The 60,948-nt window shown below is 38.8% G+C and overlaps 1 protein-coding gene and 1 pseudogene across 2 annotated transcripts; one reads left to right on the top strand and one right to left on the bottom strand.

Annotated features, from left to right (window-relative positions):
* Positions 1-579: 579 nt before the first annotated feature.
* Positions 580-46,012, bottom strand: LOC143668300 (placenta-specific gene 8 protein-like). Of its 2 annotated transcripts, none has more exons than XM_077142975.1 (5): positions 45,874-46,008; positions 16,835-16,963; positions 15,103-15,227; positions 8,582-8,696; positions 580-4,962 (listed from the first exon to the last, which is right to left on the bottom strand). In XM_077142975.1, the coding sequence occupies exons 2-4, from the start codon at positions 16,932-16,934 to the stop codon at positions 8,592-8,594; spliced, it is 330 nt and encodes a 109-aa protein (XP_076999090.1). In that variant the 5' UTR covers positions 16,935-16,963; positions 45,874-46,008; the 3' UTR covers positions 580-4,962; positions 8,582-8,591. The 2 variants fall into 2 exon arrangements, with proteins under 2 accessions (XP_076999090.1, XP_076999091.1); XM_077142976.1 differs by lacking the exon at positions 580-4,962 and adding an exon at positions 7,512-7,648 and having other exon boundaries at positions 45,874-46,012.
* Positions 9,608-13,759, top strand: LOC143668531 (E3 SUMO-protein ligase PIAS2 pseudogene; annotated as a pseudogene).
* Positions 46,013-60,948: the final 14,936 nt, after the last annotated feature.

Raw genomic sequence — 60,948 nt, 5'->3', positions numbered from 1 at the left:
TTGTTGGGGTCTGGATTACTTTGTGGACTGCTCTTCCTTTGCCAGCCCCTAAATATTGATGGTATATTGGGCTCTCCCCTTGCCCCTTACTTAGCACACTCTCCACTCTCCCTGGCAATCGCATCTTCTCAGATGTATGCTGATGGTTTCTAAATCTAGATCTCCATCCTGGACCACTTTTTTGAGCTCATGTGCTCCAATGCCAAACAAACATCTCTGAGTGTCTTATAGGTACGTCAAACTACATATATCCCCAACCAAACTTGGTATCATCTGTCCTTCTCAAACCTTCTCCTATTCCTCTATTTACTTTCTTTTTCTTTCTCCCCTTCCTTCCTTCCTTCCTTCCTTCCTTCCTTCCTTCCCTCCCTCCCTCCCTCCTTCATTCTTTCTTTCCTTCCTTCCTTCCTTCCTTCCCTCCCTCCCTCCCTCCCTCCTTCATTCTTTCCTTCCTTCCTTCCTTCCCTCCTTCTTTCCTTCCCTCTTTCCTTCCTTTGTTCCTTCCCTCCTTCCTTCCTTTGTTCCTTCCCTCCTTCCTTCCTTTGTTCCTTCCCTCCTTCCTTCCTTTGTTCCTTCCCTCCTTCTTTCCTTCCTTCCTCCCTTTTTTATTGAGAATCCAGGTTTTTTCAGCCTGATTAGTCTTCTTAGTTTCACTTTTTGGACTTTAATACATGAGACAATATGTAATTTGCATTTAAGAATGTTAGTAAGTAGAAACAGCCAGTTGAGGAGAAAATAAAGCAATTTAAATGAGAAAGACCATAACAGTTTGCAACTCTGAAAAACTTAACAAAAAAAATTAACCATGAAATTACTAACTTTGGCATTCAAATACAAAATATTTATCTACATAAACCATAGAGAAATGACAAAATTTATATGCAGCATTTCAAAATGTCCTTTGTAGACATGTCCTATACTCTGAACTCTGTGGAAAGGAACCGTCCTTTTTATTCAGAAGGATTTTTGTTCTCTCTGGTTTTTCATTTCTGTGTTACTCAGCTCCATAGAATATTTTTGGTTGGTGTTCTTTTCTTTTTTTTTGCATGGGCAGACACCAGGAATCAACCCCAGGTCTCCAGCATAGCAGGTAAGAACTCTGCCTGCTGAGCTATGTGGCCCACCCTGTTACTTTCTTTTGACATTTACTCTTTAGGTAATGAACTCCATCTTGACCTGAAAATGCAAATGGTCCAACTACTGCTGCCTGCAGTTGGAAACAAAGACCTGGGTCTGGAAACTAGGGTTCAGGGAAAAGACTCCAAGTCCTGGGATGACTGGTGGAACTAGGGCAGGGCCACAGCCGCAGAAGCTGGGAGTATTGTGCAGGGTTCCAATCAAGGAATACAGGCCTAGAGAAAGAAGACAAGGATCCTGTCTGTAAGATTGGGTATGAGAGTTGTGTTGGGCATTTGTTGGTTGCTTTGTGTTACTGAACTTGTCTTCTTACAAATATTCGCTGATATTTGTAGATTCTGGAAACCTAAAGTATGGAGTTTCTCAGAGACGAGTGTAGTGTTCCATTATAAACAGAGACAGAGAGGGGATGTGAGCCCTCCACTGTGTAGGAAATGTGTCATCTTCTGAGTTGTGGTGAAGGTAATTTTAGTGGAGTCATCACAGACTCAAGGACTAAGAAAGAAATAAAAAAAGATCTGTGATGAGAATCTTCTAATTCTAAGTAAAAGGGTAAGAAAAGATAGGAAAACTCTCAAAATTAAGCCCTATAAAACATTCAGGAGTGAGGGGGATGATACAAGACCTGTTTTCTAAGAGTTGAAGCTAACCAACCAACAACAACAAAAGGCTCTGGCTATGATACATTAAAAAAACCTCTTTACTTATTGAATATTTAGGGAACAATATACAACAAAGAATTTTATGTCTCTTATTGACACTTGGAAGTTTTCCTTACAGTTGTATAAGGAATTGTTCCCTTTCCTTTGCCCACGTTAGCCTTATTAGGTTTCTTACGGCAACTATATCATAAAGTACTTAATTAAAATGCCGTTTATCCCTTCAAAATACAAAATGATTGCTTAGGCTTTAATAAGAAAATCACAGAAAGTAATGGAGAAAAGGGTTTGGTTTTCAGTTTTGTGATGACAGGTTTTGATCTTGCAGTCAATATCTGAATTCAGCCAGGGGCTTAACTCTGCATATGATAGAGGAGGAACTGAACTAGTCTATGGAGTGTATTGGATTTAAGAACAAAACTAAAAAATAAAAAACAACTTTGTCTTGCATGGAGCATCAAAGAGAAGTGAAGATAAAGTGCTAGAAGTGGAGTAAGGATCTGCTGCTGCATAGGAATTTGTATCAGAATGGGATATTTTTGCCACCACTGGATCAGATGATATGTAAGCCAGAGAAGTCAGAGATGGAGAAAAGATAAGATTTGGCAGATAATTGTATCAGGCATTAAGATTATGCTGACAGTTATTTCGGTTCAGAAGTCATTTGAGGGACAGTCTCCATCCAATGGATATAGCCATGGTAACTTCCTTAGGAGAAGACCTAAGAATTCCAGAGCAGAAAGCAGCCAGTGTAAGCAGAAATGGTCTATGAAAACCTTGACATTCTATAGGAGATGGAGAAAATTACAGAGATTAACAGGAGACTGGAATTGTTGGAAATGAAAAGAATTACTAGTTATAATTTGGTATGCTCTGCTCCTACAATAAAATGGAGGCTGTGTTCCTACAGGGAGCACCAGGTTACCTGAATGCAGATATCCATAGCAGAAAAGAAAAAGAAAAAATAAAGTGGAGAGGAAGGGAAATATGGAAGGAAACAGGGTACCACAGCTCAGAACTTCAACCCCTTTCCTTATGGTTCAGGAGGTCTACCTTGAGCCTGGTCCCAGCTGAGGTACTAGACTAGAGCTCCCTCATTACCGTCTACAGAGAATAGTATTGATTTCAGAGCAGGGGGAGCATCTGCATCAGAGATTCCTGGAGCCCTTATTAAAATTCAGACTCCTGAATCCCACTCAGACTCCTGAATCAAAATCTCTGAAGTTCAACTATTGTTACAAATTTCAACAAAACTTATATCCTAAAAACCTTTTCAAAGTCACCAGAAATGCTCTGCTGCAACCCTCCAGGTGGCATTCTGTTGGAAACAGATGGGCTACAATTCTAATCCCAGAAGACACAGAAAGTCTCAAGGTATCTATGGTAGATTGTATTTTCCAAAGATCTTGCTATACCCTGTCAAGAGTTAGAATTCATGTCCCCTCCCTGTTGAACCTGGGTGGACCTTTGCAGCTGCCTCAACCGCCAGAAGTGATGATGGACTTCTGAAGCCAGATCTTGAAACTGTCATGCACTTCCACTGGTTCTCTTGAGATGTTTGCTCTTGGAACACAGCAACTATACTGTGAGGAAGTTGAAGCCATCTGTGGGGAGGTTCATGTGAGAGCAGCTGAGGCCCCTGGTCCACAGAACTGGCTGAACCCCCAACCAATTGCCAGTAACAACTTACTAGCCATGTGCATGACCCATCTTGAAAGTGGATTCTCCAGACTCTGGTCAGTCTGCCCCAATCACATTGCATAAGCAACAACAAGAAGTCCCCACTGAGTTCTGCCCAAATCATAGATTCTTGAGCAGAAGAAATGATCATTGTTTAAACCACTAAGTGGCACTGGTAACTCTCACACACCATCCATGGGATGCTGTGGATAATACTTCCATGCCCTGGAAAAGTGAGGCAAATTCTCTTCTGCAGCTTTTTTGCTTTATAAGTTTGTAGATCTTCTTCACCTTCTTTTCCCACACTCCCAACTTCCTCATACTTGCTGCTGATTCTTGGCTCTAGCAACTGATTTCCAGCATGCGGGAGCATATGAGGAGGATTCTTACTTAATTGAGGGAAGTGGCCTTGTGTGTGGGAGACTTCAGGCATTTCAGAATACAGCATGAAAGCAAGCTTAGGAGGGTGAGACTAAAATAATAACTATTTGCAGCTAGATTTAAGATTTATTTTAAAAACTCCTTTTTATGATAGTTTCTTATGTACAACCATATAAAAGGAAAATATATTGTAACTTTCCAACAAGCTCTAGGGAGACATCTTATTTTGCTTAATGGCAGAATTCCACTCTTATTCCTCACCCTGCTCCCACATGAAATCTACATTAGAGTCTGGGTATCCAAGGCTTTTGAGGCTGCAGTTCCTAAGACTAGAGAGTTGAGGGAGATAAATTGCTCTGTATATGAAAGAGAAGTGGAGTCCCTTTAGCTAATTTGCTATAGGAGATGGATTTTGAGAAGGACAGAAATGTGTAATTGGAATTTTAATTTAGGTGATTTGTTGTGTGCCTTATTAACTCCTCTCATTTGTCTCTCTGTGTAATCTACAGTAAAATCTGCCTTATTTAGTAAATGCTTCTTGGTTGGATTTACTTTATATAGGTATAAAGGAAGTGCCAAACCCCACTTCCAACCCCCAAGGGAGGAAGTCACACTCTCCTGGTGTGACAAGGCTCTGGGACAGCACAGGATAGCACCTAGAAAGGAAAGAAAATCCAAAATAATAAAAGCTCCTCATATATTGTAGCCTTTTACTTGACAATTTTAAACTTTTTGTTATGGACATTTTCAAACATATGTAAGGGTAGAAAAACAGAGCAGTATAAAAAGCCCACAAGTACCCATCACACAACTTTAACAACATTTTGCCAATCTTGGGTTCATTTTTTAAAGAAGCATATTGTAATTTTTCATGAAGCAGTATCCAAAGATACAAGAATTCTCAAGGAATTTAGTTTTTTTAATGTCTGTCATCTTGGAGAAGGGCATTGGAAATGTATTTCATTCAGAAGAAACTGGAAAAATGTTTTGAGGACATTTAAATTCATTTGGTTAGTTTTGGATTAGTTTGAGGAAAATTAGGTGAATTAGCATTCAATAACTGCTGTATTTCTTTCCAGACTTTTCACCGAAATGTGACTTTGACCTGTAGGGATTAAAAAAAAGTGAATGAATTAGGATTTATGAGTTCCATATTTTGTTTTACATTACCTTGTTCCAAATATCAAAACTTCCATTCCATCACTGCACTACACCAAATGCTACATATTAAAAAATCTAGGTCAAATATGGCCCATGGTTCGGTATAATCTATTAGGAAGAATCACAACCATCAGTTAAGATTCAGACGAATCTTGTTAAGTTAGGGTTTCTTATGTGTCCTTCCTTGAAATTTGCATTCATTTGTTCATTCACCAATACTTTAACAGTGTATATTATCTGTCAGGTACTATTTCTACACGTAGGGTGGTCCAATAGAGTGCTCTGTAGGTTCCCAGAGTTAACTTGTTTCCAAATATCAATGCATCATAAAAAAATACTAAAGTAAGATTCTCTAAAAGGCAAACAAACAAACAAACAATTGAAACAAACTCTCATTGATGGGATGTCTAGACTGGTGGGAACTGTCTCATTTGAATTTCCTCAGTGCTATTTTGGTGTCAAATTCTGAGTCAAGATGGTAATATAAGCCTTCAGAGAAACACCTGCTTGGAAAGAGAGACAACAGTCAAGTCTCATGAAACAAGGAAGAAAAAGACTGATATGAAAATATACTATCTTGACTCTCCTGAAAGTGAGTAAAGCACCTCAGTCATTGGCAGGAAGCCATTTGAGGCAATCAGAAGACAAAACTGGGACACCATACCTGGTAACAAAATGTAACATACTGAAGCAATGGTTCAGGAAGATGACATTATTTTGTGTTACAGGTGGCAAATAGCTTAGAGAAGGAGAGAGAGAGAGAGATTGAACCCAGGTTAACCAATCGTGCAGATGGCTGCACTATTCTAATCAAACACTCCGAAAGACTTAGAAGATAGTACTTTAACAGAGAACAATCATTTCCAGGCAGAAACTAAACTTTAGTTACAAATTCCTTGGGAATTGACAGTAAGACACTGAAAGCAAGGACTGAGTAAGCCATTGCCCTCTTACCAGAGAGAAACAGGAAGAAATGACTGAGAAGATTAAAAACACGACCAGGTAAAGGATGATATCATCCATATTTTAAAACTTCAACTTCTGTGTGAGACTAAAGGAAGACATGTTTACTTGGGGCAAAATTTATATGATGGGTAGTATATTTCCTAATTTAATTTGTATGGTCAATTTAGTTGAACACATAGAAACTTAGATAAGGAATGAAATTTTGTTGGCTTTTTCTAGGTTAGTGTGATACCCCTCTAAATCCCAGAGTGATTTGGACAATGAATAAAGAAATTTTGCAAAGCCCCCTTGGGGGGATGGGGAATGTGCTCATTTGAAAGAATTTATGTGCCTTAGAAAAGCCATGTGTTAATCCTAATCCAGTCTCTGTGGAGGCAGCTATTTCTTTTTATTCCTGTTCAGTTCTATAGGTTGGAAACTTGGTTAGGTTATTTCCATGGAGATGTGACTCACCCAATTGTGGGTATTAACTTTTGAATAGATGTGACTCCACCTATTCCATGTGGGTCTTGATTAGTTTACTGGAATCCTTTAAAAAAGGAAGCATTTTGGAGAGGGTCCTTTTTTTTTAGAGCCATGGCAGAGCCTCAAGAATCATAGAGCCCACAAAGCCAGAGACCTTTGGAGGTGAAGAAGGAAAATGCACTCGGAAGAGCTTCATGAAACAAGAAGTTGGAAAGAAAGCTAGCAGATGCCACCATGTTTGCCATGTATCTCTCCCATTGAGAGAAAAACCCTGAACTTCGTTGGCCTTTCTTGGATAAAGGTAACCTCTTGCTGATGCCTTAATTTGGACATTTTTATAGACTTGTTTTAATTAGGACATTTCCACAGCCTTAGAACTGTAAATTTACAACTTAATAAATTTCCCTTTCATAAAAAGCCATTTCGGGCGGTGCAACAGTGGCTAAGTGGCAGAACTTTCACCTGCCATGCTGGAGACCTGGGTTCAATTCCTGGCACCTGACCATGTAAAAAAAAAAAAAGCCGTTCTGTTTCAGGTATATCACATTCTGGCAGCTAGCAAAGTAGAACAGGGAGAAAGGGGGAAATATTCAACTTCCCCATTTGGAGAATTTCTGATATTCTTGCCAGCAGTGGGGACAATCAAATAAATAGGCTGAGCCTTCTATCTTGGGGTTTGCCCCTATGTAACTTATCCCTGCAAGTAAGCTAAGCCTACTTAAAATTAGGCCTAAGAGTCACCTCCAGAGAACCTTTTTTGTTGCTCAGATGTGGCCTCTCTCTCTCTAAGTTGACACAGCAAGTGAACTCACTACCCTCCCCTGCTACATGGGACATGACTCTCAGGGGTGTAAATCTCCTTCGCAACATGGGACAGAAATCCTGGGATAAGCCTGGACCTGGCATCAAGGGATTGAGAAAGGCTTCTTGACCAAAAGGGGGGAAAGAGAAATGAGAAAAAATAAAGTGTCAGTAGCTAAAAGATAACAGATACGGGAGGTTATCCTGGAGGTTATTCTTATGCATTATATAGATATCCTTTTTCAGTTTATTGTATATTGGAGTGGCTAGAGGGAAGTACCTGAAACTGTTGAGCTGTGTTCCCGTAGCCTTGTTTCTTGAAGATGATCATATAATGATGTAGCTTTTACAATGTGACTGTGTGATTGTGAAAATTTTGTGTCTGATCCTCCTTTCATCTAGGGTATGGACAGATGAGTAAAAAAACATGGATAAAAAATAAATAATGGGGGGAGAAAGATTAAGATAAGTTGAGTAGATGGAAATACTAGTGGTCAGTGAGAGGGTAGGGTAAAGGGTATGGTATGTATGGGCTTTTTCTTTTTTATTTCTTTTTCTGGAGTAATGCAAATGCTCAAAAAAATGACCATGTTAATGAATACACAACTATGTGATGATATTATGAGTTAGTAATTGTACACCATGTATGGAATGTTTGTATGCTAAGTTTTATCAATAAAAATATTACAAAAAAACATGACTGGGGAGCTAAGGAAACTAGGTAAATAGCAGCTGCCCAACTTGTGCTACTTTGACAACCATTAAAAAGCCAGAAAAAAAAAAATCAGTGGAGGCCTTGGAGATTTTGGATAACTGGGTGCACAGTCTACAATTTATAGTGAGCTAAAGTAGTTTCCCACCACTTTGCATGATAAATTATTATTTTAATGTCTTGGTACTGACATGAAGATATAAATAAGCACTTTATACAGCCACACTTAATATAATATCCCAGGTGGTTAGTGTTACTGGGAATGGACCTAAGATCTAGGTTTAGGGAAATGCATGTATTGTCGTATATATACCTTTACTATCTTAAAGTCATGATGTAGTTAAGAGAGACATAGTTGATAAGTGGCTTACTTATCAATACTTCACAAGGCCCTCCACCTATGGTAGACAGTTTAACAAATCAGAATTCTTTCCTACCCAAGCAGTCTGTAACCCTTTCAACCCAGACTCTGTGAAGCTATCAGCTAACTGACATAGACTGCAATTAAAAACCATTTGCCCTCTATTTGCTAAAGATTATCTCATATGTCTGTGAGAGGACTGCAAGGAAATCAAAGATGTTTTTGAGAATTGGTTGTAATAGGTCAGCAAAGACTTACCAAAGGCCTTTTATAAAGCATTCATTGCTTTTCTTCTTTCAATATCTCGCTTAAGTTGGCAAAGGGAGCATAAAGGAAAACATCCCAACATCATGCAATCACCACAGATGGATCCCTGTTAAAATAAAAACAATAATCAACATGTAGCCTATAAATATATACTCAATAATTCCTTGCATTTGCATGGATTTTCAAAACTCTTTAAAGTATACATTTCATTTCACTTACCGTGAGAATTCTGTGACATTCTTCTCATTTTTCTGATGACCCAGGGAACTTAAATCACTTGCTAAAATCACATAGCAAGTTAGTGGCAGAGCTTGGTCTTCCCCTCCTTAAGCCCCAGTGCCCCTTTCGTAACACTGCACCATTTCAAATGCTCAGCTAGAGCCCTGGTCATCTCTCATCTGTTCCCTTCAAGTTGGTTGCTTAATACACTGATTCTTCTATAGTTTGTGAGTGGTGCCAGACTAGGTTCCACCTTTTATTACTCTAGCCATTTTCATTGAAACCTCTCACTTTTTTTTTTAAGGAAGAAAATCCAGAGCAAGGAGGGACATCTAACTCCAATACCTTTGGCAGAGATACCCTAGAAGGGTCTCTTGCTCCAGACAAGAGACCCTAGGTGATCTGGATGGTATCGTCAAATAACCAGGTTCTATGGCACTGTGATTGAAGTAATTTTGAACTCCGGTTTTTGATAGTACTGTTTTTAAAAATTGTTTAATACAATTTCCAATTTATGGTGTAGGGAGGGAAAGGACAGGGTGGGGTAGAATGTTCTATAGTAGCTTCAGTTGATAAGGGTAAGGAGGTCCTAAAAGGTGAGATTATGAGTGATTGTTCATTCATCTACTTATTGAAGAAGTTGTAGGATTACAGAAAAATCATGCAGAAAATACAGAGTGCCCATATATTCTCACTCATATACACAGTTTTCCCTAACATTAACACTTTGCATTAGTGTGGTATCTTTGCTACACTTGTTGAAACAATTTAATCTTATTATTATACCATTGGTAGTCCATGGTTTATATTAGGCCTTGTGTCGTACAGTCCTATGGTATTTTTTTCAAAGTTATTCTAGTCGTATATACGCAACCTGAAATTTCTCCTTTCAACCACAATCAAATAGGTAATTCAGTGGTGTTAAGTACAGTCACAATGCTACATTAAATCACCGCCATCATTACCAAAACTTTTCCATTACATAAACTCTTTACCAATTAAGTACTACCTCCTCATTCCCTTCACCTACTCTGGTCCTTAGTAAACGGTATGCTGGTTTCTGACTCTTTGAATTTGCTTATTCTAATTATTTATCAGTGAGATCATACAATATTAGTCCTTTTGTGTCTGGCTTATTTCACGCAACATGATGTCTTCAAGGTTCATCCATGTTGTCACATGTATCACAACTTCATACCTTTTTACAACTTAATATCCCATTGTATGCATATACCACATTTTGTTTATCCATTCATCAGTTGATAGACACTTGGGTTGTTCCCACCTTTTGAATATTGTGAAAAATGTTGCTATGAGCATTGGTGTGCAAATATCTGCTTGAGTTCCTGGCTTTAATGTTTTGGATATATGCTTAGAAGAGGGAATGCTGGACCCTTAGAGTAATTCTAAACTTTGTGAGGAAAAGCTAAACATTTTTTCCATGGTGGCTACACCATTGTATATTTCTACCAATAATGAACAAGTTTTCCTATTTCTCCACATCCTCTCCAGTACTTGTTATTTTATGCTTTTGTTTACTATAGTAGCCATTCTGGTGTGTATGAAATAGTATCTCATTGTGTTTTTGATTTGCATTTCCCTAATGGATAATGATGTTGAGCATCTTTTCATGTGCTTACTAGCCATTTGTATATCTTTGGAGGAATGTCTCTTCAAGTCTTTTGACCATTTTTAAATTGGACTTTTATTGTTGTTGAGTTGTATGATTTCATTATACGTTCTGGATATTAAATCTTAATCACATATGTGGCTTCAAAATATTTTCCCCCATTCTGCTTATCTTTTTACTTTTATGATGAAGACCTTTGATGCACAAAAGTTTCTAATTTTCATGAAGTCCCATTTATCTATTTTTTCTTTTGTTGATAATAATTTTGGTGTAATGTCTATAAAACCATTGCCTAACACAAGGTACTGAATATGATTCCTATGTCCTTTTACAGGAGTTTTATAGCTCAGGCTCTTATATTTCATTTTTGACCCATTTTGAGTTAATTTTTGTATATTTGTGAGGTAGGGGTCTACATTCATTATTTTGCAAATGGAGATCCAGTTTTCCCAGTCTATCCCATTTGTTGAACAGACTGTTCTTTCCAAACTGAATGGTCTTTACCACCTTGTCAACAATCATTTGTCCATAAATGTGAGGGTTGATTTCTGAGCTTTCAATTTGATTCCATATTGTTTCTTTTTTTGCATGAGTAGACACCGGGACTCAAACCTGGGTGTCCGGCACCTGATTACTGTGTTTCTGTAATAAATTTTTAAATTGAGATGTGTGAATCCTCCAACTTTTTTCTTCTTTTTCAATATGGCTTTGGCTATTCAGAGCCCTTATGCTTCCATATAAATTTGATGATTGGTTTTTCCAGTTTTGCAAAGAAGACTGCTGGAATATTGATTGGGATTGTATTAAATCTATTAATTGCTTTGGGTAGAACAGACATCTTAATAATATTTAGTCTTCCAATTCATGAACACAGAATGCCCTTCCATTTATTTAGGTTTTCTTTGTCTTTTTTTTTTTTTTTTTAGCAATATTTTGTAGTTTTCTGTGTGTAAGTCCTTTACATCCCTGGTTGGATTCATTCCTAGATATCTGATTCTTTTAGTTGCTATTGTGAATGGCTTTTTTTTCTTGATTTCTTCTTCCAGTTGTTTGTTACTAATCGAGAAATACTACTGATGATTGGTTGTTGCTCTTGCAGCCCACTTCATTGTTGAATTATGTATTAGTTCTAGTAGAGTTAGAAAACTAACTCTAAAGCAAGAAGAAGAAAAGAAATAACAAAGATTAAAGAAAAGAAATAACAAAGATTAAAGAAATAATTGAACTGGAGAATTGCAAAAAAACAAGACAAAACAAACAAGAAAAACAAACAAAAAATAATAGAGAGAATCCATAAACCAGAAATTAGTTATTTGAGAAGAACAAGACTGATGAAAAAGAGAGGAGGTGCAAATAGACAGAATCAGAAATGGGAGGAGGATCACTACTATGGATCCCAAAGAAATTAAAAAAAAAATTGTAAGAGGATACTATGAAAAACAGTATGCCAACAAATTAGACACTTAGAGGGAATGGACCATTTCCTAGAAATACATGAACATCCTACACTGACTAGAGAAGAAATATAAGACCTCAACAAACCAATCACAAGTAAAGAGATTCAATAGTAATCAAAAATCTTCCTACAGGTCTGGCCACGACGGCTCAGCAGGCAGAGGTCTTGCCTGCCACGCCAGAGACCAGGTTTGATTCCCAGTGCCTGCCCAGGCAAGAAAAAAAAACGAAAAGAAAAATCTTCCTACAAAGAAAAGCCCGGGGCCGGATAGCATTGCACGGGAATTTTACCAAATATTCCAAAGAGAACTAACACCGTTCCTGCTCAAACCCTTCCAAAAATTGAAGAAAAATGAACACTACCTAACTCATTTTATGATGCTAACATCATTCTGAACCAAAACCTGATAAAGATACTGCAAGAAAGGAAAACTATAGACCAATCATCCTAATGAATATAGTTGTAAAAATTCCCAACAACATGCTCACAAATCAAATCCAATGACACATTAAAAGAATTATACACCATGACCAAGTAGGGTTTATTCTGGGCATGCAAGAGTGGTTCAACATAAGAAAATCAATCAATGTAATACAGCACATTAACGAATCAAAAGGAAAAGCACATGATCATCTCAATTGATGCAAAAAAAGCATTCAACAAAATGCAAAATTCAACATGAACTATTTCAAAGGTATGACACTTATACAAAAAGTTAATAATAGAGTATTATATGGGAAAAACTACTTATTGCATGCTATGGGACTATATTTAACAGGAATACCTCACTGGTACCACCATAATATTATGGGTAAATAATTTGAGGTGAGATTAAAAGTTATGGGGTATTTCAAATTTTCTCTTTGGTGTGGGTATGTGTATCTCTTTTATCTTTGGAGCAACGAAAACTGTCTAATTTTGAAAAAAAAAAAGTAAGTGGGAAGCTGTTTCCTTTGACTGTCTATGCATCACTACCTAAAAATGGAATTGAGCAGAAATGCTCTGATCACCCCTTAGATATTACATCTTTAGTTACGTTATCTTCAGCTGTGCCAAATCAGATTTCCATTTTGTGGTATCAGAAATTGGGAAGGATCACTCCATGACTGTCTATCTTGTACAGCAGCTTACTGTACATTGCAGAGGTTAAATGTTATTGCATTTAACCTCAGCTATGTTATTGCAGAGGTTAAAAATGAAAGGTATTAGAAATCCTGATCATCCATAGAACTAATTAAAGACAAACTTACTGCAGATCCTGATAATGAAATTGCTACAACTAGCCTTTATCTATGCTTGATGTGTCCTTCAGTAAAAATGAGACTGGCAATCCCATGCCTTGCAGTGACTTGTACACACCTGCATGTTTTGATGCTGCCCTTTATCTACAAATGAATAAGAAGAAGCCCACCTGGGTTTGTCCTGTGTGTGATGAAAAGGCGGCTTATGAAAGTCTAATGTTAGATGGGCTTCTAATGGAAATTCTCAATGACTGTTCTGATATGGATGAGATCAAATTCCAAGATGGTTCTTGGTGTTCAGTGAGACTGAAGAAAGAAGCTATGAAAGTATCCAGCCAACTGTGTATGAAAATAGAAACTTCCAGTGTCTTCAGAAAGCCTTGTTCAGTGACTGTAGCCAATGAGGCAAACAAAAAGAAAGTGGATGTAATTGACCTAAAATAGAAAGCTCTTCTGATGAAGAGGAAGATCCCATTGCCAAAAGGAAATGCATCTTTATGTCTGCAACACAAAGCAGCCTAACCAAAGGTGTTGTATCAGCCATCTTCTGTAAGGGTGCCCAGTGTGACTCTGGTTGATCCTACTTCCATTCTGCTTTCATTAACAGACTCCCCAGTACCACTCCACCACAGGTCAATATCAAGCATGACATTGGATTTGCCAAGATTGGATAATCTTTCCTTTATTTCAGTTGATCCCCATGAAATGGACTCTTCAAGGTTAAAGGATTACTGATTTTTATATGAACAACCCTTTGGAAGAAAATGATCTTGGAGCCTAGGTGATTTTGATTTCATAGCTGTATTTGGCACACTTAGCAGTGGGTTAACTTATTGTTAAGTCAATAGAAAGATGAGGTTGAGCCTTCAGTTTACCTTAGAATCCTTAAGGTTTGTTCTACTTTACCCCCAGATTGCTTCTTTAGTCCCTATCATTCTTGTGCAGATATGTACCCATTACACCTACAGGGTACAGGATAAGATAATATGGCTAGAACCTTTGTACTCTAAACATTCAAGGCACAAAGCCTATTGATGGAAGGATTGTAACATCTAGCATTCATGTTATAAATGAAGAACAGTACCATTTTACTACTAGACAGTCAAAAAACTGCCTGAGAGGTAACAGAAGTATAAATGTAAGTTTCTGGGTTTTTTTTTTCCAAATTTTTTACCAATTTTAGTGGGAAGTTGGAAATTGATTTGCTTCTAGAGAAGAATTGTAATACCTGAGAATTCAATTCTATTGAATTCAACTCTATTTAGAGCTCCTTAGAACTTTTAAAGAACTATCTCCTTTCCCTCTTAGAACTATCTCCCTTCTTCCTTAACTAATAGCCCTTGAATCTCTTTGTGTGTGGTATTCATCTCATTGATGAACCATGAAAGTTATCCATCTTAAACATTAAATAAATTACATTTTTTGAAAGGCAAAAAAATAAAGGGTGTTCCTAGAATACAGGGATTTTGATTTGCTTTGTTGACTGATATATCTCTAGTATCTAGAGTAGTACTTAGAACCTTCTGGTACTCAATAATCCTTGTTGAATGGATGGACACTGGCTTGAGACTTACCAAGCTGTCGAATAATCAAAATAGGTGTGTGGTTGATTCCTCCAACCACACAACTATGTTCCCAGGGCTTTCTAAGAAATTGTCACCCTTCCTGCAGATTTACAGGGTCCACTGTCTGGTTATGAGGAAAGCAAGGAGAAGCTAAGGCCCCATGCTGGCCTCTTCCCCTTACCCACTCACCTTCAGTAACTTTTTCTCAGAGATATAGCTATTGGTTCAAATAGAAGATTTTATTAGTAATATTTTCTAAAACATAGATAGCTTCATGGCCCCTGTGAGTCACTTAAAACACTACAGGTAGTAGTGGAGAAAAGACTAGTTCAAGATTAGGAGAGCAATCATGGAGATCCCTCAAGGCATCTTTGTTAAACAGTGGACTCTCTATGACTCACCGGGATGTTGTATCGGGTCCGATACATGGTCCTCATGGCGACGCTTGCTCCACACAGGCAACATTCATTCATGTCAGAGGCAATCTGACATGAGAGGCACAGGGGACAGAAAATCCCGCAGAGGCCTGGGTGAAGCATGAAACCACACAGCGAGATTAGTCAAATTCACCATGTCTTGGCTAAATCACACGACTTCCAAAAGGATGGTTGCTCAGGAACTGGCCTTAACAGACTCTGAGAAAACAGTGGTATCATCTGGCTCTTTATGTCTTGGTTCTAGAGCCTAGTGTCTGGGAGATGGGGGAAGTTTACAAGTTTATTACATTGGGTCAAAATTAATTGCAATGTCTCCTGCATTGCCAATTTGAGCATGTTCAAATGAACTTTCGTCCCTGCCTTTGACTACATTTGGGTCATGTCTGCACGGGAAGTTTGTGATAGCAGGATATCTGAAGCCCTCTGAAAACTATGGAAGGGTGCTCAAGTCTGAGAAAATGCTGGGTGGAGAAATAATTAGGGCCAAAAGCAAGAAAGGTAATCAGGAACAGATTCTGGATGGTCTCAGGGAAAAGAGTGGAGAATTATTTTTGTTAAGAGGATGAAAGCAAGTAGAATTTAAGCGATATTAGTATCAAAAGCTTAAAAAGCTTACTGCAATTTTTCTTTAAAGGTCTGTATAAGACAGAATAGGAAACTGTTCTCAAATATACCCTGACTACAAGTCTCCTTTGAAATGCTCTGGGGTGGAGTTTTGATATGGCTGAACCCTAAATAAGAAGGTCCATGTTTTTTCAATGATTGTTTTAAGTAGAAGTCCATCTTCAATGAACTTGGCACTTCCATTGCACAAAAAATAAAAAAAAAGAAAGAAAAGTAGAGACTATTTCAGAAACCTGGAAGAAGCAAGAAGTACAGAGAAAGTATCTTCAACTTAGATAGCAATAGACTCTGTTTTTTTAAATTTATCATTTATTCATTTATTTTATTTTTATAGCAATAGACTCTGAAGCAATGAAAAAATTTTCCCACAAAAGTGTGTTTGGCAGCATAAAAGATTTAAGCAAGTAAAGCTAAAAAAAAAAAAAAAAGCCCAGTACTTCCTGAAATTGAACAATCATAAAAGTCACAAGAATATCATTGAAAGCAGGAAAACACAGAATCAGCACTACAGAAGTGGAAGAGATAAACAGAAGATAAATGGGAATAAAATGTCAAAACCATGGTGATACTGAAGAGGTGAAAAATTTTAAAAAGATGATTGATTTAGACAGGGATCATAAACTCAATGCCAGGCAGATAAAATACGTGAAGGAAATCGGTTGGGAAAAGCACAGAGTAGACAACAGTGAATGCTAGATGTAAATATGGCAAGTTGGAGAGTGAATGCCCCTTTTGTGAGCATTAGATAATGCTCGGCAACAGCTGACTTGTGCCATGTGAAAATTTGGGGCCATATTTCCAGATTTTCCACATTTTCAAAAGAAGCTGGAAATATAGATTTTTAAATGTGGAATCTGATTTTATGTTTCCTACCATTTTAAAATTAAAGTAAGAACTACATCAAGAGGGCTCATGCTATACAGGGCAAACAAAACATATCTGTGCACACATGGGCTTCTAGTCTGTGGCTTCTGAATTAGAGGATAAAGCATGGGACTTAATGAAAGGAACACTAACTGGCTTTTATGATATCAGTAATCTGCATTGTTGTAATCAAGGAGAGAGCACTTACAAACCCCTAGGTTGTCACAGCAGTCAAACACTCCAGTTTGCCATTGACTGACCATTGCACCCGCTGTACCAAAACTTGGCTGCGAAACAATTGGATTCATTTTTAAGGTTAAGCTCAGAAAGTTACCACCTGTGAAAACAAACCCAAAAAAGGTATTAAACACCTAACTGTATTGGTTGGATATAAGATAGATAATAAGTTCAGAAGAGATTTTAGATTTGGGGTGGTAGCCATGCCATTTGACCCAACAGAGCATTCCCAGACAAATGTTGATATTGGGGAACCAAAAACATGAAGGTAGAGGAATAAAGCTTCTACTCTGTCTCTCTCTGTCTCTTTTCTTTTTCCGCTTTCACTAATTCTTTTTTCTTCTTAACAGCAAACATGATTTTTTTTCTATTTTCATGCCAACCTCCTGAAAAAAATTCATTTGCATCTGAAGCCTGTTTACATTCATAGTGATTGCATTTACTTTTCACAAAACTATTTCATGGATATTATCTCATTTGCTCCTTAGGAGAACTCTGAGATAGAAGTGATGATGATGATACCCGCTGTAATGGTAGATTCATGTGTCAACTTGCCAAGTTATGGTGTTCGGTTGTTTGATCAAGCAAGCACTGGCCTGCTTGTAACTGTAAGGACATTTCATGGACTTAAATCAACAGTAAGTTGATTCCATCTGTAGGTGGTTACATTTACAATCAACTGAAGAGATTGCTTTCAAAATGCGAGAAGCCTCATCTGATCAGTTGAAGCCCTTATAAGAAGTGATGATTTCAGCAGTCAGAAGAAAGACGTTCCATCTCTGTGGCAGCCAGTCAGTTTCTCCTTGGGGAATTCACTGAAAACCTTCATCACAGTTCCCAGTATTGGTCTAACCAATTTGGAATTGGACTTGCCTATCCCCAGAGTCATATGAGACAATTCTTATAAAAATCTTATAATATTTACACTATATATATATATATTATATGTATGTAATCTCATTTTATATATATATATCCTGCCAGTTCTGTTTCTCTAGAGAACCCTGACTAATATACCCATTTTTCAGATGAGAAACTCAGAGTTAGGGAACGCAAAAACAATAATTGACAGGATCAATTAATTAGTACATTAATTGGAAACTGAAGCCATTCCTTTGACTGAATCATGTGCTCTTTCCCCGTTTATAACTTTACAGGGAAGTAAGGCAGGTCGTCAGAAGAAAGATACAAAATCTCAGTAATAACAATGATCTTCACTTCTCAAAAAAATTGATGTCATTAAAACATTCTTTGTCATTCATTGTCTAGGCTCATTGCCTAATTATTAGTGGTGTCCTCCTAGTTAAAGTTTTTTTTAATTATTTTTAAATTTTTATTTATTAATTAAAAAAATTAACAACAAACAAACAAAAACATTAACATATTCCATTCTATATATATAATCAGTAATTCTTAATATCATCACATAGTTGCGTATTCATCATTTCTTAGAACATTTGCATTGATTTAGAAAAAGAAATAAAAAGACAACAGAAAAAGAAATAAAACGATAACAGAAAAAAAAAGATTATACATACCATACCCCTTACCCCTTGCTTTCATTTATCACTAGTGTTTCAAACTAAATTTATTTTAACATTTGTTCCCTCTATTATTTATTTTTATTCTGTATGTTCTACTTGTCTGTTGATATGGTAGATAAAAGAAGCATCAGACACAAGGTTTTCACAATCACAGAGTCACACTGTGAAAGCTATATCATTGTTCAATCATCATCAAGAAACATGGCTACTGGAACACAGCTCTACATTTTCAGGCAGTTCCCTCCAGCCTCTCCGCTACATCTTGAACAGCAAGGTGATATCTACTTAATGCGTAAGAATAACCTCCAGGATAACCTCTTGACTCTGTTTGGAATCTCTCAGCCATTGACATTTAGTCTCATTTCACTCTTCCCCCTTTTGGTCGAGAAGGTTCTCTCAATCCCTTGATGTTAAGTCTCAGCTCATTCTAGGGTTTTTCTCAATCCCTTGATGCTGAGTTTCAGCTCATTCCAGGATCTCTGTCCCACTTTGCCAGGAAGGTTCACACCCCTGGTAGTCATATCCCATGCAGAGAGGGGGAGGGTGGTGAGACTGCTCGTCGTGTTGGCTGGAGAGAGAGGCCACATCTGAGCAACAGAAGAAGCTCTCTTGGGGGTGACTCTTAGGCCTAAATTTTAAGTAGACTTGACCTATCTTTTGTGGAGTTAAGTTTCATATGAACAACCCCCAAGACTGGGGGCTCAGCCTATAGCTTTGGTTGTCCACACTGCTTGTGAGAATATCAAGAATTCAACTTGGGGAAGTTGAATTCCTTACCGTTCTCACCATTCCCCGAAGGGAGCTTTGCAAATACTTTTCCACCCTAGTTAAAGTTTTAACAGACGACTTTGGGTATTTAATGAAATGATTAACTTATTTTTATGAAAGTGCAGACCCGAATCTGCAAAACAAGGCTTCAAGACCCCTCAAAGACTGAACTTTGCAAGAAATCACTAGGAAAGATTGTCCCTCAAACAAAATGGTACCTAAACTTTTCATAGTTCATCCAGTGATTAAGATTCTTCCAGCTCTTAGTGAGAGAGAAAATGTCTTTGGTTTCATAATGACTAATGTTAAAATTTCTTCTTGGGTCACCTGACCTGATTGTGGGTGGAGACACAGGAACTGTCACTGTCCCAGAGTCAGAAATTCTGCTGCCTGGAGAGAGGGGGCTCATCAGCCTCAACCCCCACCTCCCCACTCCTGCACTGAAGTTGGAGAAGCACCTTCTAATAGAGTAGATGTCTGATTTGTCCAAGAGCAACATCCTACCAAAATCTCGCTGTTTAGAAATGTACAAGGGTGAAAAATATCTTCCTGTGCTGGATAAAACCAAGTTCCTCGTACAAGACAATGTCAACATGAATGACTAGTCAAAATAATTAGAAGGTGCTTACAGCTGAATGCTTATCAAACCTTCTTCCTATTGGTGAATGGACACAGCAGGGTGAGTATTTCCACACCAATTTCTCAAGCGTATGAAAATAAGGAGGATGAAGATGGATTCATGTGTATGGCATATACCTCTCAGGAGGCAGAATGAAATAGTGGTGTAAGTCTAGCAAAATGTATCTATCTAGAATTTTTAAAATCCTTACCAAGGGATAAAAAGCAATGTTACCAATTGAGATAGATCAGTACATCAAATCACAGGTCATCAAAATAGTAATATTCCTAACCAGGAGTTTTAGGAAATTGTCTTTGTTTTTCACACAGAAAAACTAAGCTCCAAATGAGCACATTCAGCTTTGAAAAACTATATTATTTAACCTAGAGAATCTTGTTTTCAATTTTTAGAAGCTTAAAATAAAGTACTTTGCATTTTAAGTTGCCAATACAAGAGATTGAGTTATTTTAATGCCCCCCCCCTTTTTTCCCAATAGGACTTATAATTCAGGCAGTAATTTACAGGCATTCAGGGAGACATAAATCTCTTTAGGTTTATAGAACCTGCTAACTTTTCATAAAGGGCTCCATTCAACTACAGAAGTCTCCATAAGAGGATCTTTGAGCATATGCTGTCAAGCACAATCCCCCCGAAAGACACCTGCCATAACAGTTGGCACAAAGGAGGGTACCTGGTGGTGTATGAAAACCATACCGACTCTCAGCTGCTTTCACAGTTTCTGATTCCTAATAGGAAGTATATACCAAGTCAGGCTTCCTGAGGTGTAACGAAGTTCAATAAGGCACCATGGTACTGCTTCTTTGGTTTGTTCTCTAGACATTTACACGTAGGAAAATGCCACTACTTCATAGAAATCTTAAGTAATTTAGAATTTTGGTCTACCTATTATACAGGCCCCAGAAAATAAAGGCGTGGCATTTCTTATTTTGAATTTTCTTTAAGGACTCAAAGTGGTGCCTGATTTGGTAAATAAACAAGCAGTTGTATTAGTTTTAGTCTTTAGAATAGTGGTAGAAACGAGAGAGTACTTAAACTCGAAAGCATTAAAATTCGGATGTACTCCCTTCAACCTTTTGGCTTAAAGCTATAGAAGATTCACTTTACTTGTTGTGTGTAATTAAAATGTGTTATTAAAAGTGTCTCACATTTGCTGTTAGTTGAAACAACTACCAAACTTCCCCCACTCTTAAGTGCATGTCAGTCGTGAAGAAAAAGCAAAAGGGGACATAACCCTTTACAAATATTAATGTCAAGAACTGAATGTCTTCCAACGTCAACCTAGAATAAATGACTTACTTCCTGCTACTTGCATGGGGTGTATGATTTACTGTTCTCCTGGGAGCATTCCAGAAAGATCACACTTCTGACTCTTTAGACTGTGTGGTGGCAGGTCAAAGTTTATTCTGTGTATTTTGATAAATGTAGAATATGTTCGTCGCTTAGTGGAGGCTATTTGCTGTGATGGTGGGGAAAGCAGTATTACTCTGATGGGCACTCTTACCAAGCACTAAGGGATCCACACCATCCTGCCTCCTCTTCCTCCCACTGCATGCATCTGCCCTCATTGCTAACATGAACTATGTAAATTTTTGCAATGTTATGTAAATTCTTAATCAGCCTGTCTTGCTCAGATTGCATAGGCCATTGTAACTAATATCCTTGTAATGACTGTGTGATCAATAAGATTCCTGTAAGAAATACTGCTTTCAAAAAACATACAACAAAACCCAAAAATGCCATGCCAAGAGAGATGACTATCCCACATTAGTGGGTTGTCACTTTAACTACAGGATCTTTAAAACAAGTACATTTTAATAAACTGAGGTGAATATGGCACAAATTAAAAACCGTCCAAAACAAAATGACTAAAAAAACCCTTTCTTCTTTGCCATTTTAGGTCTTGTGCTGTTGCTTGGCTGGTAATCTTGGTCCCTGCCTACTTCTGACACTTCCCTTGACTCCCTGCAAGAACCCCAGTTATTCCTGTGCTTTGTTCCCTGCCCTCTTCCCCCATCCTTGCCAGGGAAGGCCCTGTTCATAGATTCTACCATAATGGTTCCCAGAAATGGATTCAACCTTAGTGCTTAGTTAAAAAATACAGACACTTGATTCTGAGTCAGCAGTTTAGGGTGGATCTTGGGGGTGCAAAATTTTTAACTGGTGATTCGGACACAGCCAAGTGTAGGAACTGCTGTTTTACTCGTCATTTCGCTCTTCCTCAGCCCTTCCTAACAGGTCTTTTTAACACTTTACCTTGCCCTGCTCTCCTACCTGAGAAATCTTGTCTAGTCTGAAATATGTAGCTGTTACCAGTTGATTCCGTTGAGAGGCTAGTGCCCACAAAGAGAGGCGGATGTTCTATGAAATAATAAAAGCAGAGGCACTTTAAACAGCTTAAGAAAGGGGCCTCTGACGCTTATCATCAAGAACTTGCCAAGGGAACAAAATCCAGACTGAGAAAGCTCTGTGTTTGGGTCAAATCGCTCCAGTAAGTTTTTTTTGAAACTATTTAGGTGTAGATCAATGTTTCACTGGAATCAGAATGTTTCCCTTCTCTGATCTTTGCTAATAATGCAGTCTGGTGCAAAGTCTACCAACTGCCAGGCTAAAGTAGTGAAGGACTGACTGGGAAATGAATGCCAGGCACGCAGTTAATATGAGAGAGCATATTTGTTGAAAGAATGGCTTGGCAGAGAGGTGACAGTTAAACGTCATGAGAGTAGATAGTAGTGCCTCTTTGTAGTTTTTGTGCAGAAATAGTTTTTTTGTAGTTCTTACTAATGAAAACATCCTGCAAGGCAGATATTTTCCACTGGTTTCTATCTACAAAAACATTCTGTCTTAAAAAAACCACTGTCACATTCTTAGCTAACATTTGTGGTGTCATTTATTTTAATAAAACAGATTTGTTTGTTTATAATTAGCACATTTTCTTTTTATTTCTCAAACTTTGGTATGTTTAAGAATCACATGAGGGATTTGTTTAAAGTGCCACATTCTTTGAAATTTTGATTTAATAAAAATTAGAAGGGATTGAGGAATCTCTATGGTTAGTAAGCACCCCAAGTGCTCTTAAGGGAGGATGGAAAGGGGTGAGAGATTTGAAGGTGTCCACAGCAGCATTATTTGTCTAATATGATGGCTTTTGAATCTAAATTGTATTTTTTTAACACACCTCCCAGACTTTAATGAGAAAAGAAAAGCATAATTCACAAAATATTTTTTATTCAGTCACCTGCTTCATTCTGATATTGTTCATACTTACAAAGCCAGAGGGTTTTTACAGGAATTTGATTGAGAAGCTGATTAAGAAGAGATGTCATTAGGTAGGAATCCCCAGTGGTGAAACAAAACCCGTAGAAACACAGAGGTGCTTGCCCAGCTGAGGAAGAACTGGCATAACTCAGAGTGGAGGTGGTGATATTTCATTTCAGTCAAAACAAGTCTATAACGAGAATCTTCCTGACCCCGTGGGAGGTGAAAGAGAGGCATCTGATTTCTGTGTTCTGGGCTGGAGAAGTCCAAGCACATGATCTGAAACATCTTTTTTTTTTTTTTTTTTCCCAATTTAGCAGAGAATAGAATCATCTTTGGGATCTGGAGAAGTTGGGGGAAATTGACTGGAAGGCATGGAATTCCTGACTGGAGCATAGAAAAGATAACACTCCAGGATGAGGGAATGCCTAGGGGGAAAGAATGAGTGTGGAATGCAGGAGAAGTAGTAAATATATCAGCTTTTTGTATTTTCGTACCAAGAGGCAGGTCTGGGATGGAGATATGTGTCAGGGACACCTTCACATCTCCTTCTCACATTCGAGGCAGACATTGCTAATTGATCCCAGCACTTTCCCACTGATGTATCTTAGAAACCATCAGAGGACAGTACACAGGATGCCAACGCCATTGGATCAGAGTTGGCCTATGATGTGGACTCAAGAGTAGTTACAAATAAGGTGAGATCAGAAGAAAAAATTATACATGTAACGTGTTGTGCTATTCTGCATGTGATGGACATATGTTTGGCCTCAAGCATAGATTATTTATTACTTTAAAATATATCTACTGATAAAATAAATATAGACAAAAATATCAGAATATGCACAAAGCTGCTATGTGTGTGTTTGAATCATTAAAGAAGTAATGCTTATAGTATCCTCTCATTACCTACTGGTTATGTCCCTTCTTCATTTCTGATTTTATTTATCTGCATCCACTTTCCTCTCTCTTTTGTCAGCTTAGCTAAGGGGCCATCAGTTTTTCCAAAGAACCAACTTTTGGTTTCGTTGATTTTCTCTATTGTTTTCTTTTTCATTGTTTTTTTGCTTTGTTTTGCTTTTCTTTCTTGTTTCTTTTCTCTATTGCTTTCATGACCTCTATTTCATTTATTTCTGCTCTAATCTTTGTATTTCTTTCTTTTTGTTTGCTTTGGGGTTTAATTGATGTTCTTTCCCTGGTTCTTCCAAGTGAACAGTTAATTCCTCAATTTTTGATCTTTCTTCTTTTTTAATATAGGCATTTAAGGCAAGAAATTTCCCTCCTAGCGCCACCTTTGCTGCATCCCATAAATTTTGATATGCTGTGTTTTCATTTTCATTTGCCTCAAGATATTTATTGATTTCTCTTGTAATTTCTTCTTTGACCAACTGGTTGTTTAAGAGTGTGTTGTTTAGCCTCCAAATATTTGTGAATTTCCTGGCCCTCTGCCTGTTACTGATTCCCAGCTTTATTCCATTATGATCTGATAAAGTGTTTTGTATAATTTCAATCTTTTTAAATTTATTGAGACTTGCTTTGTGACACAGCATTGGTCTATCCTGGAGAATGATCCATGAGCACTTGAGAAAAATGTGTATCCTGCCATTGTGTGGTGTAATGTTCTGTAAATGTCTGTTAATTCTGGTTCATTTATCATATTATTCAAACTCTCTGTTTCCTTATTGATCCTCTGTCTAGATGTTCTAATCATTGAAGAGTACAGGGAATTGAAGTCTCCAACTGTTGTGGTAGAGGTGTTTACTTCTCCTTTCACTGTTAGTGCTTGCCTCATGTATTTTGGAGTACTCTGGCTCGGTGCATAAATATTGATGATTTTTATGTCTTCTTGTAGAATTGTTCCTTTTATTAATACACAGTGTCCCTTCTTTGTCTCTTTTAAGTGTTTTACATTTGAAGTCTAATTTGCCAGTTATCATAAATTTTATTATTTATATAAATTTATTATATTTAATTTATTATATTAATATTATTATAATTTGTATAAAATATAATAAAATATAAATTTTCTGATTGTTGGTTGCATGAAATATCTTTTCCTAATCTTTCACTTTCAACCTATTTTTGAGGTTGAAACAGCATATAAATGGGTCCTGCTTTTTAATTCGTTCTGTCAGTCTACGTCTTTTTATTGGGGAGTTTAATCGCTTAACATTTCACATTGCTACTGTAAAGGCAATACTTTCTTCTATCATTTTGTCTTTTGGATTTTATATGTCATATCTAATTTTTTTCTCTTTTTACCTTTACTGATAGTCTTCGTTTCTATATTCTTCTCCAGACTTCTTTCTCCTGCCTTTTCCTATCTGCCTATAGTGTTCCCTTTAGTATTTCTTCTAGAGCCAGTTTTTTAGTCACAAATTCTCTCAGTGAGTGTTTGTCTATAAGTATTTAAACTCCCTCTTATTTTTGTAGGACAGTTTTTCCATGCATAGAATTCTTAGTTGGCTAGTTTTCTCTTTCAGAATCTTAAATGCATCATAGCACTGCTTTCTTGCCTCCATGATTTCTGCTGAGAAATCCACACATAGTCTTATCGAGCTTCCCTTGCATGTTTTTTTTTTTTCTTGCTGCTTTCAAGATTCTCTGTCTCTGAATCTGACAATCTGATTAGCAAGCATCTTGCAGTAGATCTGTTTGGATCTATTCTGTTTGGGGTATGCTGCGCTTCTTGGACCTGTAGCTTTATGTCTTTCATGAGAAATGAGAAATTTTCGGTGATTATTTCCTCCATTAGTCTTTCTGCTCCTTCCCCATTCACTTCTTCTTCTGAGACACCCATAATACGTATATTCATGCACTTTATGTTGTCATTCAATTCCCTGAGAACCGGCTTATATTTTTCCATTCTTTTACCTATATTTTATTATTTTATTTTTGTGTGTGCATTTAAGACTGCAAAATTTATTTTAAGGTGGGCCACGGTGGCTCAGGAGGCAAGAATGCCTGCCTGCCATGCCAGAGGACCCGGGTTTGAGTCCTGGTGCCTGCCCATGTTAAAAAAAATTATTTTAATGCTCAATTTATTCTACATAGAAGCCAATAAATTGTACCATAAGTAAGTTCTGTTTTGATTCTAAGGAGTATGTAAGTAAAGCATACAAATATTAAAAAATACAGTTCTTTCATTCATGCAATGAATATTTTTAGAGTATAGGCTATGAGTTTGCCAGGCACTGAAAAATCACAGATGAACAAAATTTTCATGCTAAAAATGCTTCCTTCTTATAACTCATATTTTTGGAGGACTAGAATGAAATCAAATGTCTAGTTCATTTTGAAAACAATTGTTATGTAACAAGTCACCATGTACTTATTAAATATCAAGTTCTCAAAGAACAAGAATAAGAATTTGAAAATATGCCTCATTATTTAAAAATGAGGAAACTAACATATATTTTAGTGTGTGATTCCCATATTTCTCAATAAAATAAATTGAGACATATGTATATAGATATAGCTTTCAACTATAAACATAAGTGTAGGAAAAAAGGATAAATATACACTACCAGTTACTTAGTGGTGCCTTTGGAGTGTGATTAAAAATAATATTTATTTTCTTTTTTATATTTCTTATACTTTTACAATTGCATAATGAATATTCTTTCTATTAATAGGAAATTAGTACTACATTATCTATTTTTAAATGCAAAAAAATATATGCTGAGATGAACTCTATCTTTCTGACCTTCGAGTTGTATGTGATTCAAAACACTGTATAAAACAGTGCTTCCCTGATTTTGGAAGTTCAGAAGCCAGTAAACTTTCCCAAAAAGGGTAGGAGAGAGAAAAAATTTTTCAGTTTTCCTTTGCTTATGTAAGCACATTGCATTAATTTCCCAGGGCTGCTATAACAAATAACCACAAACTTGGTGGCTAATAACAGAAATTTATTCTCTAACAGTTCTGGGGCCTAGAAGTAAGAAATCAGGTGTTGGCAGGGCCATGAGCCTGAAAGTTCTAAGGAAGAATCCATCCTTGCCTCTTCCTAGCTTCTGGCAGCTACCAGAAACCCTTGGTATTCTTTGACTTATAGCTACATTGCTCCAATCTCTGCCTCCTTCTTCATAGGCCTTCTCCCTATGTCTCTCTGTTCATGTCCTTTTCTTATAAAGACACCAGTTATTGGATTTAAGGTCTATCCTAATGAAGTAGGACCTCATCTTAGGTATGAATGCAAAAAACAAAAATTATTTTCAAGTAAGATTACATTCTGAGGTTCCAACTGGACATGAATTTTTGAGGGGAACATAAGTCAACCCACTAAATATATTAAACATATGCACGGATGTAGGTACACTCACATAAACACACACATATTCTCTCTCTCATTCTCTTTCTGTCCACAATATTCCATAGAAAGGAAGGGCATTTTATGACTAGAAAAAGTAAGAGCATAATCTTAAAATTCCTTTAAATGTAACAAGCTCAGTCTTTTAAAAAAACTTATTCAGTTTTGTCACTTTTGTCATCTCACCATGCCTGTGTGAACACATCACCTGGCCCCTGCACCACACCAGTTGGGAATCACTGGTACTCAGCCCCACATTTTATCCAACTGCGGTCCAGGATGGAGAGGGCTATGCTACAAGCCAGGATTCTTCAGCCTGGGTCTTCTAGAGGCAAGAAGGTCTATTTCCTGAAATCAGTCATTATTGAACCCTCAGATCAGTTGATTAATTGCATGTTCCATGACGTCCTTTGTCACTTATCATGACTGTAAAGTCGTATGAAATGTGGAAATGCTAACAGTACAGATAGTGGATTTGTCTTCCAAGAAGGTCATTTGATTGGCTTCCTTCCTTGAAAATTCTCATACCTGTTCCCATGAGACAGAAGGAGTGTGTATTCATAAATCAGAGCCTTCTATAAAACCTTTAGAGTATGGTACACTGAAGAACTAATGAAGTGATGATGTAGTATAGGCAGAGTAGGCATGTGTTGTCACTCATCAAAAATCCCAAATATTTGCTATTCCTTCAATTCAAAGAGACTCTGCTGCTTCCTCTGTAAGCTCCCATCCCAGCCTCAGGCCCTCAGCATCACCAGGCCTGGCTCAGACAATATTTACTGGAAATTACCATTACTCTTTGAGAGTGACATGGTAGTGAGGGGTATTTTTCTGGCCTCTGTTGAAAGGCAGAGCATCAGTGGTATTTGATAGTTGTGGGTCACCAGGACTGGAAATGGAAGTTTTTCTTGGGGTGCAACACCCCAAGGGGATTCCTGATTCCACTGTCCCCCTAATTTCTCTCTCCCTCAGTAAATGCAAGTGGGACTCCTGGAATAATGCAAAACTTTAAAGGCAAAATCTTTGAGAGTGAGGGAAGGTGTATCTCACAGCACACCTTTCCTCTTCAATCTCAAGCAATTAAGGGCAGGTCCTCATTCTTCCTCTTATCTTCTCACTGAGATCAGAAATAGACTTTGAACTGTGCCTTGGGCTTCTCTTTAGGCATGAAGAGAAGTTCAAGAAGGCACAATTGATTGTTCTTATAGCATGTTATAATATAGTCTGTTACAACATGAATGATCATTATTCTGGAAAAAAGCAGTGTGCCACATACTTTTATCTGTTTTTTTTCTTTTCAAGGACATGGTGAGCTTCTTAAAACTCACTATTTCTTAGGTTTTTCTTAACATCCATAACACTAGCAAAAAGGTCTTCAATAAAGATGGCTCAGTTGATGGATTTCCCCTATATTGTGCCTGATGCTGAGATGACCTGGTTTACCAGACATGCTTCCTGATTCCTCCTCCAGCTCCAGGAATTCTGTGGTTAGGTATGACATCTACCTTCCCCTAAAACAAAGAGCACCACTCATACTTTGCAAGGGCCAGTTGACCCAAGAGCCGCAGCTACCCAGGCTGTCCTTTCCCTTCACCTTCCTCCAAGGTGGGATTGGGGCCTATATTTTGTTTTGCGTGTCAGATTTCAGATGTCTTGTCCTCTAGTTCACTAATCTTTTCTTCTGCCTCCTCAAGTCTATCATTGTAGATCTCTATTGTTTATTCGTCTCTTCTATTGTGTTTTTTATTCCCATAAGTTCTATGATTTGTTTTTTTCAAACTTCGGAGTTTTTTTGTTTGTGCAATGTCTTCTTTATATACTCCTTCAACTTGTGCTTTGATGTTTTGCTTGTCTTTGCAAACATCCTGAATTAGTTGTTTCAACTCCTGTATCTTATTTGAAATGTTGGTTTGTTGCTTTGTCTGGGCCATATCTTCTATACTCCCAATATGATTCATTTCTTTGTTGGTGTCTAGGCATTTGATTTCCTTAATTAGTTTATTTTGGAGGTTTTTCTAACTCTTTTACCTAAAGATTTCTTGTTGGTTGGCTTTATTCTTTATCTGTTCTTTGGCATTCAGTTCAATTTATTCTAGACGTCTAGCATAGCTTCTGTTTAACTGATCAGAATTTTTCAGTTCCTACTTTTCTATTTCTTTCCATGCCTATATGGAGATTTTTTTTTTTTGAGGAAAATCTCCTTAGATATGTTCAACCAGTCGGATTCTTCCAGTGCAGAAAGGCTCATGTCTCAGGAGGAGAAAGTAACCAATATCCAGTTTCCTTGAGGGTGAGACCCAGCAGGTTGTCAGACTTTCCTGTGAAGCCTCTAGACTCTGTGGTTTTCCTATCCTGCCCAGCTTGTGGCACTTTTCTGCCCACAGCTTCCCACCAGCATAAATGATATGACCTCACCTTTAATTTCTGCAGACTCTCCCTGCCAGGGGCAGGTTGAGAGGGAGGCTGAGGCAGTGGGTGGGCTTTGATTGCTTCTGTTTTCCAGCCCCTGGGTCCTGAATTCCCTGAAAGAGGACCTCCACTTAAGCTGGGCCCTGCCCCCACCCCTTTTCTTGGGGAAAAAACACCCTTTAGGAAATAGGTGAGAATTCTGGCAGTTCTATCTGATGAGCTGTTAAGAAGTTTAAAAAAGAAAAAGCCTTTTCAGAGCCAGACCCCCAGTCCCTGAGTTTGCCAAACAGGAGATGGAGTTGGTACATGACTCTGTGTGTTCCCAGCTCTATGTGTCCCCTTTCCTTGAGGTCCAGCTCTTTTCCAGCATTTTGTGTGGTCCAACTAAAAAGGCTCTGTTTGTTTGTTTTTTTCCCCTCAGCCCCACACCCTCTCTGCCAAGGAAAGGACCTCTGATTCCTTTAGTTCTTACTCCAGGTTTGTCTGTGCTCAGGGCCTGTTTTCAGTAGTCAGAATTTATTAATTAATTCCACAACTGGAGCTTGGTTGAGCTAATTCCTTGCTACTAGTAAAGTCTGTTTCCTTTCCCCTTAGTTAACCATCTTGCCGTGCCTGTTGTGGAGGGGTTATGGCCTCCAGGGCTTGGAAGAATCATAGTCTGTGTGGGTGCTCAGCCATCCCTCTCATTCCAGACTGGTGTATGATGTGTGCCCTGTCATTGATGTCCTCCAACAATTGTTCTGTACAGTTCCTGATTAGTTACTTGCTGCTATGGAGGATGAACTAAATTCCACACTTCACTATGCCACCATCTTGTCCTGCTTTCCAAAATGCTTCCCTCTTAAAGAACTCTAATAAGTGACTCCACCTTGAATGGGTGGAGACATATCTCTATGGAAATCATCTAATCAAAAGGTCCCACCCACAATTGGTTGAGTCACATCTCCATGGGAACAATTTAATCAAAACATCTCACTCAGCGATACTGAATCAGAGTTTAAAAAAACATGGCTTTTCTGGGGCATGCAACAGTTTCAAACCAGTGTATCCAGTTTCCTACAAGATAGGAAATCATGTCTATAATAGACCTGACAAGCAGTCACTGTGAAGAATGAACTCCAACACATTTTTAATTAGTTGAGATTATTCAAAATGCAAGTTCTGGAATTCAGGAATCACTACTGACACACTCCCATGCCCAAGCCCTCCCCCCACCCCATCATCCATTTGATCTTGCCCTGGTCTGGAAAAACCTCTTTCCAATTGCAATTCCTGCTAGGCACACCTTCCCCACAACCTGCCTTTTATCTCATCTCTCTGTTTACTATTCTACTTTAACAGTTCAACCTGCCCCATTCTGCCACTTTTTTCCCCTTTAAGTAAAGTTTTAATCTAAGTATAATGTCCATACAGTATAATGTAGAAATCATGTGGAGCTGGGATTTTCGAAAAACAAACATTTTCACGGTTCATCTTGTGGTCACATAACCCATTAAAACATGCTGTGGTTACAACATGAATCAAGAATGCGGCCATTACCGATGCCCCAGAGGCCTTCCCTAATCTTCCTGTCAGTCATCGCCTCCCATCCAAAGGTAATCTCTTATTCCGATGGGGGAGGCTAGTTCTGCCTGTACCTGAATCTTATAAATGTCTAATTAAACATTTTTTTTCCTTTGCGTCTGGTTTCTTTTGCTCCTATTATGACTGTATGATTCATCCATGTTGTGTGTAGCAATAATTCACTCATTTTCTCATGGCTATATAATGTTCCATTATATGAATATACCACAATATATTTATCCATGCTACCACTGATACATTTGTATTTTTTCCAGTTTGGACTATAAGTAGTATTGTGCTGCCATGAACATTCTCATACACATTTTTGATGGATATGCATATGAATTTCTGTTGTGCATACACCTAAGAGTGGGATTTCTGGCTCCTAAGATTAGTAGTTAGTGCCAAATAGTATTCCAAAGTGGTGGTACCAAATTCACTTCCATCAATATGAGAGTTCCAGCTGCTCCACATCCCTGTCAATACTCGATATAGATGCCATCTTTCTTTTTAATCCAGGAGTTGCTAAGGAATCTTGTAAAAGCCCAGGCTTAAGACTGAAATTGGAATTTATGGTTAAATGATTAAAATAGGGCTGCCACACTTAGAAAAAAAATACAGGACAACCAGTTAGGCTTGAATAAGTATATCTGTGGTGGTTTGAAGCTGTGTGTATCACAGAAGATCAAATTCTTAAATGCAATCTATTCCTGTGAGTGTAAACTCATTCTAAGTAGGACCTTTTGATGAGGTTACTTCAGTTACAGTATGGCCTACCTCAGTCAGAATGGGCCTTAATTCTGTTACTGGAGCTTTTATAAGAGGATGAAATTCAGAAGGAGAGAAAGTCTTAGAGGTGAGACGCTGAAACTGGAAGTAAAGGGAGATGCCAGGAGACACCACCATGTGCTTGCCACGTGACAAAGGAGACAAGGACATGGCCACCAGCCCCAGAACTTTCCTTCGGCCTTGATAACATCGCCTTGATGACACCTTGATTTGGACTTTTCCCCAGCCTCAAACCATGAGAAAATAAATTCCCATTTTTCAACCTGACCCATCTCATGGTATTTATTTCAAAGGTTGAGGAAGCTAAAACAATGTCCCATGCAATAATTGAGTTGTACTTGTTTAAAAAAAGTAATGAATTGTTCATCTGAAATTCAAATTTACCTGCATGTCTTGTATTTTATTTGATAACTCTATTAAGGAGGGTCGAGAGTCCAACTTTGATGCTAGTGCTACAACAGTGGATTAATCCCCCCACCACATATTTACAGGAATGAAAAGTGGTGGAGTGGAGGCAAAAACTATGGGGCTGTGGGGCATCATCAGTGTGGTGACGGAAGACATCCCCTGGGAAACTGTCCCCTCAGAAACAAGTAATAGAAGGACAAATCGCACTTGCTTGGAAGTCTGTAGCGTGATAGAGACTGGAGAAGGACTCCGCAAATACTGAATTGAAGAAAAAGAAAAAAAGACAGACCAATAAAGAGTAAAGATCTATGACCTGAGTGTGCTAATCTGGACCCCTACCCCTCAATCGGTCACATGGAGGTTAAGAGTCACAGAGAAATGGCATAGCCCCAGTATCTCCTGCTGTGGATGCAGATTATAGAGCCACTAATGATAGTGACCTGGAGCCCCCTGCATATTCAGGGGCAGAGACAGAAGTCTACATAGATCCAAGGCAGAACACAGCAATCAACTAGTGTGTGTATAAAAAAAGGCACCTAGGAAATAAAAGAGACTGTGGCAAAACTGTTGGGAAGAGGTGCACACATACTCAGCCCAGTCTCTGATTGCTGGATCGCCTCAATGAAAAAAACAGACCTTTTTGGATAGACCTTATCTGGACCCCCAGGGCAGGATAACCTAACAGGATAGTAATCAGAAGGAAAAAAAAGCCTCACAGAAAATAAAAATGGGAGAAAATGGCTTTCTGTGAGGCAGGATGAGTCCTCAAACTGGAAAGTGTAATGAAAAGGGGGCATTGAGTAAGGAAGAGAAGTTAAATAAACTATAGAAACTAGGAAGAAAATTCTGCTCAAAAACTAACAGAACAGATCAGGATACTCTGAGAAGAAACATAGGAAAGGAAGCTTTCTCTTAGAGGTGAAACAATTGCATAAAATAAGGCAATCTTAAGAGTTGTACCACATGAAGGGCAAAAATTGGGGTGGAAGTGCTAAGAATATTTGAACAGTTAAACATGGGCTACTTTAAAGGTCTGGTGTAAGTTAGAGCCAGCATCAAAGAAGAACCTTAACACATAACCAATCTACAGGAAAACCCTAGGCGAAAGGGAGAAACTGAGTTTCAGAGGCAGCACATCAAAATAATCAGATGCGGGAGGGCCATGGTGGCTCAGCAGGCAAAGTTCTCACCTGCTATGCTGGAAACCAGGGTTCAATTCCCAGTGCCTGCCCATGTAAAAAAAAAATCTGTTCTAGTTTTCTAGCTGCTGGAATGCAATATGCCAGAAACAGAATGGCTTTTTAAAGGGGGAATTTAATAAGTTGCTGGTTTACAGTTCTAAGGCCAAGAAAATGTCCCAATTAAAACAAGTCTATAGAAATGTCCAATTTAAGGCATCCAGGGAAAGATACCTTGGTTCAAGAAGGTGATGTTCAGGGTTTCTCTCTCTGAAGAACAGAACTCTGGTGAACACAGAGTTTCTTTTTTATCTGGAAAGGCATATGGTGAACATGGTCAGGGTTCCTTTCTCATCTGGAAGGGCACATAGTGAACATGGCATCATCCGCTAGCTTTCTCTCCTGGCTTCCCTTCACGAAGCTCCCTGGGAGGTGTTTTCCTTCCTCATTTCCAAGGGTTGCTGGCATATGGACTCTCTGCTTTTCATGGCTATGTTGTTCTGCTCTCTCCGAATCTCTCTCATTCTCCAAAATGTTCCCTCTTTTATAAGACTTCAGAGACTAATCAAGACCCACCTAAATGGGTGGAGACACATCTCCCCTAATCCAGTTTAACAACCATTCTTGATTGGGTTACATCACCAGGGAGATTATCTAATTACAGATTCAAACATACAGTATTGAATAGGGATTATTCTAACTTTATGAAATGAGATTTAGATTAAAACATGACTTTTCTAGGGGACATATATCCTTTCAAACCTGCATAAAATTAGATGCCCAGACATGAGCAAAAAATTACAAGCCATACTAAAAAACAGGAAGATATGGCTCAGACAAGGGAGCAAATTAAAACTTCAAAGGAGACACAGAATTTGGAACAACTAATCAAAGAAGTTCAAACAAATCTTCTAAATTGATTTAAGGAGATGAAAGGAAAAATATGGATAGAAAAAAACTAATGGTGTCTATAAGGCTAAAGGACTTTAAACAGACAATGGGTGAGTAAAAGGAAGAATTAGAAAGTTTAAGAATAAACAAAATAGAAATTAAGAGGATGAAAGACACAATCATGGAGATTAAATATACACTAAATGCCTACAACAGGCAGCAGAGAGAATTAGCGAACAAAAAGACAGGATAATTGAAATCATACAGTCAGAAGAACAGATAGAGAAAAGAATAGAAAAAATAAGCAATATCAGAGGGACTTGAGTGACAGCATGAAGTGTCCAAACATACACATCGTGGGTGTCCAAGAAGGAAAAGAGAAAGGAAAAGAGGGCAAAAGAATATTTGAAGGAATAATATCCCCAAATCTCCCAACTCTTATGAAAGACATAAATGTACATGTCCAAAAAGCACAATGTACTCCAACAGAATAAATCCTAAAAGACCTACTCCAAGACACATACTAACCAGAATGTCAAGTGCCAAAGATAAAGAGAGAATTCTGAAAGCAGCAAGAGAAAATGATTCATCACATATAATGGATCTTCAGTAAGTCTAACATGTATGCTATTAAAGCTAAGTTGGTGTCTTTTCAAATTAGCAGGTTGTAATTAGGGTGCGTAATACAAGGTCAAGGGTAATCACAAGGAAAGTATTTTTAAAATGCATGGAAACAAAAATAAGAAAGGAATCAATCAGATTCAAAAGATCAACTATACAGAAAAGAAGTTTGCAGTAAAGGAAAAGTGAGACAAAAACAAAACAAAAGCAACGACAAAAAGATATGACATATAAAAAACAAACTACTGCCCTTATAGTAATGACACTTGAATATTAATGGACCAAAATCCCCAAACAAAAGACATAGATTGGCAGAATGGATTTTTAAAAGCATGATCTATGATCACATGTTAATGTTTTAGTTCATTTGTTATTAATTTTTTTAATTAATAAATAAAATTTTTAAAAAGCATGATCTAACTACATATTATTTATAAAAGACTCATCCTAGACACAAAGACACAAATAGATTGAAAGTGAAAGGATGGAAAAAGATATTCCATGTGAACAGAAACCAAAAAAAGAGCTGATGTAGCTATGCTAATATTGGATAAAATAGACTGTAAGTCAAAAACCGTTATAAGAGACAAGGAAAGACACTACATAGTAATAAGAAAAGCAATCCATCAAGAAGCAATAACAGACATAAATATTTATAAACCTAACCACACTACCCCCAATTACATGAGAAAACACTGGTAAAACTGAAAGGAGAAATAAGCACCTCTACAGTAACTGTTGGAGACTTCAATACACCCCTCCCATCAGTAGATAGAACATCTAAACCAATAAGGAAACAGAGAACTGGAATAATATAATAAATTTAACTAGACCTAACACATAATCAGAACAGTGTACCCCAAAACAGCAGGATATACATTCTTCTCAAGTGCACATGGGTCATTGTCCTGGATAGATATAAAAATGTTCTTTTTGGATCCTAATAAATATACCACACTAACGCAAGGTGTTATTAATACGGTGTATATGGGAATTCTGTATTTTAAGCATGGCTTTCTTGTAAACCTACAATTTCTTTAATAATAAAAGGAAGTTAAACAAACAAACAAACAATGAGGCTTTCAAAGTTTGTACAGGAACCCCCCACTTCTCCCACAAAATTCAAAGGCCAAAGGGCATTTACTCTTTATTTTACCAAGAGTTTCTATTGGTTGTGGCAATGATTTATGTCTTAAATTCTTAAAAGATCATTTCCTTTGTGGGCACACAATTGTTTATTCATAGATGAAGGAAGGAAAACAGCTTCTACTGCCAATTTCTATATTAAGCAATTTGATATATGGTATCAGTTTTTAGCCTCATAATAATTTTTTGTCCTATTCTGAATTCTGATACTTAAAGAAGTCAGGCAAATCGGCCAGGTCCAAAGCCAGATCTAGCAAACGCCACCATGTTCTAACCATTGCTCCAGGTCCCTGTTTTCTGGAAGGAGTAGATCCTCAACAGCCATCGTTATTGAATGCCCTGGGTCCTGTAAGGGTCCTCTATTTCTCTTAACTAGCCTGTGCAGTCCTGACAGGACGAGGTGAAACCATTGAATAGCACTTGTCTTGGACTTCCTAGAGCTCTTATTCCCCATGCCTCCATTTCCATCCTCTCCTTTCTTCTCTGTCTACCTCCTTCTGACTTCTAGCTTCCTAGCAAATAAATAATCATTTAAAAATCATCATTTTAAAGTTTTCTTATAGTTGAGGGTTTTAATTGTTTTGACTGAAATTCCAGAAACAATATTGGTATATTAAGCAGGATCCTATCGTAGTGCAGAGACTCTGCAAAGTTCTCTGAGTCCAGAGGGGATAGGAGTGGGGGTGGGTGGGGGGTGGGAGGGGAACTGGCTCCAGAATGCAGTCTCAGACCCAGGACCTAAAGGACAGGCACACACTGGGGGTCACTGGGTGCTGGGGAAGCTGGAAGAGGGCACTGCCTTGAGAGGCGCAGGATCAGAACAGATCTGGGGTGAATGAGGCTATAAAAAGAGGAAGGAGTCTAAAAGCCAAATACTGTGAAATGACTTGCCTTCTTCCTCTGTTCTTGATCTGTAAGAGTTAATTAATTAATTAATATTATTTTAATGATTATTCTATTGTTGAAGGAATGGCATTTTCTATTTTCAGTTATTTAATTTCTTCAAACCAAAGTGCCACTCCAAAACATTTTTCTTCATGCTAAAAATGTGTTCAGCTTATTCACTGCTGGTGGGAATGTAGAATGGCCTAACCACTCTGGAAGGCCGTTTGGCAGTTTCCCAAGAAGCTAAGTACAGGATTGCCAGATGATTCAGCAATCCATTACTAGGCATGTATTAATGAAGGTAAGAACACAAATGGGCATTTTCATACTGATACTTGTGGTATTCTTCATGACTGCCAAGAGATGGAAACTGCCCAAATGTCCATCAAAGGACTAGTGGCTAAACAAACTGTGATATATACATATGATGGAGTATTACACAGCTGAATGAAATTCTTTATGCTGAATGAAATCAGCCAGAAACAAAAGGACAAACACTGCATGGTTTCACTAATATGAACTAACATTCACGAGTGAACTTTGAGAGTTTAAGTTAAGGACACAAGCTATCAGGAGATAGAAAAAGGGCAGAGATTGGGCATTTGTAGCTTTGGGAGTACAGAATGTGCAATAAGACTGACTGTAAAGATCCAGAAATGGATAGCACAATACTATCTGATGGTAGCACAATATTGTAAGTACCCTGAACAAAGCTGAGTATGAATACGGTTGATGGAGAAGGGCTGGGGGCATGTATGACACCGGAAGCAAAGTAGAGACTAAGACAGTATAAGTTAGCAATGCCTAGAATGGATAATGATGGTGATTAAATGTACAAATGTAAGAATGTTTTTGCATGAGGGAGGACAAATGAATGTCAACATGGCAAAGTGTTGAAAATGGATGGTATATGGGAAAAAATACAATCAATGCAAACTAAGGCCTATAGTTAACAGCAATATTGCAATATGCTTCCATTGAAGTAACAAAGGCATTATGCCAAAACTAAATGTCAATAAGTGGGGAATATGGGGGAGGGGCATGGGATTCATTGCAGAAGAAAAGGAAATGTCCTCATATAGATTGTGGTGGTGAAAACATGACCATCTGATTATACTGGGAACTGTTAATTTTTTTTACTTAGGTTGGATTGTATGATGTATGAATAAAGTGTTTAAAAATGAACAGAGAGATGCAAGAGCTAGAGAAAATGTGGAGAGAGCGATGTACCTATTCTATGTTGGTAGGGAAGCAGAGTGGTGCAGCTCTTTTTGGGAGGGCACTGTGGTGGCTTCACAGGAAGCTAAGGCTGGGGTTGCTGTATGATCCTGCAACCCTGTTGCAAGGTGTACACTTGCAGAAACTAAAAGTGTAGACATGAATGGACATTTGCACACTGGTGTTTATACTAGCAGTGTTCCTAATTTGCAATGGATGGAAGTGGTCTAAGGGTACATTGACTGAGGAATGGAAGGGGAAACTGTGGTGCATATGTATGATGGACTTCTGAGGGGCTGTAGGAAAGAATGAAATTGTGAGGTATGCAACTAGGTGAATGAAACTTGAGGACGGTTTGCTGAACGAAATGTCAGAAACAAAAAGACAAATATTATCATGCCTCACTCATATGGACTAACAATAATATACAAACTCAGAAAATTGAGATTGACAGCATAGGTTATCAGGCTAAGGCCTACTGTAAAGGTTCCTAGATTGTAAGCTCTTATAGCAGTCACATATATTCACAAGTTGTAACTGTTATCTTTAAATTCTGAGAAGCTGAGCTCTTCATCTATAACCTGGCCATTTCCTTGAACTTTGGGTATTCATGTGACACCTGAGACTCAGAGTTAGAGCTCTGAAGCTATGAAAGTCAGCATTATCCCAATACAGGAACTGTTTAAAAAGTTGAAAAAGTGATCAGACTTCAACTAGAAATATGAATGAAACTGATTTGGATTGGACTAAGGTAAATCAGAATATAGGGTAAAGAAGGATATGGTCTGTATTTTAAAACTTCAACTTCTGTGTGACACTAAAGGGAGAGATGTTTCTTTGATGCAAAATTTATATTTTTGGTAGTGCATTATCTAATTTAACTCGTATGGTTAGTTAATTTGAATACCGTCATTACACGGAATCTTGAATAGGGAATGGGATTTTGTTAGTTTATACAGGTCAGTGTGATGCCCTGACACATCCCAGAGTAATCTGGGAAGAGAATAAAAAATGTTTACAAAGTCCCCTTGGGGGATTGGGAAGAAAGGAAGAAATATTTAACTTCCCCACTTGGGGAATTCCTGATCTTCTTAAAAGCATTGGAGGCAACGAATTTAATAGGTCATGCCCTCAATCTTGGTGCTTGCCTCCATGAAACTTATTCCTGCAAAGGAGAAGCTAAATCTACTTATAATTATGCCCAACAGTCACCTCTGGAGAGCCTCTTTTGTTGCTCAGATATGGCCTCTCTCACCTGCCTACCCTCCCCCCGCTACATGGGACATGACTCCCAGGGGTATAAATCTCTCTGGTAAACTGGGATATGACTCCTGGGGATGAGCTGGGACCCGACATCATGGGATTGAGAAAGCCTTCTTGACCAAAAGGAGGAAGAGAGAAATGAGGCAAAATAAAATTTCAGTTGATTAAGAAATTTCAAATAGAGTTGAGAGGTTATTCTGGAAGTTATTTGTATGCATTATATAAATATCTCCTTTTAGTTTTTAGTGTGTTAGAATAGCTTGAAGGAAATACCTGAAACTTTTGAACTTTATTCCAGTAGCCTTGATTCTTGAAGATGATTGTGTAGCTATATAGCTTTTACAATGTGACTGTGTGATTGTGAAAACCTTGTGACTGATGCTCTTCTATTCAGGGTATGGACAGATGAATAAAAAACTAAGGAAAAAAAATAAATAATAAGGGGGATAAAGGGTAAAAGAAATTGGGTAGACTGCACACTGGTGGTCAATGAGAGGGAGGGTAAGGGATATGGGATGTTTGGATTTTTTTTTCTTTTTATTTCTTTTTCTGGAGTGAAGCAAATGTTCTAAAAATGATCACGGTGATGAATGCAAAGTTATGTGATGATATTGTGAGCCATTGACTGCATGGTGTGTGAAGATAATTCTATAAAATATTTTTTAAAAAACAGTGCTCAGACCCAATATTGTTTGAAGTAGTCTCACTGGAGGACTGGAAATTTTTCTGACACCAGGAATGTCCAGTTTATCCTCTTACCAAGAAAGTAAAGAGGATTTGGCTCACTAAAACATTTGTGGAGAGCAGAGACAGGGATAAAGTTGATGATAAATTGGGTCCTTCATTGCCTCCACTGTCATTCTTCCATTACGACTCTCTCTGGTACTTTAATTTATTAAGTTCCTTCTTCACCGTTATTCTACAACTTGTTAAACTAGTGCCAAGCATACAGACTTCTAGGGGAAGACTGTTTTCACACCCAAGCACTTTAGATATGCCATCTGAAACTCATCACGATGCGACCCCACCTAACTTTTCCAGCGACCACTTTCTTGCAATGCCAGGTTCCCACTACTCTGCAGCATTCTTTCTACACGACTCCTGCTGGGAGTTCATACCTCCTCTCTCCTCTCTAGTTAGCATCTCATTTCAAACGCCACTTCCTCTATCCTAATCCTCCAAGCTGGATTCACTTTCTTCGAACTTACATTAATTAGATAAATGCAGTCTAAGCCTTTCTATGTTTCTTTCTTTTTTAACTTGACTGCAGGTTTTTCTGAGGACAGGCAACTGGGCTTCAATCATCTTTCTGTCCCCCAAAGATAGGGGCCTGCACAGAGCCTAAAAAATGATTATGTGCTGGATATCAGTTTATTTATTATTTATTCATTTAAAACAGTGGTTCTCAGTTCACCTGGGAAGACAATATTGCCTCTCAAGGACATTTGACAATGTCTGGAGACATGTTTTGATGTCACAGCTGGTGGTGCGGGCATGGGGGAGCAGTGCTCCTGGCATTTAGTGGATAGAGACTAGGGATGGTGCTACACTGCCAACAAAGCACAGGACAACTATCCTACCCCGACCCCAGGAAAAAATTATTTGACCCAATAGTGTCAAGGCTGAGAAAGTCTGATTCATACCACCATGTTGTCCTTAAAAAAGATTTGAATGCAAATTTACATCTGCAACAAGATACCAAATAAATAACAAACAAACAAAAAATGATGAAACCAGGTACAAGGAAAATAACAAGCTTAGTGCATGCTTTAAGCTTCCACACAGTGCTAGACATGGGCTGCAAATTAGACTCTGTGCTTCCTAACAGGCAGAGCAAAGAGAGAACATAAACATTTAGGAGATTGACCATGTCCACAAAGTAAAAACAGACTGAAACCTAGAGAAATTTCCTATCTAGGCCCTCCAGAACGAGATGATATGTGACATAAGATGGTGAAAGCCTTTAATAGATACCTACAATAAATAGAACAGTAACTTCCCTGCACACATTCTTAATAGAGTCTTAAAACATATACTAAAGTGTAATTCACTGAAAGAATCTGTGAGAAGCTAAAATGAGCCTGTCCAAGTACTCAGCACTCTGATGATCTGGAATGATTCGAGATGAAAATTCAGATTCTTTAGATTGTTTAGAGAAACATGTGGATGTACAGTCTTTGACAGTCTTCCATGAGTAGTACCTTCATCATCTGAGTTTGATAATTGCACAGCAGTGGTACTGAGTTACAATTTTTTGGCAAGAACCTAAGTTCAGATTCCCTACTAAGACTGCTCATACATGGGAACAGGCATGCAGAGGGAAAGCCATATAGGGCAAATGTATTGTTACAAAAATTAAGGAATGCAGCCAGGACACAAACCTGAATAGAAGGCCACCCTTGTATAGCTTCGAGGTGAGCTAAAGGCATATTTGCAGGAAAGTTTGGGTTTGCCCTGGAAAACAGTCTTGACACTGCTTCAGCAAGTGAACATAATGATGATTAGACCCTCAAAGTTCTACACCATAGAGCCTGGAGAAGTTTCGTTTCAGTTGTTACCAAAATCCACCCATGTGACAATCAAAGAATTTAGTAAAATGTCCGTGGAGTCTAATTTTAAGTGATATAATTTCCTGCTGCAGAGATGAAAGATGTGCACAATGGAAATTTAGATAACACAGTGGTTTGGTCCTTTAAAAGATACCAACAACTTGGCCCCATGGTCAATCACCCTCTGATTCATTTGGTATGGGTCAAGGAGTAAGGGTCACCAGAGCTGGGGCTGTTCATGCTTCCCAGGTGATTCCAAAAAGCAGAGATGGGTGAGAATCACTATGTAAAGGAAGTCTATGCAAACTGATGTGTTGAGCATTGAAGTAGTCCATCTTAAGCTTTTAATACAACAATGAAACACATTTCCCCTTTAATTTCAATTTTTCCCTCCCTCTTAAATTTTCACCATGAACATGTATATTTTACAATTTTAAGGAAGTTGCAAGGATAGTTCAGTGTAGAATTCTTGCCTGCCATGCAGGAAACCCTTGTTCAATTTCCAGCCCATTCACTTCCAAAAAAACAAACAAACAAGGAAGCAAACAAGCAAACAAAAAAAAATCAACAAATGGTGCTGCAATAATGACATACTCACATGAAAAGAGAATAAAATGTGACCCCCACCATACAGCATACAAAAAAAAAATTCAGTGAAACTATCTCAATGCAGAAAATTTGAAAATCACAAAAAATATCAAAGAAAAAAACCACTACCTATTCCATCATATAAAGCTAACCGCTATTGACATTTTGGTTGTACATCCTTCCATTTAAAAAATAATTAGTTCACATTTTATTGAAGATACTCCCAAGTTTGGCAGTAAAACCATGTTTCCTATAGTGTAAAGAAGGCTGCTTCTCTTTCTGTTTGCTATACCTGGAAAGAAAGCATTCAGCTCCTTTAAAAATTTTATCCAATCATTATGCTATGGTTCAGAATTATTATCTCATCAATTGAGATCCTTATCATGTCTCTTGAGTTGGCATGAGGGGTCAGAATGCATCTAAGCAAGTCTAGAGTCTAATTTGAGTCCATATAGCTCATTCCACAATTTATTTGTTTCTGAAGAATCAAAGGCTGAAATACTATTTGTTGAGTGACATCAGTCTTTGGGTTACTTTAAAAGTCCCAATTCATATGCAGACTACCTGAGAGTCTGTAGCTAAAATCACGTCTTACATATACAACTTCTTACATCTCTAAATTCATGTCTTGCCTTTATTCTATCTCTCTCTCTTCACATCTTTCTTGGAACTGTCTCCATTAGGCATTAGAGCAGAAAGTAATGCCAAAGAAGAGGTACCACCAGCTCCTGGACTTGTAGAGGGCTTGGTTCCAGTCCCTGTTTAGCGTATAGAGTACCTGGTCATGTCAACAGGATAGCAGCCCATTAGACTTCTCAGATTTACCACGCAGGTTAAAAGAACTAGAAAACCTATGAAGTGCAGTACTGTACTATTAAATCTTATTGCAATCCAAATTTGAACTGGAATTGCCCACAGTTGGAGTCATGCGAGCAGAAGAAGTTTACTTTTCTGGTGAGTCAGCCTGGCCAAGGCATGTGCAAAGGCTCAAGACATCTCAAAGGGGCTTGGTTGGAATATATATATAAAATATATAAACATACATAATTTAATGTATTGTTTAATATATATGTTTAAACTTTTTTTGGTAAACAACCAGTTTGGTTAAATGATTTTAAATTTCATTTAATTGTGCGAAAAAAAAGAGTTCTCTCAAAAATGCCAACTCCTTATACTGGTGATAGAAATAAAAAGAGTGAAGAATAAAAAGAGTGGTGCTGAACATTAGCCAAAAAATCGATGGTTAAAAACTCACAGAATGTTGAATTTGGGGGGTGACTGTAATCTATGACTTGATTAAGTTCCATCCAATACATTATGAGAGATTAGAAAAAAACTATTTCATTGAGTGCTGTAGTATAAATGGGTCTCAAAACTTTAGCTAAAATACAACTACCTTGTGGTGTTCATATAAATCCAGGAACCAGTTAAATGATGACAGAAAGTTAATTCAGGAAAAAGGCAGCATTCAGTGTAGACACTTGATAATAAAATATTTCTTTTCCCTAAAAACCTCCAGATATATTCTTCATGAGTATTTTTTCAAGAACTCTTCACATATGTTCTAAAAGGAGAAGCCTTTAAATTCACAAAAACTTCTTGCCATTTTCATTTCCTTAAGTAAAATACAAGTGAATTTCCAAAAAGTGTTATTCAGAGCTAATTTCTCAATACAGCAGACAGTGAGGAAATATGGCCCAGCAAAAGCCTGCTCGGTGCTCAGGTCTTCGGGTGCATTTTGCTGATACCTTTGTTTTAGAGTTCAGAATCGTATGTGGGGCTGGAATTCCCAGGAGGTAGAATAAGCCCAGGCCTTGGGCACCAGCAAAGATGGGACAAGGAAATAAAATAAAACTTCAGAAAAATATTTAGCCCCACCAATCAAAGTAATTCTTGAGAGGTGTGAATTGGTAGCATACCATAAAATTTTTCAGCTAAAGCTGACTGCTTGGTCCTGATTGTATTTTAAGGTCAACCATTTTCAGTTCCCTCAGAGGGCCTGTGCTTCCCAAGCGGTGGCCATTCATCTTTATCCTAACATGCTTAGAACAGAGTTGATACTCCGTAAGCATTTTTAAAACATATACATGGAAGCAGGAACAGTAGGTTTAATATGCACACAATTTTGGAATCTCTAGAGAACCAGATGTTCAAAACCCTTCCCCACCCTTTCATCAACCATCTTTAAGAGATGTGTTTGCATTCAAGACCTCGGAAGTAAGAGGAAGAAAGATTTTCTCTTTTCTCCTTTCTTTAAATCATTACGTGAGAAAGATGAATCCTTATGTCATCAGTGTAAAACACTGAGCCGCTTTGAGACTATTGCCAATGATAGCAAGGCTACAAATCAAGAAGAGAAACAAGTGGCCAGATTATAATGCTTTCAAAAAAATTGTTTCTATTATACAAAAAGAGAGACATTGAGAATTAACTTCTGACAATAAAATGATAATTAACCTGGAATGATTACATACCTAGAAGTGCTGGAAACTGAAATTATGTCCCACCACCAACAAGACAAATACCAATAACAAATCTTGAAACCAATAATAAAATAAGAGAGGAAATTTTCTGGAAGGAATTTAGAATATTCCATTTGAACACATCAGACTTCAATGGTGGTGCAAGGATTTCTTCTTCAATGATTAATAAAAATATACACCTCTTAGGAAAAAAAATCTAGAAGCACATTTTAAAGAAAAAGTCATGATATATAAACATGCTCTTCAGGAACACAACTGGCAAATTTAAAAAGCAATCTCCTGTTGCAGGCATGTGTGTTTTTAGAAGAATCACCCAGGCAAAGGATTTACATGTACTACCCAATTCTTCCTTGACTTCTATTAGTTTCATGGTAAAATTTACTTGCCCTATAGTATATTATTTTTTTAATGAAAGTTTTTTTTTCTCCCTTTTGAAGGAGGATGGGAGAGAAAGACAAAAGGTTTGCAGCATGGAAAGACACGCCACATTGCCAAAGACTTACTGCGCTGAAGCTAACCACAGAGGACCATGCTTCAAGAGCAACCGGGAAAGCTTAGTCAAGGAGGGACAGGAACACTGAACTACTTCGTGGCTGCAGAGGTTCAAATATGTTTCCTAGGGCTGTAATCAGCAAGGGTGGAGTTAAGGAGTGTGGGGAAAGTTAGGAAATGGGACTGGAGAAAAAAAAAAATCTTGTGTCCGCTGAATTCACCGCCTCGGGTCAATGCTTTTCCATTTAGGGAAGCGGACACTGCATTTTATCTCATTTCATTTATCTATGTGACATTCTCCTGAAAACATTGCTCCCTCAGCACAATTGACTTATGGTTGCACAACAACCCACACTTTATGAAAGTCCAGGCCTTGTTTATTTATTTAGGATTCCTAGGATTCATTTCTTTCCCAGATCATATAAAGGTCTTGAAACATGTTCAAAAGTAAGAATTGGACAGCTAGTCTTGGGTCTCAAAAATGTTAAAGAGATATTCAGCTTTCTTTCTTGCCAGTTATTTAGTTATGTTCCTAACTAAAGAGCTGTCTCATGAATTCACAAGGGGAGATGTTGAAGGGTGGAACAGGAACCCAACCCGTGGCATTTTGGAGGGATCAGCATGGTGTCTGCTGGAGTCTGGATTCCAGAAGGGAAAGCTTGAGGACCTTTGCAGGAGCAGTTTCATAAAGAGTGAAAGATACAAAGGGCCTGAACAGGAGTAGAAGTGGAGAGGAGGGCTTTAACAGAAAATCATAAGGAGTAGAATTGGCAGTTCTTAGGCATTCGGTGGAAGGGTGAAAGAGGGAATGAGTCATTTAATGAATCATTAGATATGTACTTAGATATACAATACTGTATATAAAATTCTCAATTGTTACAGGAATTGCTGACTAAAAATTTGTTAGTTTAGCACAGGTTAAAATGTCCTCCCTTTCTATCAGTTGTGACTTTCACAAATTGTGTTTTCTTTTGTAATGTTTGAACATAAAACTTGAATGACTCATATCAATAAAACCCTGTTTTACGTTCTTCCTGGTGGATTATATGTACAGAGGGTGTTGTTCTGCAGGCTGAAGATAAGTGGGACATGGGAATCTTGGTGTTAATTTGTTTCAGAGGGGCCTTTGTCTACATCTAATATTCACACATACCCTTGAATAGAAAGCTCAGTATCAGTGAAATAAATGCTACCTTTGTCAGGTGACTAGTGTGGAGGTAACAACCATTGTGTTTATGGGTCACTAAACCAAAAAGGTAGGAAATGGCATTCCTGCTCTGGAAAAGCTCACAAGCTGAGAGGCAAGACAAACTATTCAACCTGTCTGGAAAATATCCTAGGATCTTATAGGCAAGATGCCATAAGTTCTGTGTCACTTATTACATTGATCTTGGGCAAATCTCTTAATAAAACAGGCTCCAGTTTATTTTGTGCCTAATCCCAGGCCCCAAAATAATTTCATTTGACAGATTCCTCCCCTACCTCTTTCTCTCTCCATATATATGTATACACACACGTTTGATATATGTAGCAATGCTTTTTTGTTATTATTTTCATTATAAAGCTAAGGAAACTGAGCCCAGAGAAGTTAAATAACTTACTCAAGGGCCCTACAGCTGATGATTTGTGAGGGTGAAATTTGAATGAAGGCCTATCTGACACAAAAGTCCATTATTTTGCATGACACAACTACAAAATGTTTAGATTGGTTTGAAGCTGTATGTACCACAGAAAAGATCATGTTCTTAAGCTAATCCATTCCTGTGGGTGTTCTGGCAGCCTGAGCGCACTGAAACCCCTGTTCTATCTCATTCTAATAAAGGAAGAAAACAAAAGAAAAACATATAGAAACACTAGCAAAAATCAAATAAACCTGCGAGTGACTGAAACAGTTGTACGTTGTTCTAAGGGCTTTAATGGAAACTCTTAAGGGACTGAGATTTGGAATAAGGGGATAGCAGGAGAGGGGCGTATCTTTGCCCATAGCCAGGGTGGACAGGAAAGGCCTCTGTTCTAGTTTGCTAGCTGCCGGAATGCAACACACCAGAGACGGATTGGCTTTTAATAAAAGGGGATTTATTTTGTTGGTTCTTCAGAGGAAAGGCAGCTAACTTTCCACTGAGGCTCTTTTCTTACGTGGAAGGCACAGGATGGTCTCTGCTGGTCTTCTCTCCAGGCCCCTGGGTTCCAACAACTTTCCCCGGGGTGATTTCTTTCTCCACCTCCAAGGGCCCGGGCTGAGCTGCAAGTGCTGAGATGAGGAATGCCGAGCTGCTAGCAGTGCTACGTTGCAATCTCCCATTTAAGCACCAGCCAATTAAGTCAGACATCACTCATTGCAGCAGACACGCCTCCTAGCTGACTGCAGATGTAATTGGCAACAGATGAGGTTCACGCACCATTGGCTTATGTCCTCAGCAACAAGACTAGGTATGCTCACCTGGCCAAGCTGACAACTGAATCTAACTAACACAGCCTCTCAGGAGAGATGGAATAAGCAGAGCCCAAACGAAGAGCAGGTGCTGGTGGTGCGGGGAGGATTGGGAGGTACAGAGTCTCATACATGAGCTCTGCAGACTTGCGGAGCTGAAAGGGGTGCCCCCTTCCCCAAGGACATGCAATAACTATTCAAATGGACAAGGAGAGGAGTGCATGCACGGAGACAGGGATAGTTTTATGGTACTGTTCAGGAAGGATTACATGGAGAGCCATATTTTGAAGGAGACAAATTTGGCAGACTGGAGTGAATGTGCATGCATGTGTGAATTTATGTTGGGAAAATCATCAGGTCATTTGTTTTGTTTCTTCTACTGTATTGTTCGTTTCTTTGCAAACAGATTTGGCAAGGTCTGGGGCTGAGAACAGGTATATTAGTTAAGGTTCTCTAGAGATACAGAATCAACAGGGAACACTCACAAATGTAAAATTTATAAAAGTGTCTCAGGTGACCATGGGAATGCAGAGTCCAAAATCCACAGGGCAGGCTGTGAAGCTGACAATTCTGATGGAGGGTCTGGATAAACTCCACAGGAGAGGCTCACCAGCTGAAGCAGGAAGGGAGTCTGTCTCTCCTGAATCATCCTTAAAAGGTTTCCAGTGATTAGATTAAGCATCACTCATTGCAGAAGACTCTCCCCTTAGCTGATTACAAATGTAGAAATGGAATCAGCTGAGGATGGAGCTGACATGATCATGATTTACTTCTATGAAATGTCCTCATTGCAATAGACAGGCCAGCACTTGCCCAACCAGACAAACAGGTACCACCACTTGGCCAAATTGACACATGAACCTGACCATGACAATCCACCCCTTGTCATTTTGGCAGCTGTATATATCACCTTAAACCATACCTAATTTCTAAATAAAAAACATTAAAACACACATTTTTTCATTCATCTAACAATACTCAACTGTCCTGCATATAACTGGAAACACATTAACTCTCTCCAGAATAGGGTGCAAGTCCTTGGATAATATTCATTCTTAAACTTGATATCTTACAACTTAAATAGTATAACAGGAACAAAACAGCATCAGAGTTCTCATTTCTGTAACTGATCATGTGGTCATAGTTCATATTTATCACTACCTTCTTCCACTACCCATTCCATGTTCCCTTTACCCTCCGCAAGCACTTCAGCTGGCTGTGGTTCTTTGCCTGGTGGGGTGACCCAAACCTTCATTCCTGAAGTTTCAGATCCATTGGTAGTCCTGTTTAGATTGAGTTGTTGCAGGTTTTCCATTGATTTTAATCACAGGGCGTGGTAGTACTAAAAGACGCCCTAGGGGATCTTCTATATTCCAGGAAAACTCTTCTTTACCTCCATTGTGTAGTTGTAGTCCTACTTCCCCCTGATAGTCAGGGTCAATCACCCCAGGCAATAATGTAATCCCCTTCTTGGCTTGTTGATCAGGAGCATAAGTAGCCCAAAGTGACCAGGTGGCAGTCTTAGATTCCAGTGCAATGGAATCATTATTGTTTCTCCTGGTGGAAGCACTTCCCATTTTGGAACTAAACCTGTACACCAGCAGAGCTCAGGGTCACAGGGACAGGAAGCAAAAATTTTCCCAGTGGATCACTAGGGGTAATAATGAGTGGTACCACTCCCCTTTCCACCCCTTGGTTCCTGGACCCATGGATCCTGGCTATGGGAGAAACAGCACCATACAGTGGATGCTGATTCAGAGCATATACAGCTTCCTGGAGAACATTACCCCAGACTTTCAAGGTATTGCCACCTAGATGGCACCGTAATTGAGTTTTCAAAAGGCCATTCCACCGTTCTATCAATCCAGCTGCTTCTGGATGATGGGGAACACGGTAAGACCAGAGAATTCCATGAGCATGTGCCCATTCCTGCACTTCATTTGCTGTGAAATGTGTTCCTTGATCAGAAGCAATGCTATGTGGAAAACCATGATGATGGATAGGGCATTCTGTAAGCCCATGGATGGTAGTTTTGGCAGAAGCATTGCATGCAGGAAAAGCAAGCCCATATCTAGAGTATGTATCTATGATAGTTAGAACAAATTGCTGCCCTTTCCATGAAGGGAGTGGTCCAGTATAATCAACCTGCCACCATGTAGCTGGCTGGTCACCTCGGGGAATGATGCCATATTGGGGACTGAATATGGGTCTCTGCTGCTGACAGATTGGGCACTGTCAGCCTTGGTGAGTAGCCATGTCAGCCTTGGTGAGTGGAAGTCCATGTTGCTGAGCCCATGCATAACCTCCATCCCAACCACCACGACCACTTTGCTCATGAGCCCATTGGGCAATGACAGGAGTTGCTGGGGAAAGAGGCTGACTGATAGCCACAGAATGGGTCATCTTGTCCACTTGATTATTAAAACCTTCCTCTGCTGATGTCACCCTCTGGTGAGCATTCACATGGGACACAAATATGTTCATGTTTTCATCCTACTCAGAAAGATCTATCCACATACTTCTTCCCCAGACCTCTTTGTCATCAATTTTCCAATTATAGTCTTTCCAAGTCCCTGACCATCCAGCCAAACCATTAGCAACAGCCCATGAGTCAGTATACAAATGCACCTCTGGTCAGTTCTCCTTCCAAACAAAATGAACAACCAGGTGCACTGCTCAAAGTTCTGCCCACTGGGAGGATTTCCCCTCACCACTGTCCTTCAAGGACACCCCAGAAAGGGGTAGTAGTGATGCAACTGTCCACTTTTGGGTGGTACCTGCATTTCGCGCTGAACCATCTGTAAACCAGGCCCGAGTTTTTTCTTCCTCAGTCAATTCACTGTGAGGAACTCCCTAAGAGACCATAGCTCTGGTCTGGGAAAGAGAAGGTAATGTGGCAGGAGTGGAGACCATGGGCATTTGAGCCACTTCTTCATGTAACTTACTTGTGCTTTCAGGACCTGCTCTGGCCCTATCTCATATATACCATTTCCATTTTACAATAGAATACTGCTGCACATGCCCAACTTTATGGCTTGGTGGGTCAGACAACATCCAGTTCATGATAGGCAACTCAGGTCTCATGTTAACTTGGTGGCCCATGGTTATGTGTTCAGTCTCTACTAAGGCCCAGTAGTAGACCAAAAGCTATTTTTCAAAAGGAGAGTAGTTATCTGCAGCAGATGGTAGGGCTTTGATCTCAAATCCAAAGGGTCTACATTGCAGTTCTCTTATAAGGGCTTGCCAAAGGCTCCAGATAGCATTTCTACTTGCCACTGACACTTCCAGCACCATTGGATCTGCTGCATCCATCATATGGCTCAAATGGCAGAGCAGCTTGTACAGCAGCCTATACCTGTCACAGAGTCTCCTCTTGTTCAGGTCCCTACTCAAAATTAGCAGCTTTTCTGGTCACTCGATAAATGGGCCAGAGTAGCACACCCAAATGAGAAATATGTTGTCTCTAAAATCCAAAGAGATCAACTAGGCATGGTGCCTCTTTTTGGTCATAGGAGAGGCCAGATGCAGCAACTTATCCTTCACCTTAGAAGGGATATCTCAACATGTTCCACACCACTGGACACCTAGAAATTTCACTGAGATGGAAGGCTTCTGTATTTTTGTTGGATTTATCTCCCATCCTCTGACACACAAATGCCTTACCAGTAAGTCTACAGTAGTTGTTACTTCGTGCTCACTAGGTCCAATCAAAATGATATCATCAATATAATGGACCAGTGTGATGTCTTGTGGGAGGGAGAAATGATCAAGGTCCCTGCAGACGAGATTATGACATAGGGCTGGAGAGTTGATATACCCCTGAGGTAGGACAGTGAAAGTATGTTGCTGACCTTGCCAGATGAAAGCAAACTGTTTCTGGTGGTCCTAATAGCTATTGAGAAAAAAACATTTGCCAGATCAATAGCTGCATACCAGGTACAGGGGGTGTATTGATTTGCTCAAGCAATGATACCACATTTGGAACAGCAGCCTCAATTGGAGTTACCACCTGGTTGAGCTACAATAATCCACTGTCATCCTCCAAGACCCATCTGTTTTCTGCACAGGCCAAATAGGAGAGTTGAATGGGAATGTGGTGGGAATCAGCACCCCTGCATCCTTCAAGTCCTTAAGAGTGGCTGTAATCTCTGCAATCCCTCCAGGAATCCGGTATTGCTTCTGATTTACTATTTTGCTAGGTAGGGGCAGTTCTAGTGGCTTCCACTTGGCCTTTCCCACCATAATAACCCTCTCTGCACAAGCTAGAGAGCCAATGTGGGGATTCTGCCAGTTGCTCAGTATGTCTATACCAATTATATATTCTGGAACTGGGGAAATAACTACAGAATGGGTCTGGGGGCCCACTGGACCCACTGTGAGACAGACCTGAGCTAAAACTCCATTGATCACCTGGCCTCCATAAGCCCCCACTCTGACTGGTGGACCAGAGTGATGTGTTAGTTCCCCTGGAATTAATGTCACTTCTGAACCAATGTCTAATTATCCCCCAAATAGCTGATCATTTCCTTTTCCCCAATGCACAGTTACCCTGGTAAAAGACCGCCGCTCTCCTTGGGGAAGGCTTGGAGGAAGATTAACAGTATAAATTTGTGGCAGTGTAACAAGATTCTCCCCCAAAGGGACCTGGCCTCCCCTTCATTCAAGGGGCTCTGGGTCAGTAAACTGTCTCAAGTCTGGAAATTGATTAAGAGGCTGTGACTCTGTGTTTTTGTAATTCAGGTCAGACTTCTGTTCACTTGACCTAGAAGTCTTTTGTTTATACAGCTTGAACAAGAATTTAGTAGACTGCCCTTCTATTGTATTTCTAGGTACCCTGTGATTTACTAGCCAATGCCACAAATCTCTGTGAGTCACATAATTTTGACTTCTGCTTTGAGTTTGTTGTCTATTATAATAGCCATGTCTACCCTGTCTTCGGCAATTAAGTGCTGCCACCTGGCTTCTGCCAACTAGGGATCCTGTCATCCCTATTGTGTTTAAGGATTCCAGCTCAGTGACAGCAGTTCCTACAGTAATATCTGACCTACAGAGAAGTGCAACCACAGAGCTCTTGAGGGATGATGGTGTTGGTCTTACAAATTTATTTCTCACTGTTCTGGTAAAAGGTGCATCCTCTGGACATTCCTGCCTGAGGTGTAAGAGCAGGTTTTGCATGATAAATTCACTCTTAGATTCCAATCACTCTAAGCCTCTGGATCCCCTCATCTACATTATATCAGGGCAGTTCTGGCATTTCAACCTCAGGTGATGTTGGCCACCTTTTGATCCATGTTTCAACCAACCATCCAAACAAACTGTTAATACGTTTTCTAACCCCTCAAGCTATAACATTGAATGCAGAATCTCTTAGTGGGCCCGTATCAATAATATCAGCCTGATCCAGCCTTATATTCCTCCCACCATAATCCCACACCCTTAAAATCCATTGCCACACATATTCCCCTGATTTTTGTCTATATAGATTGGAAAACTCACACAGTTCTTTTGGAGTATAATGTACCTCCTCATGTGTGATACTTTGTACCTCATCTTTAAGGGCCTGTTGGGACTTTAGTCTAGTTATAGGTATGGAAGAAATGAGGGGTGGTGGGGGTGGGTCATGAAAAGAATTAGAAATATCTTCCAAGCCATTTGCTTCAGGGCCTTCATTTACAGTTTCATCTGGTGAAACAGGATTAATCACTCTAGGGCTAATCCCTTCAGGAGGAGGTTGGGTGGCCAACTCCTCAGGGCAGGCTGGAGGTGGGGTGGCTATGTCCTCAGGGCAGATTATTACAGGGTTATTTAGAGAAGACTCAGTATGACCTAGGGTTTAAACCTCACCCCTGACATCATTATCAAACCATATGTCACCATCCCATTTTTCAGGGTCACACTGCTTTCCAATCAATGCCCTCACTTTAATGGCAGACACCATGCAACATTGAGATTTCAGTTTATGTTGTAAAGTTGCTACTCTAACAATAAGATTCTGAGTCTGATTTTCAGAGATCTCAAGTCTAGGGCTACAGGAAATAATTTTCCTTCAGTATACTCAGAAATGTCTACATCTGTCAGATGGCCCTTAAGCTTCTCATTTGAAGGCTTAAGCCCATCCCTCTCACTCCTTAATGCATCCAGTGTATCCAACAATAACCATCCAACATCTCTATACCTCTTATTTCCACAAAACTCTGTAAAAGTGTCAAAAACATTATCCCCTAGAGCCTGGCTTTGTACAAGCGAAGCATTAAGAGAATCGAATGGTGATATTTTGACTATCTCTTTTACCAATTCACTCCATGGATTGGGAGTGTCATTCTGATTATGGGAATCAGAATCCTTAGTGCCTTTGAGTCCAGTCAGAGTTAAAACCATTCATAAAAACCCATTTTTAAGATTCTGTTTCTTAAGAATCATTCCTGGTACCAAGATGTATTAGTTAGGGTTCTCTAGAGAAACAGAATCAACAGGGAACATACACAAATATAAAATTTATGAAAGTGTCTCAGGTGACCATGGGAATGCAGAGTCCAAAATCCACAGGGAAAGCTGTGAAGCTGATGATTCGATGGAGGGTCTGGATGAACTCCACAGGAGAGGCTCACCAGCTGAAGCAGGAAGAGAACCTGTCTCTTCTGAATCCTTCTTAAAAGATTTCCAGTGATTAGATTAAGCATCACTCATTGCAGAAGACACTCCCTTTGGCTGATTACAAATGGAATCAGCTGTGGATGGAGCTGACATGATCATTATTTAATTCTATGAAATGTCCTCATCACAACAGACAGGCCAGCACTTGCCCAACCAGACCAACAGGTACCACCACTTGGCCAAATTGACACATGAACCTGACCATGACACTAGACAATCAGTCTAGTGGTTAATGACTGATTCCTTGAGAAAAATGGCCAGGATGGATATGTGTGACTCTTGATATTGACTAGACTGCTTGGGGTCAGTGATATTTTCAAAAAGGACATGCACACCCATGCCATGGGAGATACTGACCTGAGCTGGTTACTGGAGGTGTTGTTCCTGGGGTTAGCCATTTAGCAATGTCCTAGCATAGTTGATATAGTACATAATGAGCATTCAGCAAGTACTGAGTTTCTTTCCCCCACCCTCTGAGTTAAGGGATTGGGGAAAAGGAATCAGAGTATAACGAAACTGAGGAACTAGAATATGCAGGCTTTTTACAAAGGGAGTGGACAGTGACAGAGGGATGAATCAGAGATAGTTTACAAGTTTCTAACCTGGGACATTTTGTTTGACAGTGTATCAGTTAGGACTCTTTTTAATGCAAGGCATGGAATAAGCCATGGAATAAGCCAAGCAACTCAAGTTGGGTGAAGCAAAAACAAAAAAGTTGGGGAGAATGTATTGGCTCATGGAACTCAAAAATCCTGGGTACAACCAGTCTTGAGACCAATTTTTTTCCAGGGCCTCCTCTTTGATTAGGCCCCAGGTCTCTCATCTTGGCTCTGCTCGCCCTCATGCTGACTTCATTTCTCCTCAGACTCTATGTACCTTGTAGTCACATGTGGGCTGCCAGCAGGTCCAGGCTGGACCTCCAAGATCCCAGAGGAGGGGAAAATAATAACAATAGCTAGCAAGCATGTTCTGTACAATGTCACAGGCACTGTTCTAATGTTCTAGTTTGCTAGCTGCTGGAATGCAATATAGCAGACACGGAATGTCTTTTAAAAAGGGATACTTAATAAGTTGCAAGTTTACAGTTCTAAGACCAAGAAAAATGTCCCAATTAAAACAAGTCTATGGAAATGTCCAATCTAAGGCATTTGGGAAAAGATACCTTGGTTCAAGAAGGCCGATGAAGTTCTGTCTCATCTGGAAAGGCACACGGTGAACACAGCATCATCTGCTAGCTTTCTCTCCTAGCTTCCCATTTCATGAAGCTTCCTGTTTCATGAAGCTTTCCTTTTTCATTTCCAAATGTCACTGGCTGGTGGACTCTATGCTTCTCATGGCTATGTCATTCTCTGCTCTCTCAGAATCTCTCACGTTCTCCAAAACATTTCCTTTTTTATAGGATTCCAGTAAACTAATCAAGACCCACCCAAATGGGTGGAGACATGTCTCCACTTAATCCAATTTAACTACCACTCTTTATTGAGTCACATCTCCAGGAAGATTATCTAATTACAGTTTCAAACATACAATACTGAATAGGGGTCAGAAGAAATGACTGTCTTTACAAAATGGGATTAGAATTAAAACATGACTTTTTACATCCATCCTTTCAAACCAGCACATGTAACATTTTACATATATTGGGACATGTAATCTGGACAATAAGCCTATGAGATAAATACTATTTTACAGATGAGGAATTGAGGCAGGGGAGATTAAGTAATTTGCCCAAGTTTATTCAGTAAGTGACAGTCTGGATTTGCCCTTAGGCAGTCTGGTTTCAAAGTCTGCTTTTCTGGAAGAGGGACACCTTTTTTTTTTTTTAGATCCCATTGCATGTACTTGCTCTGTTTGGATCCATGGGGCTAGAAGAAGGTGACTTGTGATTGGTCAGGCCAGGATCACAGACATTTTAAAATATTTGTATAACTCCAGAAAAAAGGCATAAAAAGAAAAAAATTACTTCCCATACTCCTCCCTCTCATTGACTATAGTACTTCAATCTGCCCAATTATTTTTTACTCCTTATCCCACCTGTGCTCGTTTGGAAGTATACCCAGAAAAGCCATGTTTTAATCCTGATCTTATCTTATGGGAGCAGCCATTTCTTTTAATCCTGATTCAATATGTAGGTTGCAAATTTTTTATTAGATTATCTCCATGGAGATATGGCACATCCAATTGTGGGTGAGACATTTTAATTAGATGGAGATGTGACTCCAACCATTCCATGTAAGTCTTGATTAGTTTACTAGAGTCTTGAAAAGGGGAAACATTGTGGAGAAACCTCAGAAATGACAGAGTCAATAGAAACTTCAGAGCAGAGCTGACACAGATGCTGACACTTGGAGAAAGAGACAAAAGGGTTAGAGATGTTTGGAGCCCAGCAGATATCTCCATGAAATGTTCCTGATCTTAGGGGGAAAGTTTTCCGTTTTTCCCCATTGGGGATGATGTTAGCTGTGTTTTTTTCATATATTCCCTTTATCATTTTGAGGAAGTTCCCTTCTATTCCTATTCTTTGAAGTGTTTTCAACAGGAAAGGATGTTGAATTTTGTCAAATGCCTTTTCTACATCAATTGAGATGATCATGTGGTTTTTCTGCTTTGATTTGTTGATATGGTATATTGCATTAATTGATTGTCCTCTGTTGAACCATCCTTGCATACCTGGGATGAATTCTACTTGGTCATGATGTATAATTCTTTTAATGTGCTGCTGGATTTCCATGAAATATTAAGCAACAGGAACCTGGAGAGAGCCAAGGGAAACCACAAGATGAAAGCAAGTCCAAGAAAAGCAAAGTGAGGAACCCCCACAGGAACAGAGGCTGAAAGCAACGGAGCCCAGGAGTAAGGGAACTGTCAACCAGGTGACTTTCCAGTTGACAGAGCTGTTCGAAGACCCATTGGCTTTCTTGAATTAAGGTATCTTTCCCTGGATGCCTTAGTTTGGGCATTTTCATAGGATTAGAAGTGTAAACCTGTAACTTCTTATTAAATTCTTTATAAAAGCCATTCCATTTCTGGTATATTGCAATCCAGCAGCTTACAAACTAACACACCCCCTATTTATGTATGTATTTATGTGTGTATGTATATATTTATCTTTATTTTTCTATTTATCTATCCATACACTGGATTAAAAGAGCATCAGACAAAAGCTTTTTATAATCACATGGTCACATCGTAAAAGTTATATAGTTACACAGTCATCTTCAAAAATCAAGGCTACTGGAATACAATTCAATAGTTTCAGGTACTTCCATTTAGCCACTCTAATGCATCATAAGCTAAAAAGGGATAACTGTATAATGCATAAAAATAACCTCCAGGATAACTTCTTGACACTGAAATCTCTCAGTCACTGAAATTTTATTTTGTCCTATTTCTCTCTTCCTCTTTGTTGTCAAGAAGGCTTTCTCAATCTCATAATGCCAGGTTCCAGCTCATCCCTGGGAGTCATGTCACACATTGCTAGGGAGATTTATACTCCTGGAAGTCATATCCCATGTGGGGGTGGGGGGATGCAGGGCGGGCAGTGAGTTCATCTGCTGAATTGGCTTAGAGAGAAAGGCCACATCTGAACAATAAAAGAGGTCCTCTGGGCAGTGACTCTTAGGCATAATTATAAGTAGGCTTAGCTTATTTGCAGAAACAAGTTTCTTAGGATCAAACCTCAAGAGAGAGGGCTCAGTCTGTTGAATTGGTTGTCCCCACTGCTTGAAAGAATCTTAGATATTCACCATATTGGGGAGTAGAATATTTCTTCTTTTCTCCCCAGTCTCCCAAGGGGCCTTGGCATATACTCCTTTATTCTCTGTGCAGACAACTTTGGGATATATCAGGACATCATGCTAACTTGTACAAACCAACAAGATATCATGCCCTATTCAAGATTCTGTCTAATTATGATATTTAAATAAAATGATCATACAAGATAAATTAAATAATTCATAACCAAATGTGTAAATTTTGCACCAAATAAACCTCTCTCCCTTTGGTCTCACATAGAAGTTGAAGTTTTAAAATATGGACCATATCACCCTATACTGTGTATTCTGATTTACCTTCGTCCTATTCAGGTCAGCTTCAGTCATATCTCTAGTCAATGTCTTATCACTTTTTAAACAGTTGCTGTATAGGGTAATGCTGACTTCATAGTTTCAATGCTTTAACTGTGAGTTGCAGTGTCACATAAATACCCAGAGTTTGAGGGAATGACCAGGTAATACACAAATAGCTCAGTATCTCAGAATTTAGAAATAACTCCAGAATAGAAGTGACTGCTATAAGAGCTTACAATTTAGGACCCTTTATAATAAGCCCCAACCTGATAACACATGCTCTCAAGTTCAATTTTCTGAGTTTATATATTATAGTTAGTCCATATGAGTGAGGCATGATAATATTTGTCTTTTTGTTTCTGACATTTCATTCAACAAACCGTCTTCAAATTTCATTCACCTATTTGCATGCCTCATAACTTCATTCCTTCTTGCAGCACCTCAGAAGTCACTGTATGAATATAACACAGTTCCCCCTTCGATTCCTCAGTCGTACCCTCAGGCAACCTCCATACGCTCCCAATCACAAACACTGTGGCCATAAACACTAGTGTGAAAATGTCCATTCCTGTCCCTACTCTCAGTACCTCCAATTATATATCCAGCAACCGGGTTGCAGCATCATATGGCATCCCCACCCTTAGGCTCCTATGGAACCACCACACTGCCCTCCAGAAAGGCTGCACTTCTCAGTTTCCCTATCATCAGTGAATAGGTACATCTTTTTACCCACATTTTCTCTAGCACATGTTTCTCTCTGTTCATTCTTAAAGTCTTATTCACACATCATACAATCCAATCTAAGTAAATATCCATGCCTTCGCTGCCATAATTTATATGAAAATTTTCCTTTTTTCTACAAAGAATCTGTACCCCTTCCCCATACCCCTTGCTTGTTTACATTTAGTTTTGGCATAATGCCTTTGTTACATTCAGTGGATGAATATTACAATATTACTGTTGACTGTAGACCCTAACTAGCATTGATTGTATTTTTTCCTGTTCTATTTGCAACACTTTGCAATGTTGACATTTAATTGCTCTCCCTCATGCAAAAACATTGTTATATATGTACATTTAATTATCATCATTATACACTCTAGGCATTCTTGACTTGTCTCTGTCTTTATCCTCTATCTTTCATTCTGGTGTCATACATGGCTCCAGCATTCTTCCTCAACCACACTCATATTCAGCTTCATTCAGTGTACTTATATTATTGTGCTACCATCAGATAGAATTATGCTATCCATTTCTGAATTTTTACAATCAGTCCTGTTGCACATTCGGTATTCCTTTAGTACCAACTGCCCAATCTCTGCCATCTTTCTATCTCCTGATAACCTATGCTCTGAAAATTAACTCTCAAAGTTCACTCATCAATGTTAGCTCATATTAGTGAGACCACACAGTATTTGTCCTTTTGTTTCTGGCTAATTTCACTCAACATAAAGTCCTCAAGATTCATTCATGTTATTACATGCTTCATGAATTCATTCTGTCTTACAGCTGTGTAAAATCCTGTCAAATGTGTATACCACAGTTTGTTTAGCCACTCAACTGTTGATGGACATTTGGGCTGTTTCCATCTCTTTGCAATTGTGCATAATGCTGCTATAAACATTAGTGTGCAAATGTCTGTTTGTGTCCTTGCCTTCAGTTCCTCTGAATATATAACTAGTAATGGGATTACTGGATCATATGGCAATTCTATACTTAGCTTCCTGAGGAAGTGCAAAACTGCCTTCCAGAATGGTCACTCCATTTTACATTCCCACCAACAGTGGATAAGCGTGCTTCTTTCTCCACATCCTGTGGAGCACTTGTCATTTTCTTTTTATTAAAAAAAAATAGCCATTTATAAAATGGCTATTCTAGGAAGTGTGAGATGATATCTCAGTGTGGTTTTGATTTGAAATTCCCTAATAGCCAGT

Source organism: Tamandua tetradactyla, chromosome 24, assembly GCF_023851605.1.
Source record: "Tamandua tetradactyla isolate mTamTet1 chromosome 24, mTamTet1.pri, whole genome shotgun sequence".
NCBI classification, from domain to species: domain Eukaryota; kingdom Metazoa; phylum Chordata; class Mammalia; order Pilosa; family Myrmecophagidae; genus Tamandua; species Tamandua tetradactyla.
Note: the sequence above shows the minus strand (reverse complement) of the source record. Positions and strands in the feature narration are given on the sequence as shown.

What these genes read in the sequence shown, in the direction of transcription:
- LOC143668300 (XM_077142976.1), bottom strand. Translation starts at nt 16,934, where the DNA reads ATGAATCCAATTGTTTCGCAGCCAAGTTTTGGTACAGCGGGTGCAATG. An exon ending in CTGTGACAACCTAGGGGTTT is followed by an intron (nt 15,228 to 16,834) that starts GTAAGTGCTCTC and finishes TGCTTCACCCAG; the next exon opens with GCCTCTGCGGGATTTTCTGT. An exon ending in GGACCCGATACAACATCCCG is followed by an intron (nt 8,697 to 15,102) that starts GTGAGTCATAGA and finishes TTATTTTAACAG; the next exon opens with GGATCCATCTGTGGTGATTG.